Here is a 72,089-nt window from a genome sequence, read left to right on the forward strand (position 1 = left end):
AACTACCTCGACTATACTTCTCACCGTGCCCAATGAAAAAATGCTATTCCTGTTCCCAGTTCCTCTGTCTCCGCCGCGTATGCTCCAAGGATGAGGCTTACCATTCCAGGACATCTCAAATATCTTCTTTCCTAAAGGATTGTCCGTTCCCTTAAGCCGTCATCAATGATGCCCTCACCCGCATGTCCTCAATTTCTCGCACTTCGGCCCTCACCCCATCCACCCGTCACCACAAAAAGGACCAAGTTCACTTGTCCTCACCTACCACCCCACCAGCCTCCGATTCCAGCATATTATCCTCCGCAAATTCTGCCAGCTTCAACAGGACTCCACCAGTAAGCACAACTTTCCCTCTCTACCCCTTCCGCATTGCATAGTAGTCATTCCCTCGGCGACTGCTTGGTCCATACGTCCCTCCCCAAAGGTCTCCCATCTGGCACTTACTCCTGCAAGCGGCAATGCTACACCTGTCACTGCACCTCCTCTCTTTCCTCTATCCAGGGCCCAAAATAGTCCTTCCAGGTGAGGCAACACTTCACCTGTGAGTCTTCTGGGTCACCTATTGCATCAGGGGCTCCCGCACCGGCGGTCTCTACATCGGTGAGATCCGACGCAGATTAAGGGACGAACACCTCCGCTACGTCCGCCACAAAAGACAAGATCTCCCGGTTGCTACGTAAACTCTGTTTCACAGTCCCATTCAGATATGTCCATACATGGCCTCCTCTAATGCCATGATGAAGCCAAACTCAGATTTGAGGAGCAACACCTCATATACCGTCCGGGTAGACTACAGCCCCTTGGCATGAACATTGAATTCTCCCAATTCTGGTCATTCCATCACTCTGCCTTCCCCCATCCCAGTTTCTTTCTGCCTCCTTCTCCAGCTGTCTATCAACTCTCTCATGATACTGTCTTCTTCTGCTATATATAGTGCTTTCCTCTTACATTCCTTCTTCAGCTTTCCTGCCTATCACCTCCCTGCTTCCCGTCCCCCACCGCTTGATCTTTCCTCTTATTGGTTTTCACCTGGCACCTACCAGCCTTCTCCTTCCCACCCTCCCCCCACCTTCTTTATAGGGCACTTCCCCATCCCTCTTCAGGCTTGACAAAGGGCCTCAACCCTAAATGTTAACTGCTCGTTTCCACGGATGCTGCCCGACCAGCTCAGTTCCTCCAGCTTGTCTTACGTGTTGCTTTGACCACAGCATTTGCAGTGTACTTTGAGTTGGGGATTGTTACTACTGAGGCCAGCAGGGACATTTCCGGGAAACCTCTCCTCTGCGGCCAAAAGGGAGAACGCACCTGTAGAAAGGGGGATCCTACTGAGCCGGACGACACTCTCTTCAGTCCTCCAGACCCGGCTGCAGATCCCGGCTACCGTGAACTATCAACAAAAGTCCCTGTCCCTATCCGCCTTGGAGGATTACGATGCCGCGGGAAATCTGTTGGAAGACGACATAGCCTCCTGAGCTGTAATACCTCAGGACCCATTAAGTACCCTTCTGGAGGTCCGGAAAACTGCTGGCTCCGGTTACCCACTGTACACCACCCTTGACCTTCGTTCGGTCCGGAAACCATCGAGAAGAGATTCGCTTTCATCTCCTCCATTTCCCTCTAAGCCCCTGTAGTTCTAGGATGACTCTGGCTGAACCACCACAACTTTTCCATTGATTGATCTACCTCTCTGCGGTCACCTCTCGTCTCTGTATTGATTGCCGTGGCCTAAATAAACAACAGTTAAAAGTAAGTATCCACTACCCCTCATTAACTTGGTATTTGAACCACTTAACGGAGCCAGTATCTTCTCGATGCTGGACCTTCTTAGCGTCTAGCATCTAGTCAGGCTGAGAGAGGGAGACGAGTGGAAGACGGCCTTTAATACACCTTTGGGCCACTTCGAATACGTGGTCATGCCTTTTGGCCTCACCAGTGCTCCCGTCTTTTTTCAAGCCGTAATCAGTGATGTGCTGAGGGACTTTATGAATCGCTTATGAAGCCCCCAGGAATACATTCACCTTGGGTGCAAACCCTTGCTGTTCTTCATTCAAGGAGAAGAGATTGCGGTGCCCTCAGTTCAGACCATAACGGTCGGTGCAGCAAGATTTGGGAGGACAGCCGCGCGAACCTGCTCGACTCAACCGATCGCATTAGGGGGATTGGCGACCAACAGGACTCCTGCACCCGAGTATCGCCCTGGGCAGATGGGGTGGCTCTCGTCCAAAAATATTTCCCTCAATCATGAGCTTAAGAAACTCGCACCTCGCTTCCTGGGACCTTTCCAGATCAAAGTATCATTAACACCACAACAATCTGCCATAAACTACCCAAGTCTATGCACAACCACCCCACATTTTGTGTCTCTCAACTACAATCAGTTTCCATCAGTTTCTTGTGTCCTCCAACAGAAACCCCTCCACCCGCCGGGATAATAGACAACCATCCGGCATACACCATCCATCATCTACTGGATGTGCGAGGTCGAGGCAGGGGCCTCTAATAAAAGTCGACTGGGAAGAATGTTCCTGGATTCTCTGCTCATTCATTCTGGACCCCTCCCTCATCCAGGACTTCCATCGGAACCAGCCAAAGAAGCCTGGAGGCTCCCTTGAGAGTGAGGGGGGCATTGTCACGGTACCGTCTGCCAATTCGCCATCTTGCTATTACCTATTTAAATGGGCCTTATTCCCGTCCCCTGATTTAAAATCGTTCCCAGTTCTGCTAATTACAGCACACCTGTTTCCCATTTGCGAATATTGTATAAAACTCGGGCGTCACAGCCCTGCTTCGTTGATCGACTCCAGTTTGAGTAAACCTTGTTGCCTGGTTCCTGAGTACTGTCAGCTCTAAACGCCACATCATTTCCTGTATATACGTAAACATTGTCTCCTTGTAGACTCTCCTGAATATAGGTTGCCCGTTCGCGATGGTGCTGACACTTCACGCCTCTGCCTCCACGCCTGTGTACTGCACTTGGTATCGTCCTCAGCCTCGTCCTTGCAACATTACCATTGGCATCATTCAGTGCACGGGAGATATGGGGTCTCAGTGCTGGTGATTATCCATATGATGGTTATTTTTCAGTGAAACTGGAGTTCTCGGAGGCCGATATGGGAGGTTCTGAGGTCCTGGATACATTCGCGCCTGTTTGTCCAGACCTCGATGAGAAGGGCGGTGTTTCAATTCTGGTGGACACCAACACAACTCTTGCGAGAAGGCTCATGTTGGCCTGCAAGGTGAAGGCTGGGGAGAGCTTTCAGGGGACATTGTCCGTGCACCCGGTGCGTCGGGCTGCTTTTGAGGAAACCCATGGCAGCATTGGGCTGGATACCGAATTTAAACGGGGGACTGGGTGATTTAGCCAATTGAGGCCAATAGTTGTACGTCCCGGGGAAGTCGCGACAGTGATGCAGACCCCCGAGTTTACCGGAGTGCCTAAGGGCGAGGCCCTCTTAATGGACGCGCCGGAAGAACACGAAGGGGAGTTGAGATATCTTGCTAGGGTGCGGGTGAGTCCCGAGCTGCAGAAGCCCTCGGTTGTCCAGGCAAACAGGATTATCAGGACAGTACGAATAGAGAGGTCTTCTTCAAGTGGCGTAGGCCCCTGGCGCACTTGTTTCCGGTGATGGTAATGTTTAGTGTCCCTGTGAGACAAGCAGGAGCGAAACCATTGGAAGAAGGTGAGAAGGAGTGGCCTGTTGAGTCACTCAACTTTGGGGACTCCACGGTGCCAACAGTTTGGAAAAGTAGGCTGGTAGAGAAGATGTTGAAGCTGGAATGTGTCTTTTCTATTGCCGATTTTGATGCGGGTTGTTCCAAGAACAGTCGTCACACTTTCCGGCTGGCCGTGGACACCTCATTTAGAGAGAGGACACCGCGACTGACCGCTGCAGTCGTGGAAGATGTGCAGCAGCGCTTGTGTAAGTTGAAGGAAGCTGGAATTATCACTGAGTCCGGAAGCCCCTATGCATCCCCGATAGTAGTGACCTGAAAGAATAACTGGAAGATACGCATGTGTGTGGACTATAGGACTCCTAACATGCTCAGTATATGGCCCCGATGGTCGAAGACCTGCTAGCCTGTCTGAGTGGTGAGTAGTAGTTCACTGTGCTGGATTTGAGCAATGGATATTACCAGCTCCTTCTGATTGAGGCCGGCAAAGAGAAGATGGACTTTCTATATCCTCTGGGACTATTTCAAATCGAAACGATACCTCACAAAATATCGGGAGCCCCTGCAAACTTCCAATGCGTCATGGAGAAGACGGTGGGGGATATAATCTGCTTGAAATGCTGGTATATTTGGATGACTTTATAGTGTTTGGATCCACCTTGGAGGAACACGAAGCGAGGCTACTGAAGGTGCTCGGCCGCCTACAAGCTGAAGGGTAAAAAACTTTCCCTGACCAAGTGCTAGTTCTGCAATCCGTCGGTTAAGTATGTGGGACACATCATCTCACGGCAAGCATTAGTTTCAGACCCGTTTAAGATTGAGGCGGTGTCCACTTGCCCAAGGCCCCAGACTGAGAGCTCTGCGCACGTTCCTCATGTTCTGTGGTTACTATCGGAGATTAGTGAAGCGCTGCCAAAGTGAGTCACCCACAGATTCAGAGTATGTGTTGTTACCAGCCCTTGAGAAAGAAAAGCAAGGGAGAAAAAGACAGGAGTGTGGGGAGTATCTTAGCCCGTCCGAGCCCTTTGGACCGATATAGGATGTAAAATATGATGAGGCATTTCAGTCACTGAATGAGCTGCTGACCCACTGACTTTTGCGCACCCCCGCTTGTCACTATGTACTGCACACAGATGCCAGTCGAAAGGTTTTAGGCGGCGTCCTGTATCAGTATCAGGGCACCGGGTAGAGTCCCTTGGCATTCATCAGCCGAAGTTTGTCGCCCTGCAACAGGAACTATCCCACGCACAAGATGGTATTCTTGGCATTGAAATGGACGGTTGCGCAAAGGCTGAGTGACTACCACTACCGGGCCAAGTTTAAGACTCTTTAAATTATATCCTGACCTCGGTGAAACTGGATGCAACTGGCCATCGGTGTTTGGCAGCATTGTCCGTCTATGATTTCAACCTGCAGTACCTGTCTGGAAGCCTGAACATTGAGGTGGATGCTTTGTCCCGATGGATGCATGAGGGTCTGGGCAGGGACGAGGAGTAGGAGAGCATTCCTGTCCCTGCTGTGAAGGCCATGTTCCAGTTTTCCATCCGCGTAAATGCAGAGGAAAAGGAGAGGCAGGATAGTGCGGTGGATCAATTGGGGATCTTCTGATGACTTCATCCCCCATGCTTACTGTAACCTGACTGCTCTGAAGACAAATCAGCTGCCGGAATTGAGTTCTGGGAAAGTGGCAGCTGTTCAGCGTGTTGATCCGGGCATTGGTACGATGTGGTCATCGGCCGAAAGGGGAGACATGGCTCAAGCGGAGAAGGCGAAACACGCTTCGATGCCTCCATGCTGAGAGACTGGCCTCGGTTCGAACTGAAGAACCGGATCCTATACATGGTCACGTTACCCTCGGACAGACTTCGGCAGTACCAGCACGCTTTATCCGAGAAGTATCGGACGATTGCGTTGATGTCAGTTCATGGTGATTCTGGACTTTTGGGGATGGGCAAGACCTATGGATTGCACAGAGACCGGTTTTACTGGCACAAATGAAATCGCATTTCGAAAAATACAGCAAGTCGTGCATTTGCTGCAGATGGCGGATGGCATTGCCTGCACAGGCAGCATCTTTGTCCCACTTGCAGAGTGCAGGGCCTCTGGAACTGGCGTGATGGATTTCCCGTCAATAGGACCCGATGCCAGTAATGACTCAAATGGCTTAGTCATCAGGGACCACTACCCTAGATATGCACAGGCTATTCCTACCAAGGACCAGACAATGTCGACGATGGCAAAAGTGTAATGGGAAAAGTATTTCGATTATTTTGGCCTTCCCAGGGGGATACATAGTCACCACGAATGGGATTTCGAGAGTAGACTAATGGATGACCCATGCTTGGAGATGAGAAATCGTGGACCACGCACTATCAGCCTGGGAGGTTTAATCGCACCTTACTAGATATGTTCGGAATCCTGGAGATCAGCAAGAAGAGAAGATGGATCAACATACTGGACATCTGTTTCAGGACTGTACACGAAATGAAGCTACAGAGTACTCGCCATATTATGTGATGTTTGGGTGAGATGCGAGGTTGCCCATTGGTCTTTGTTTTGGGATTTAGAAGGGGGACTTACCACCGAAGACCTACATGAAATATGTTTCTTAAATGAGGAAAGAACTGTAAAGGGCATTCAAAATCACTGGGATCTTTGCTACCAAGCAGAATCGAAGAAATAAGAAGTATCTTCAAAACGTTAGGTTCTTTCAACTCCTGCTAATCCCCAAACGCTAATTCGGGGCTATCTGGAAAGCACAAGTTGGCTGACCGCTAGGCAGCCACACCTTATGTAGTGGAGTGTCAGGTACCAAACCTATCAGTTTTCCTAGTGAAACCAGAGGAAAGGAATGTGTTTTTCAATATTCTACATCCGAGCAAGCCACTTACCCTGTGACAGGAGATGCAGGTAGACCCAGAGCCTGACTTGGAGCCTACACCTAGTAAGAGCTCTTTGTGAAAACGCGGGGTGCCTATAAAGCCCACACCAGGAAACGATGAGCTGGCCCCTGCCCATGGGAGGATAATGATTCAGAGGATGAGGAACTGAGTGTGTGGCATATGCTGCCATCGCTAACTCCCCATTGATTAAGGGAGAGACTCGGCTGAGCCAGGTGAAGTAAGGGGGGGGGGGGAATGTTGCCAGAGGACCATAGAACCATACAACCAGAGAACACTAAGGCACAGTACAGGCCCTTCAACCCTCCATGTTATGCCGACCCATATAATCCTTAAAAATGTACTAAACCGCATAAGCCATTTTTCTTTCATCCATGTGATGCCCAAGAGGCTCCTAAATACCCCTAATGTTTTAGTCTCCACCACCATTCCTGGCAAGTCATTCCAGGCACTCACAACCCTCTGTCTATAAAATTTAACCCTTATGTATTCCCTAAACTTCCCTCCCTTAATTTTGTACCTATGCCCTCTGGTGTTTGCTATTAGTGCCCTGGGAAACAGATACTGACTATCCACCCTATCTATGCCTCTCATAATCTTGTAGACCTCTATCAAGTCCCTTCTCATTCTTCTACGCTCCAAAGAGAAAAGTCCAAGCTCTGTTAAACTTGTTTCTTAGGACTTGTTGTCCAATCCAGGCAACATCCTGGTAAATCTCCTCTGCACCCTCCCCATAGCTTCCACATCCTTCCTATAATGTGGTTTCCAGAATTGAACACATTACTCTAAGTGTGGTCTCACCAGAGATTTGTAGAGTTGTAACATGACCTCTAATCTTGACTCAATCCTTCTGTTAATGAAGCCCAGCAACCCATATGTCTTCTTAACTGATCTATCAACCTCTGCAGCGACCTTCAGGGACGTATGGATTTGAAACCCAAGGTCCCTTTGTTCATCCACACTCTTAAGTAACTGACCATTAATCCTGTACTCAGTCTTCTGGATTGTCCTTCCAAAATGCATAAACTCACACTTGTCCGGATTGACCATCTGCCATTTTTCTGCACAGCTCTGCAGCCTGTCTATATCCTCCTGTAACCTTCGACCACCTACAGCTCCATCCACAACTCCTCCAATCTTCATGTCATCCGCAAATGTACTCACCCATCCTTCCGCCTCTACCTGCAGGTCATGTATAAAAATCACAGATAGCATGGGTCCCAGACAGATCACTGCGGTACTCCACTAGTCACCAACCTCCAGGCCAAATACTTCCCTTCCACAACTACCCTCTGCTTTCTTCTTTTAAGCCAGTTGTTTTTTTTTATCCAAACAGCCAAGATTCCACTTATCCCATGCCACATGACTTTCTGGATGCGTCTTTCATGAGGGTCTTTGTCAAATGCTTTGCTAAAGTCCATGTAGACCACATCCACTGCCCTACATTCATCAATTCCTTCTGTTACCTCTTCAAGAAATTCTATCAGGCTCGTGAGGTACCATCTTCCCTTTGCAAAGCCATGTTAACTTTTCATGAGCAGACTGTACTTCTCCAAATGCACGTAGATCCTATCCTTAAAAATCCTTTCCAGTAGTTTGCAAACCACCAACGTAAGACTCACTGGTCTGGAGTTCCAAAGTTCCTCCCTATTAACTTTTTTAAACAAGGGAACTACATTTGTCATTCTCCAGTCCTCCGGCAATTGCACTGCAACCAAGGAGGTTTCATAGATCATGGCTAATGCTCCTGCGATCTCTTCTCTCAATTCTCACAACAACGTGAGGTGTATCATATCCAACCCTGGAGATTTATCAATCTTAATGTTTTTAAGTAGTTCCAGCACTTCTTCTTCCTTTATGTCCACATTGTCCAGCACACAGGCCCGCTCTACTTCGACCTCATCCTGATGATGATCTGTTGACAGTCTGTGTTACGGCAGGACCCTGAAGCAGAGGGATCGGGGCTGGACGCGGGACAGAGTGTTCCGAGTTGCTGGAGGGCACGAGTGGAATTTCGGAGGAGTAATCGCAAGGTAGACCAGGAGTATCCCCAGTAGCGTCTGAGCCTGAAGAGTTAGTTGAGGAGGTATGGAGGTCTCAGAGTATTAGACGACCACTCGATAGGTTGGTCTATGTAGCGGCAAGAGAACAGGACGTGTTCCTCACTGTTTTGGGGTGCTATGTCACTGCTTTTTGCACCTGGATTGGGTTTTGTGTTTTGCAGGAAAGGTTGGCGAATTCTCTCAAGTTCATGACGACATGACCAAATTTGGTGGAGGGGTGGGTGTAACGTGCTGTAAGGATTCACTGCTGGTGTAATGGCTTTTCTGTAATGTTCACTGTTGTGGCAACGATTTCTCTGTAGCAGCAACATTTGTGTTATGGCTGGAGATAACAGGACTGTGGTTTGCATGTTAGCCAATCAGGGGATTGTTGCTCTGTCTTGTGGATCTTTGGTCGACGAGAGATGAAGAGAGAAGACACGGGTGGAGAGAGCTGGTATCCACCGGCCGGAGTGGACTGAATCTGAAGGACTGAAGGTCGGCAACGCTCGAAGGAGATCGATGGTGGAAGGATGGTGAGTTAGTGAGGTTAAACGAGCACTTTAGACTCTTCCTTGAAATAGTCCCTTTTTTAAAAAAATCATAGCTAACTCTATATTCAGGTAAAGATTAATTAATTTTGATGATTTAATTGCATATGGTGTACTCTGTTATTCTGCATTGTGGGTTTGTAAATGGGCAGCACATTACACGGCATTCAAACAACGTGATTTCTTAGTTTGGCGAAGCCAGAGGCTGATGTCCCCTAAACGAAATCAAACTGGCCAAGCCTGAGGGTCACAGTGCATTGAATTTAATTCATTGGAACCACTGATTTTGTCAGTCAAATCAAATATACAACCAACGATCACCTTTATGGACCACGCCATGATCCAGAAGCAACTGAAGGAATCTGTTCTAATTGTCGCAATCTGATTTGTATTTTTTTCACATTTTTATTTAGTCCAAAGTCTTTCAAATTTCAAATGTTTCTTCTAAATCGAAGTAAATATATGCCACAATTTAATACACAGTCATTTGCCATATATGCTGGTGAGTTACGAACTCATGACATGATTTTGTGAGGGATTTGTGTTACAAATAGCGTGTGGTCAAAAGTAATAAAAAAAAATCTCTGCCCTCTGAAATCTACTTTTCAATTGAATTTCAGCATTAATTCCCACTTTAGATCACTTTGAATTTTGCGCCATTAAATATATCATGAAATCGCAGGATCATATGTGGGTAGGTAATTATAGTGCCATTGCTGTCAAGAATATCGTTTTGATTCATACTTGTTCATAGATCTGTTTGCGCGTCAACTTCATTGTGCCAGAAAATAGCAGTTCCTTCGAGTCAGCAAACCTGACAGGCGGATGGGCTGGTTCGGTTCAGATAACCAGTGTTGCGGACAACACGCTAAATATTCAGGGTGATTCAGTCTCTTTAATACCAGCAGCAATCAGAAATCTATGCAAGCGATAACTGTGTTGTGTTTTATTGCGTTTTTTCTTGTATGTTTAGAGTGCAATTACCATTAAAAAAACACTTGGATAAGTGCCCCAGGACAGTTACGTTCTGGAAATGTTTGGCTTCATTTACATGTGCAATGCAAACCAAGCGAGTATCTGATACTGCATGTTGCAAGTCATGCCCTACGACATTATTTTTAGAATCTGTAACATCGTAGCTGTCGAAACGAGAAAGCACCTTAGATCACATGCCATGCAAAATATAGTCTTTCACCGAAAAAGGAATGCCCTTAATCCGTACTAATTATTGTTCGGAAGTGTTTGTACATTAGTTATTACTTACTTTTGGCTGCGTGACGTTGTCACTTTTGCTCTCAAGATGATGCCGTTCGGTTTCAATTGCACAAGGCATAGGTTGCAGATTCGCTAGTATCATATTTTGCAGCTCTCTGTTCAACTGAAACTATAATAAACTGAGTACAGCATATTCAGAGTTCCATTTATTTTTGCACTTGAACACGTCTGTGGTACATTCCCATAATTTCTGCCATCAGCATGAAGAAGTTAGAATGCTGTTCTTTAATTTTATTTCACAGATGGCGTCCCACCATCGGTTTTGTGACTTTTGCATAATTACCAATATGCAGAACAAGAGACTATGTTCAAATACCAGCGGCAATAAATCGGATTAAAATTAGTCTGCGTATGAGGGTAGGGGGCAAGATATTACATATAACCCTTTTCAGTATAATTTCCTTTGTTATGACTTGCCATTTGTTCGCATTGTCTGTAATCTACTTTCAAAAGACCAAGACAGTACAAGCTATAATATGTTGTAATAAATTTTAAGTGTTTAGTGACGTGTTATAATGCAAACATAAACTGTTAACATAATCATTTATGATCAAACTAATATTCTCAGTGAAATTGATATAAATTCCAGTCTTTATTATATAGCAAAAATATTTTTAACCTCCCGAGTAAAATTAACAAGATCGCACTACCCCTTCATTCACTGATTGATATATTGAAATATATTGTGCATCCTATGGTGTCTGTGTGTGTGTGTGTGTGTGTGTGTGTGTGTGTGTATACTGTATTTAGCTTTCGGGTATCAGCCCTGAACAACACGGTTATTATTTTTGCTGTACACTAGGCCACGATTTTCGAAGCATATGCAGCGATATCTGAACAGTGAATTTTGCTTACGAAAGTAACATGTCAAAGTTGTCTTTCACCAACATATAATTGGTACATCTTAATCACTTTATAGACTGAAATAGCCATTAGATCGCAACTGTTGGTTCTTCACCGAAGAACATTTCACAGAATTCATACTCTGTGCAAAGTACAATGATCAATTTGTGTGTATATATATATACACAAAGTTTGGTTTGGAGTTGCCCATAGCCCTCTTTTTCTAAGATCCATGTACCTATCGAGGAGTCTTTTTAGAGAACCTATCTGATCCACCTCCACTGCCGTCACCAGCAGCCCATTCCACGGACTCACTCTCTGCGGAAAAAGGAAACTTACCCCTGACATCTTATCTCTTCCTACTTCCAAGCACCTTGAAAATGCGCATTCTCCTGTTAGCCATTTCAGTCCTATATAAATGCCTCTGAGTATGCACACAATCAATGCCTCTATCATTTTATAGATCACCTCTCATCGTCTGTCGCTACAAGGAGAAATACTGAGTTCCCTCAATCTATTCTCATAAGTCATGCTCCCCAATTCAGGCAACATCCTTGCAAATCTCCTCTGCACCCTTTCTATGGCTTTCACATCCTTCCTGTAGTGAGACTAGCAGAACTGAGCTTAGTACTCCAAGTGGGGTCTGACTTGTGTCCAAGCTAGCTATAACATTACCTCAGTCCAACGGTTGATGAAGGTCAATGCACTGTAGTCCATTTTGACCACAGAGACAACCTCTGCAGCAACTTTAAGTGTCCTATGTACTAGGACCCCAAAATCGCTCTGATCATCCACACTGGCAAGACTCTTAGCATTAATGCTATATTCTGCCATTATACTTGACCTACCAAAATGAACCAACTCATAATTATGTGGTTTGAACTCTATCTGCCACTTCTCAGCCCAGTTTAGCATCCTATTGATGTTCGTCTGACAGCCTTCCACATTATCCACAACACCCCCAAACTTCGTTTAGTCAGAAAATTTACTAACCCATTCCTCCACATCCTCATCATGGTCATTAATAAAATTCACAAAGAGAAGAGGGTCCCAAAACAGATCCCTAAATTTCAGAACTTGTCTCCGATCTCCCTGCAAACTGTCTGACTACAATCTTTCTGTGTCTTGTGTGGTCAAGACAATTCTGGGTCCTCAAAACAACTTCCCTGGATTCCTTGCGTTCCTACTTTCTCAATAAGCCTTGCATAGGGCTCCTTGTGAAATGAGTTGCTAAAAATCCATAAACACTACATCTACTGATTGACCTTCATCAACGTGTTTAGACACATCCTTCAAAAACTCAATCAGGCTCATGAGGCACAAACTGCCTTTGGGAATGTTATGTTTACTGCCTCCCCAAATGTTCATAAAATTTGCCTCTCAAGAAGTAAGACTCACCGGTCTATAAATTCCAGGGCTATCTGTACTCCCTTTCTTCAATATGAGAACAACATCTGCTACTTTCCAATCCTCCGGGCCCTCTCCATTCTCCACTGATTATGCAAAGATCATTGCCAGATGCTTAGCAATCTCTTCCCTCGCCTTCTACAGTAGCTTGGGATACATCTCTTCCTGAGTACATGTCACACTATGCAATCCCAATTTCTTCCTTTTTCATCTTTTATTTTTCTTGTGAGCATCCAAAACTCGTCTATAGAATAGCGGCTGTTACAGAATCCATGAATCAGCACTCAACTGTGGCGCTCTACCAGTGTGCAGAATAAAACAAATTGTATAACTGATAAACAGAGATAGAAATGTATAAACAATTAAGTAATAAATATATAGAACATGAGATGATAAGTTATTGACCATCGGTTTGCTGTTTTAGGGAATATTTAATATTTGGGGCATGTGAAGTTGCGTGAACTGATCTCCTTTCCTTTCAAAGCCCGATGGTGTTGGGGTAGTAATTCTTCTTGAGCCTGATGGTGCGAGTCCTGACACTCTTGTACCTTCTTGCTATTGTTGCAGATGCTGTTTTTCTGCGCTGGCGCTCCATGTAGCTGCACTCACATTTTGACGGGTTGAGAGGATTGAAACATGAGATGTATGCGGTCGTTTCCATTGCATTTTGCGTTTTGTTCCGTTCAATGGCTTTGCTGTTTTCCAAACCAGCCAGGCAGTCAACATACCTTCCACTACACATCTATATGCAGGTTTCTCAGTACAGTAGAATTTAATTTTAATATCGTCCAGTTGTAGACCACACCATATACCATGTGGTGATCTTCCTCCACTTAACTTTGATCTTCCCTCTCACTCTTTTCTTCTTCCTTCATCCTTTTATTTCTGTAGCATCCATTACTTTAACAACAATCTATGTTATAAGAAAAGGAATGTACTTCATATCACTGACCAGTGGACAAGATATCCTCAGCAGAATTAACTCTACATTCACTACAGTCCGCCACTTATGGCCAGACCAATTCTAAAACCCAATCTTTCAAGTATATTAGCAACCCATGTATCTAAATCTTCTGATCAACTCACATTCAAGATCTCTGTCAGATATAATACCAAACTCCATGTAGACACCATCCAAGCCCAACCCGTTTAAACTACGTTTCACAAATTCCTGCAAAACTAAATTCAGCTTGTAAGTAATGACTGCCCACAGTAAGGCATACTGTTTGTCAAAACTATCCAAACCATTGATATTTTTTGAGGGTGTAACAAGGATGTTAGACGAGGGTAAGCCAGTAGATGTTGTGTACCTAGATTTTCAGAAGGCATTCGATAAGGTGCCACATAGGAGATTGGTGAGTAAAATCAGAGCTCATGGCATTGGGGGCAGGGTTTCAACATGGATAGAAAACTGGTTGGCAGATAGAAAGCAAAGGGTAGCAGTGAATGGGTGTTTCTTAGACTGGCTGGAGGTGACTAGTGGGGTACCACAGGGCTCTGTATTGGGACCATAGCTCTTTATGATTTATGTCAATGATTTAGATGAGGGCATTGAAAACTATATCAGCAAGTTTGCTGACGATACTAAACTGGGTGGCAGTGTGACATGCGAAGAGGACGTTAGGAGAATACAGGGAGACTTGGATAGGCTGGGTGAGTGGGCAGATACTTGGCAGATGTCATTCAATGTGAATAAATGTGAAGTTATCCACTTTGGAAGCAGGAACAAGAGGGCAGAGTATTGTCTGAACGGTGTAGAGTTAGGTAAGGGAGAAATGCAAAGAGACCTAGGAGTCCTAGTTCACCAGTCAATGAAGGTGAATGAGCAAGTGCAACAGGCAGTGAAGAGAGCAAATGGAATGTTGGCCTTTGTTACAAGGGGAATTGAATACAAGAGCAAGGATGTCCTTTTGCATTTGTACAGGGCCCTGGTGAGACCACACCTGGAATATTGTGTACAGTTTTGGTCTCCAGGTTTAAGGAAGGACATTCTGGCAATTGAGAAAGTGCAGCGTAGATTCACTAGGTTGATTCCTGGGATGGCAGGGCTGTCTTACGCAGAGAGATTGGAGAGATTGGGCTTGTACACACTGGAATTGAGGAGATTGAGAGGGGATCTGATTGAAACGTTTAAGATAATTAAAGGATTTGACAGGATTGAGGCAGGAAATATGTTCCAGATGTTGGGAGTGTCCAGTACCAGAGGGCATGGATTGAGAATAAGCGGTCAATTATTTAAAACAGAGTTGAGGAAGAGCTTCTTCTCCCAGAGAGTTGTGGAGGTGTGGAATGCACTGCCTCGGAAGACGGTGGAGGCCAATTCTCTGGATGCTTTCAAGAAGGAGCTGGATAGATATCTGATGGATAGGGGAATCGAGGGATATGGGGACAAGGCAGGGACTGGGTATTGATAGTGAATGATCAGCCATGATCTCAGAATGGCGGTGCAGACTGGAGGGGCCGAATGGTCTACTTCTTCTGCACCTATTGTCTATTGTCTATTGTCTATACCTTTCATAGCATGCCAATAGTTTCAAATAACTGATTTCAAATCACCCGCCTCTTTGCAGTCTTAGTCAAGGCACCAACATTAACAGGCAGACACTCTGTGGAGAGAGAAACCAATCTTTGTCAATGCCCCAACAGATTACCCACCTGCACCCATCAAATTAGGATTTGTCATCCTGATATTCTGCTGCACATTCTACACCATCTACTTCTTCACCTTACGATTCATTAGCTTAATAACATAGCACAAACTGATGCCAATTTCGCTTATATCCTCTTATAATTGGCAAGAACAACAAGATTGCAGAATGTAGCACTAATGCAGTCACTTTAGTAGTGCAGGAGCAATTGGGGAGCAGTACCTAAGGGCAGAGTCTCAGAAAAGAGGGCTGTCCACATGGAACAGTGATGAGGAGGAACCTCTTTAAAAGAAGAATGGTGAGCCTGTGGAATTTGGTGCAACGGCCAGCTGTCATGTATTTATGGCAGATGTTTGATATACTGTTACTTAGTCAGGATATTATTGGATATGGGGAGAAGGACGAAGATTGAGGTTGAGAGGAAAAATACATCAGTCATGATGAAATAGGGGAGCAGATACAATGCCCTAAATGTGTTGCGTTGTCAGATTCTCTTCCTATATCTTTGCATGTGAGGTATATCTATTTGAGCATTTCATGAGTCTATGATGCATGGGGAAGTTTAACTGAGCTCAATAAAATATGCTATCAGACGTACCTTGAGTTATATTGACACAAACAACGAAGTATTGCACAAACGGGATAAAAGTAAAAAAGCACAAGCCAGGTTAGGCTGTATGTGTAGAACAGAGTAACTTCTATTAAAGATATTTTTCCTGAACATTCTGCAAGAATGTTAACGATATTTCCGCTCTCTCTCTCTGTCTCTGCACTGTAGGAAATATTTGTAAACAATCCCATATGCATCAGATTGTTGCCTAATTCTGCTGCCCACACAAAATCAGGGAGGAGGATGAAGTGAGTGAACTGTTACATGTGAGAAACTTTATCTAGCGTTAAAAAGTTTGATTTTTTTTTACGCAAGGAGTGGTGAGTGCTTGGAATGGGTTGCCGACAACGGTGCTGGGGGTCGTTTAAGAGACATTTGGATAGGTACATGGAGCTTAGAAATATAGAGTACAATGTGTGTGCTGAGTCATTTCTGAGGCAGTGACATGATCGACACAACGTTGTGGGCCGAAGTGCCTCTATTATGCTGTACGTTTTCTATGTTTCTATGTTTCATTCACTGTCTTCTATTTATCAATGTCCCTGGTAACCTTGTAGAGAAAGAAAAACATTCTGTAAGTTTGGTTACAGAAACCAAACAGACCCGATCTATTCAATTATTTATCTATCTGTACCCGGAACACCTTACAATAACGTACACACTAAATACATCAGGCTCAATGATTTACAACTTGCCAGCTTATTTTCATAGCTTACCTCAAACAACGCAACAAAATTAGCTATTAATAGTTCAACATATCTTGACTCCGGGTGAGAATAATGCTGTTTTGAATTTCATTGTTGAATCGGCTGTTTTCATTTCATATCCTCACTGGGTAATGCGGAAGAATTTAAGACTCCTTGGATATGTAGCGGTTAACCTAACCGCTTGTTAATGTTAATGAGATTTAGATAAAATCAGCAACAGACGAGGCTGCGGCGCCGGCTGGAATGTGACCAAAATATCGTGATGTATTTCTGAGTTTAAAGTCACGTACTATTCTTGTTTGTTGCAATCTCGTTCTAAGTTCAATGTCAAGCAATGTTCTTGTTCCGTGCTTTTAGTCACGTACGCTATGTCTATAATGAAGCATCTCTGCAAACTAAGCAGAGCCCCTACACAGCGCTCTTAGGTGCGGAGGCTGTCCATCATATCATGTATAATAACGTCTGAAGCAATTATATGAGTCGACCTAATTTGTTCTGTCTGCTGCTCCTGAAGTTTATCCACAACTGGTAACATACTATATCTCAAGTCAATTGCATTCAATAAGAAGTATGGACTGACTGAACAAGCCAAAGAGGCATCCGCTGCTGATTTAAAATGAAGTTGTTTTCAAAAAAAAAATATTTTGGCTCATACCTCCGCACTTCCCAGTCCCTGCGTTCTGCGTTCTGCAATAAAACTGCTGCTGCGAGGATATACTCGTGTAACTTACGTAGTCGTGAGAGAAAAAAAACAACGTTGAACTTGGCAAAACAATTGCAGCTGATTATTCCTGTGAATTTGACTTTCTTTGACAGTGCATTCTCTTAAAATACACTGTTATATTCAACATAATATGCAACCAACGATACTTATTGTTTATTAATTAACAGCAATGCTTTTACCTACATGCCAGTCCTCAATGACCTCTTCTGCACTACAAGACTGTATGCCCAGACAGACCTTTAGAATTTATCAAACAACTCATGTTGGTTCAGGATTGATACGACAATACGGATACGTTCCGACACTGCTTCTAATACACACTGACACAAGCAGACAAAAGTTCATTTCAAAACATTAGTGCACACGGACACAGATAACTTAAACTCACTAAGGTACTTAGCCGGCAGATCCATTAACAATTATTGGATAAACTGTGATATGCTTAACAACGCATTTGCCCCTTTGATTATCTAATCCATAATACATCAGGTCACAAATGATCCTGTCCCTTAGTACCTTCGGATTCTGTTGCTCCTTACTCGGATCATTTGGGTTTGCATAGCATTTCTTTTATTTACTTGTCTGACTCCAATATTTGAGTTTACTTTCCCTTTCCTTCCAGTTCTGCAACTTTTCCATTCAACATTCCCACTGATTCAATTTGAAATATGTCCGACCCCCCAGATCAGCAAATCATCAGGGATTTACTGTGCTTCAGTATTGTTTTAAAAAATGTGACATTTTCCCATGTTGCAGTGAACTCCAACATGCATTCGCCTGGATAAGGCGTCAGTCTAGTCTGTGATTTGAAGGTCGCTTGTACGAGCCTTAGCTGAGGCAATGTGTAGTTTTCTTGAGCAAGGAACTTAATGACTCATTGCTCTGCGAGGACAGCAGTGCCGTTGTATGTCTCCTAATGCCCTTCCCTTGGAAAGCATCGATTGCATGGAGAGGGGAGACTTGCAGCGTGGGCAACTGCAGTTCCATACAATCTTCACTAGGCCTCAGTCATCATCGAAAATCGATGGAGAGCCGAAGAAGAAGTGAATAATCAACAGTTCTCTAATGTTCACAGTATTTTTCTCTTCTACCTCTGCTTTTCGAACTCACACATCTGAATTCCTTCCGTGCAGACTTACATGCTTGATTTCCATTTTCAATTTCAAGGTTTATGTCCTACAATTTCAAAAGACTATAAAACCATAAGATCTGGTAACAGAAGTAAGCCATTCGGCCCATCTAATCTGCTCTGCCATTCCAACATGGACTGATCCAATTCTTCCATTCATCCCCATTCCACTGCTTTCACGCCATACCCTTTGATTTCCTGGCTAATCAAGAAGCGACCTATCTCTGCCATAAATACAGTCGATGACTTGAACTCCACAGGCGACGTGGCAATGAATTCCACAGGTTTACCCCCCTCGGACTAAAGTAATTTCTTCACATCTCAGTTTTAGAAGGACATCCTTCATTTCCTCTTATCCTAGTCATGCCCTCTTATCCTAGAATCCCCTGCCACGGGAAATAACTTTGCCATATCTAATCTGTTCAAGCTTTCTGACATTCGGAATGTTTCTATGACAGTCCCTTCCCCCACCCATACTCTTGAACTCCGAGGAATACAGCCCAGGACCTCCCAGACTTTCCACATACGGTAACCCATTCATTTCTGGAATCAGTCTTGTGAATCTTCACTGAAACCTCTCCAATATCAGTATATCTTTTCTAAAATGAGGAGCCCGAAACTGCACACAATACTCCAAGTGTGTTCTCACAAGTGCCTCATGTGCAGCAGCTTGTCAAAGACCTTCTGAATATCCAAGTAAACCATGTCTACTATATCTCCTTTATCTATCCTGCTTGTAATTTCCACAAAGAATTGCAGTAGGTTTGTCAGGCAGGATTTTCCTTTCTGGAAACCATGCTGGCTTCGGCCTGTCTTTTCATGTGCCTCCAGGTACTCCGTAATGTCATCCCTAACAATTGATCCCAACAACCTCTCAGCACCAATGTCAGTCTAACAGGTCTGTAGTTTACTTTCTGCTGTCTCCCAGCCTTCTTAAACAACGGAGCAACATTTGCAATTTTCCAGTCATTCAGTACAATAACTAAATCTATCGATTCTTGAAAGATCATCTTTAGTACTTCTGCAATTTCTCCAGTTACTTTCTTTAGGAGCATTCCATCAGGTTCTGGTGATTTATCCACTCTTAGACGATGAATCTTCCTGAACAACGTAATTTTCACTGCACAAACTTCACTTCTCTGATCATCTTGACTGTCTGGTATACTGCAGACAATGTCCACGGTGAAAATTGATGCAAAATATGCATTCCGTTTGTCTGTCATCTCTACATCTGTCATTACAATATATCCAGCAACATACTGTATTTGCTCCAGATCTACCCTTGGCTCTTTTTTACCCTTTATATACTTAAAAAAAAACTCTTAGTATCTTCTTTGGTATTATTCACCAGCTTCCTCTCATAATTCACCTTCTCATTCCGATTGACCGTCTTGGTATTTTTCTGCAAATTTTTTTAAATATCAGCAATCCACGATCTTTCCACTAGTCCTGGCTCCTTGTATTCCCCGATCTTTTGTTTTTCCTTCGCGTCCAACTTCACTTGTCAGCCACAGTAGTATCGTTCTTCCCTTTGACATTATCTGCTTATTTGGAACATATCTGTCTTCACTTGCCCCATTTTTTGCAAAAACTCCAGTCATTGCTGCTCTGTCGCCCTTCTTGCAAATGTCCCGTTCCAGTCAACTTCGGGCAGTTCCCTTCTCACGCCATTGCAATGTCCTTTATTCCACTGAAATACTGACATATTGGGTTTTATTTCTTCCCTTTGAAACTTCAATGTAAACTTGATCATATTGTGATCAGTGTTCCCTAGGGATTCCTTAACAGCAGGAGATAGGCTGTGACAGGGCTACTTCCTTTGGATCATTGCACAACACACAATTCAGCACACCGATCCCCTAGTGGGCTCAACAACAAGCTGTTCTAAAAAGCCATTCCATAAAACCATAAGACAAAGGTGTAGAAGTCAGCCATTCGGCCCATCGAGTCTGCTCCACCATTTCATCATGAGCTGATCCATTCTGCCCTTTAGTCCCATTCCCCCGCCTTCTCACCATAACCTTTGATGCCCTGACTACACAGATACCTATCAATGTCTGCCTTAAGTACACCCAACGACTTGGCCTCCACTGCCGCCCATGGCAACTAATCCCATTGATTCATCACCCTCTGGCTAAAAAAAAAATCATCTTTGTTCTGAATGGACGCCCTGCAATCCTCAAGTCATGTCCTCTCGTACTAGACTCCCCCACCATGGGAATCATCTTTGCCACATCCACTCTGTCTGTGCCTTTCAACGTTCGAAATGTTTCTATGAGCCCCCCCCCCCCTTCTTCTAAACTCCAAGGAGTACAGTCCAGGAGCGGTCAAACGTTCCTCATATGGTAACCCTCTCATTCCCAAAAACATTCTAGTGAATCTTCTCTGAATGTCCTTAGACATTCTCCTAATTCTCTCTCTATAGCACCACCCTGACCTGGTTTTCTCAGTCCACTATCATGTTAGAATCACCAACAAATTATCATGATGTTGACGAATTTATAACACGTCTTTCCTATCTCCTGCTGTAATTTGCAATCCACATCCCCGCTGCAGTTTGTAGGCATGTATACAACTGGCCATGGTCGTTTGATCCAGAGAGACTCTACGCCTCCCAATACTCTGTTATCTCTTTCCAATGATTTAATATTGTTTTCTTATAAACAGAGCCACACCACCCCATGTCCTATTCCATCCATTGATTCCTCATTTTTGTTAATTTCCTTTTCCCCGTGTTTTACAGGCGCTTTGATTAGGGCACGTGATTTTCATCTGACCCGGCAGCATTAGAACCCCGGCTTATATTTGCTCGGCGCTGGACCATCACCAGAGCCTTTGCAGCAATGCAGGTTTGGGCAGGCAAGGAAGATCTAAGTTGCTTCGGTGCCTGGGGCTGCTTCGGGATTTCTGTCTCTTCGTGTTCAGCTTCATGTGCTACCTCGAGACAAAATGAGTCTAAGATGAGTGGGAATACAGATGATTGCGAAAGTTTTAAGGAACAGCAGATCTTAACTAAAAAAGCAATACGGAGAGAAAACATCAGGTATGAGCTCAGTCTAGCCAGGAATATAAAAGGGGATAGCAAAAGCTTTTTTAGCTATGTGAAGAGAAAGAAGATAGTTAAGAACAATGTTGGCCCCTTGAAGAATGAATTGGGAGAAATTGTTATGGGAAACAGGGAAATGGCAACAGAATTTAATGCATACTTTAGATCTGTCTTCACCAGGGAGGACACAAGCAATCTCCCAGAAGTATGGATGGGCCAGGGTCATAAGATATCAGAGGAATTGAGACAGATTGACATTAGGAAAGAAACTGATGAGTAGACTGGTAGGACTGAAGGCTAATAAATCCCCGGGTCCAGATGGTCTGCATCCGAGGGTTCTAAAAGAGGTGGCTCAGGAAATTGCGGATGCATTGGTAATCATTTTCCAATGTTCCTTAGATTCAGGATCAGTTCCTGAAGATTGGAGAGTGGCTAACGTTATCCCACTTTTCAAGAAGGGAGGGAAGGAGAAAACAGAGAACTATCGCCCTGTTAGCCTAACGTCAGTCGTGGGGAAGATGCTTGAGTCCATTATTAAGGACGAAATAGTGGCACATCTTGATGGCAGAAATAGGATTAGGCCGAGCCAGCATGGATTTACCAAGGGCAAATCATGCTTGACTAATCTGTTGGAGTTTTTTGAATGTGTAACAAGTGTACCTAGATTTTCAGAAGGCATTCGATAAGGTGCCACATAGGAGATTGGTGAGTAAAATCAGAGCTCATGGCATTGGGGGCAGGGTTTCAACATGGATAGAAAACTGGTTGGCAGATAGAAAGCAAAGGGTAGCAGTGAATGGGTGTTTCTCGGACTATTGGAGGTGACTAGTGGGGTACCACAAGGCTCTGTATTGGGACCACAGCTCTTTAAGATTTATGTCAATGATTTAGATGAGGGCATTGAAAACTATATCAGCAAGTTTGCTGACGATACTAAACTGGGTGGCAGTGTGACATGCGAAGAGGACGTTAGGAGAATACAAGGAGACTTGGATAGGCTGGGTGAGTGGGCAGATACTTGGCAGATGTCATTCAATGTGAATAAATGTGAAGTTATCCACTTTGGAAGCAGGAACAAGAGGGCAGAGTATTGTCTGAATGGTGTAGAATTAGGTAAGGGAGAAATGCAAAGAGACCTAGGAGTCCTAGTTCACCAGTCAATGAAGGTGAATGAGCAAGTGCAACAGGCAGTGAAGAGAGCAAATGGAATGTTGGCCTTTGTACAAGGGGAATTGAATACAAGAGCAAGGATGTCCTTTTGCATTTGTACAGGGCCCTGGTGAGACCACACCTGGAATATTGTGTACAGTTTTGGTCTCCAGGTTTAAGGAAGGACATTCTGGCAATTGAGAAAGTGCAGCGTAGATTCACTAGGTTGATTCCTGGGATGGCAGGGCTGTCTTACGCAGAGAGATTGGAGAGATTGGGCTTGTACACACTGGAATTGAGGAGATTGAGAGGGGATCTGATTTAAACGTTTAAGATAATTAAAGGATTTGATAGGATTGAGGCAGGAAATGTGTTCCAGATGTTGGGAGAGTCCAGTACCAGAGGGCATGGATTGAGAATAAGAGGACAGTTATTTAAAACAAAGTTGAGGAAGAGCTTCTTCTCCCAGAGAGTTGTGGAGGTGTGGAATGCACTGCCTCGGAAGACGGTGGAGGCCAATTCTCTGGATGCTTTCAAGAAGGAGCTAGATAGATATCTGATGGATAGGGGAATCAAGGGATATGGGGACAAGGCAGGGACTGGTTATTGACAGTGAATGATCAGCCATGATCTCAGAATGGTGGTGCAGACTCGAGGGGCCTACTTCTGGTCTACTTCTGCACCTATTGTCTATTGTCTAAAATATGATGGACCGTCATTGTTTGGTTTTGCCATCTCATGTCCAGCTGTGTATTGCCGGCCCTTGGGTTCAGGAGTAACCCGTCCTATTTGTACAGGTCGTACTTCCCTCAGACGAGACCCTAATGATACTGGAATCTGAATCCCTGTCATTTACACCAACGCCTCCGCCACACATCAATACATCTGAACAGCCATTCTAGCACTCGGTGGAACATGGCAGAGGCAGAATGATCCTGAGATTTCTACCCTCGAGGTCCTGCTTTTCAGTTTCCTAGCTAACTCCTTGAATTCTGTCTTCAGGACGTCCTCTATTTTTCGACTTATATCATTGGTATCCCATACACTGGCACCTAGGTGGCAACACAACTTGCATGTATCTCTCTCAAGCTGGCAGAACGCCCTGTCTGTTACCCTCACTATGGAATCTCTTAAGACTACTGCATTCCTTATCTTCCTCTTTCCCTCCTGCAACACAGAACCAGGCTCAGTGACAGAAACCCGATCGCCGTGGTCGTCCTCTGTCAGGTCATCCTCTTCAATGACATTCAAAACAACATAATGAAGAAGATGCCCAAAAGGGATGTTCTCTACTATCTGAGCTGTTTCCCTCATTTCCTGATATCACATAACTAAACCTTGTTTGAAAGCTCTGCAATAGATAACATAAATCTTGTAGTAATTTCTGATTATAACTAATGTAACAGATAAATCAAATTTCCGTCAATATGTCTGACTGCAGAGTACACACATTCGACAAACAACCCAGTGGTGAATGAATCTGCAAAATGTAGTATGCAACATCTGAAGTTGAAACATTATGTATCCGGTGAAGCATATTCAATGCTAAATCTGGATGAATTTTGCATGGTCTGCCCCAAACAGATGTGTCTTCCATCAGTATCTACGTTTTTATTCATCTTCCAATGTTTTCCACTGCAAATTCCCTCTGATATCCAAATAAACTGCAAATTCTGTGGGGCTGTCTTTGTATCTGTGTAGTAGGGTGAAGGTATAGTATAAGATCTTTCACAAGGGTTGTTGATTTTCACTGCTCGCACAACCAGTTAGTCAAATACATATTTGGATAACTCAACGATCTGCATTTCTCGATTTATTATTAATGGCGACATCAGTTTAGAAACTTCCCTTGCCTCCTTTTAACAATATTCACCTGAACACAGGACACCAATGCCCGTGATGTCAGAGGAAGACCGTTTCGACATGGAGCTCTTGCAGTTTTGGAGGTGTGACTCTTTTCCTTCACATTGGACTTCAGTCACCAGCACGAGCCATTAATTCTCTCTGTACCTGAGCAGTTGTAAGTGGATAACGCGGAGTCGAAACGTCGCTGTCTGCAGACAACTTTTGCTTCATTGAAGGTCCAGAATTTAACATGCAGTCTGAGCCTGGTACCTTTATCATTCACTTCCACACGGCCATCGTAGCGTCTTCCCCATCATTCAGTCTCAAGGACCAAATTTCATCTACAATATCAAACGTATTATGTACACCAAATATTATATCAAGCAGAAGCATTCTACACATTTTCAGCCATTACCTGCAAAGTTTGATTTATACATGGATTTCCCGATTTTACTAAGAATGCGAGCAGCATCAGTAAACTTCATCGGTCAATATTAGAGCTTTAAGACCAATTTCTGTAGTTTATCGCAGGAAACTAGACTGTAGCCCTGTGGTAGACTGGTTAAACTTTGAATGTACTGATAAATGCGGAATGTATTACGTATTCTGATACCTGACCAGCACTTCTCGGTTGATGTAGGCGGTGTCTTTCGGAAGTGTCATTACTATGTTACCTAATAACAATCCAAGCATCCCAGAAGCGGTTTGCTACTTCTCTCTCCGTTGTGTTTAGGTGATGGGGATGGTCGATGGGAGGGGTAAGGAAAAAATCACAGAGAAATCACACATGCTGCGGAGTTGTTCGTTGAACCGAAATAGAATAAGATTGATAGCGGGTACAGGATTACACCAATATTTTATAGAGTCGATAGAGACTTTTTTCCAAGGGACAACACGGCTAATACAAGCAGGCCCAATTTCATTGTTGGATGAATGTACAGCGGTGATGTCAGATGTTAATTTCTCCACGCAGAGGGTGGCTCTTGCATGGAACTGGAGTTGATAGAGGCCGATACGTTAGCGACATTTAAGAAACCCTTAAATAGGCACATGGATGATAGAAACAAAATGGAAGTTTGTGCAGCAAGGAAAAATTAGACTAAAGTGAGAGTAGGTTAAAAATGTCAGGAACATATTGTGAGCTGATGTCACAAGGGGACTTGGGTACTGGACTCAAATGCAGGACGCAGGCACTGAAGTACTCGAAGTAGGACAGGAACAACTAAAGGATCGAAAAAGATGGGGAGATCGTGGCATGCAAATGTGATCTTGGGGTTCAGAGATTTCATGGCGAAGGCAGGACACTGGAGTTCATGGCGAAGGCGGGACCTTGGCTAGGCTAAAGGATGGGTCTAGGGCACAGGAATGCTGGCAGGATAGCCCCCTAATCGGGCACATTACTTCTGGGCAGGGCCGGCCTCTCAGGCAGGAACACAGGAGCCTGGGCAGGTCGCGGGGCACCTGGGAAGGATGCGGTGCACAACCCGTTGGAAGCGAAGAGTAGGAAAGTGACGGAGTCCTCTGGGAGGGCCGCATAATTCCTGGGCAAGCCCGCCCTCCCAGGCAGCAACACAGGAGCCTGGGCAGGATGCGGGGCACAAACTGTCGGAAGAGAGGTGTCAGAAAGTGTCAGAGTCCCCCGCCAGGCAACGGCATTCCGGCCTGCTTACCCGACGGAGGCAAGGGTTCGGAAGGGAGCTCAGTCCAGTGTGAGTATGAAAATGGACTTACAGAATTAGATGATTAACGGTGGGTACTCCACGCCGGGGTCCAGATGGGATAGACAGGCGAACAAGTCGAACCGGATGGAACAGTGGGTGCAAGAGGAATAGGACAAAACAAAACAACCCCCCAAGTAGACTCAGTCCCAGAGCCCCGTATATACACCTGGCAGCCTATAGGCATCAGGTGCGCCTCCTTAAGCCAAGCTGACCCTATTTGGGCTTCAAGGTGAAAGCTGGGATGGCTACAAGACCCTGAGTCCGGAGAAGGCGGACCGGATCAAGACTGCGGGCTCAGGACCGGACCATAACTGTACCCTCCCATCAAAGGGAGTCTCCTGGCGACCAAGAAGGGTCTCTAGAGGTGAAGGTATGGGTGGGTGGGCGGGGAATGGTCAGACAAGATGGGACTCCCCCGTGACGGGAATAGACTCCAGTACCTGCGTGCTGGGTCCACGTCTGGGGGGGTCGTTCTTTCACAAGGGGATGTGGAGAATGGACCCAAATGCAGGACACAGGCACTGAAGTACTAGGGGCAGGACAGGAACAACTAAGGGATAGAACAAGATGGGGAGACTGTGGCTGCAAAGGTGATCCTGAGGTTCAGAGAGTTCATGGCGAAGGCAGGACCTTGGCTAGGCTAAAGGTTGGGTCTAGCGGACAAGGATTGCTGGCATGATAGCCCCCTAGTCGGGCCACATTACTTCTGGGCTGGGCACATTACTTCGGGCCACATTACTTCCTGCCTCTCAGGCAGGAACACAGGAGCCTGGGCAGGATGCGGGGCACAACCTGTCGGAGGAGAAGGGTACGAAAGTGTCAGAGTCCCCCGCCAGGCAGCGGCAGTCCGGTCTGCTTACCTGACAGAGGTAAGGGATAGGAAGGGAGCTCGGGCCAGGGAGAGTACGAGAACGGACTTACAAAGGGTAAGGCCGGGGCTTGGCCTCTGCGCACATTACTGCTAATTGGAGCCACAGGTGAGAGCTGAGATCCAGTTGGGAACCAAAGTTGGACTAGCTATCACCCTATACACCCATGCATAAAGATATATATGTACATTGGTACTAAATTTTAATTTTATACTTTGAACCTCAATGTTCCTGTATTTCCCAAGAATCACCTCCTTTGCTTCCCTCTCGGAAGCAATAATTGTTGACAGTGTTTCTGAATTTGCTTCTCATGAGTAACTATGCCAATCTCAGAGTGAATCAGATGTTCTGCATTCTGTTTAATTGTTGGAAAGCTTCATGATCCATATTGGTGTAATATTATCTTGTGTTTCCTTCAATCTGCGATTTCAGCAATCTTTTATGTGAGCTACTACAAATAGCTTAAGAATTTTGTTCACGCTATTCTTCCCAAACCTCTTCCTCTGTGGTAAATATATGCATAAAGATCTTTAACAGTCAATTAGTAAAATTGTACCACAGAGGCAAAATTCAAAAAGGTCAAAGAATGAGGGACTGAAGGTGCTGAAGTATTCGGATAAGTTGGATGAATTTGTTGCGCAATTAGAGATTTGTTGGTATGGCGTTGTGGGCATCACTGAGCCGTAGCTGAAAAAAGGTCATAGTTAGAAGCATAATATCAAACAATATACTTTATATTGAGAAGGCATGCAGGAATTAATAAGCTGTGTTGCAAAAGATGCAGTTACAACTTCAGAAGGATGTGACATAGGGTCAAAAATGATAAATCTTATACGTGTAGTTAAGAAACTGCAAGTGAAAAAATGGGAATTATATATAGGCCTCAAAATATTAGACAAGATGTGGGATTGACATTGCAAAGGGAGTAAGAAAAGGTCCAGAATAATTGTAATGTCACAATTGTAATGGTGAATAATATGAAATGGGAATGGGACAATTAGATTGGTGACAGATCACATGAAAGGGAAAGCATTGAATGCATACGAGGTGGCTTTTTAGAGCAGATTGTGTTTGGACCTACACAGAGGAAGGCGATCTAACGTTGGGTATTGTGTAATAATCCAGATTTTATTGGGGAGTTTACAGTAAATAAACCCTTAGGACGCAGTGATCAAAATCTGCTTGAACTTATACTGCAACTTGACAGGGAGAAGCGTAACTCACATTTAGCAAAATTGTAATGTAATAAAGGGAAATACAGAAACATGACAGAAGAGCTTAACCAGATGAACTGGAGGGAGTCACTGGCGGAGATGACGGCACAGCAGAGATGGCTAACTTTCTGGGAATCACTCACATGGCAAAGGATGGATATGTCCTACAGAGGAAGAAGATCTCAGATGGCGGTTGTATGCAACCATATCTGACAAGACAAGGGAAGGACTGCATAAAAGCCAAGGGGGATTTATTGTACGAAAAGTGTGTGTGGAGTTGGATAATTGGGAGGTTTTTAAAATTAACAAAGGCAGCTAAAAAGTTATAAGTAGGAAAAATGTGAAATATGAAAGCAAACTAGCCAGTGATATAGAATAGTATTTTTTTTCCAGTTATGCACAGACTAAAGGTGAGGTGAGAGCTGATATTGGATCATTGGAAAATTTTGCTGGTCGGATAGTAATGGGGGACCGAGAAATGGCGGATGAACCTAATGATTACTTTGCATCCGTCTTCATTGTAGAAGGCACAAACAGCGTGACAGCACGTGAATGTCAGGCAGCAGGAATTGGAAGCATTGCTATTACAAAGGAAAATTTGCCAGGCAAACTGAAAGGTGTTAATGTACATAAGTCATGTGAACCAGATGGACTACATCTCAAAGTTCTGAAAGAGATTGTTCCTGCCCCACTAAAGTCATATTTGCTCAGCTTGTTCCTGTCCCTCTGAACTCATACCTCGACTCTGCTTTATACCCACAGTTCATTCCTTTCCTATCGACATCAGTGACACTTCATACATCTGGATCTTTTCAATGATTTCAAGTTCCTTGTCCGGCATCATCTTATTTTCATCAGGGATATCCAGTCACATCTATCCCCCAAAAGGGACGAATCAAGTTTCTGCATTTCGTTCTGGGCACCAAACCCAGCCAGTTCCCCTCCACTTGCACTCTCCTCTGTCTAACGGAACTTGAGCTTACTGTTAATAAGTTCCCCTTTGTCTCCTCCCACATCCTTCAAACAAAAGGGATAGCCATGGGTACTTGCATGGCTCCCAGCTATGCCTGTCTTGTCATCGGTTACGGTCTATATTTCAAGCCTACAATTTTGACCATCACCGACTTTTCCTATGGTACATCAACGACAGATTTGGTGCTGCTTCCTGCACACATGTGGAACTCGTTGATTTCTTCAAATTTGCCTCCAACTTCCACCCTGCCCTCAAAATTACCTGGTCCACTTTCAACACCTCTCTCCTCTGTCTCGATCTCATTGTATGAATCTCCGGGTCAGCGCATCTAATGATGTCTATTATAAACCCATGGAGGTTTACAGTTACATGGACTGTAGCTATTCCAACCCTATTACTTAATCAAACACCCATCCGCTTCTCTCAATTCGTCCATCTCCACCACATCTACTCACAGGATTATGCTTGTCATTCCGCAATAAATCAGATGTCCTCCTTTTTCAAGGAAACAGGGTTTCCTTCCTCCACCATCAACATTGCCGTCAACTGCATCTCTTCCCTCTGACCACCCTACCAGGAATAGGGTTCCCCATCTCCTCACCTACCACCCCACCAGCCTCCGAGTCCAGACCAAAACCTCTGGTACTTCCGCCTTTTTCAACGGGAGCCCATCTCCACATCTTTCCCTTCACACCCAACCACCTCCCCCACCCAAGAAATTTCTGCTTTCCTCAAGGGTCGCTCCCGACGCGGATACCTTTTCCAATCGACGCACACCACTCATCTCACCGCTGTCATTTTTCCTTGCAAGCGTAACAAGTACCCCTAAGCGTTCTCAATTCCTGATATTCTGGGCCACAAACATTTCTTCCAGGTGAGGCGACACTTCACTTGTGAGTCTGTTGGAATCGCACACTGTGCCTGTTGCTCCCAACGTGGCCTCTTGTTTATCGGTGTGACCCAACGTAGACCAGGAGACCACTTCGCTGAACACCTATCCTCCATCCGCCGGAACACTTATGCTCCATCATCTACTGTCGTGATACGGCCCACTCAGGTTGGAGGAATAACTCTTTATATTCCATCTGGGAAGCCTTCAACCTGATGGCATGAGCATCAATTTCTCGATTTCCCGGTAATGGTAACCACTCCTACAGTTTTCCCCATCACGTTTTCCCTTTGTCATTTTATCTCCTGCCTGTACATTGCCCCCCACTTTTCTTTCCTCTATAGGCATCTGTCCTCTACAATATGACTGCCCGTTCTCTAGTCCCTTTCAGTAATTACCTTTCCAATTCTTTACTTCTTCCTTGCTCCTCTGGGTTTCAATTATCACCTTGTGTTTCTCACTCTACTTACTTCCTTCCTTCTACACCGCAATAACTTCAGGCCGGTAGATTCGATTTGGTGCAATACCGATCAGATTTTATGTTACAAGCACATGGCACACTGATTTCAAAAAGATAAAGCCAATCTGATTACTCCAAATGCATATAGCTACTGTGTGAGAATACCTTCCCAATAACGCTGATATTAGGATAACCAGTCCTTAATTCCTTAGCTTGTACAAGAGTTATTTGTGTTAAGGTATATTATTGGACACAGTGCAAACTTCAGTTCCCTCAGATGAGACAAACGAAGGTACCCATACATTTCCAGGGTATTTGCAATTTCCTCATGTCACTTACGATGGGCAGGGTAGCATTCAAAAACTTACAAAACACATTTAAAGATCAACACACATAAAATGCTGGTGGGACATAGCAGGCCGGACAGCATCTATAAGAATAAGTATAGTCGATGTTTCGGACCGAGATCCTTCGTCATGACTAACTGAAAGAAGAGATAGTAAGAGATTTGAAACTCGGGGGTGGGGGGGGGGAGATCCGAAATGATAGAAGACAGGGCAGGGAGCGATGAATCTAAGGGCTAGAAATTTGATTGGCAAAAGGGATGCAAAGCTGGAGAAGGGAGAGGATCATGGGACGAGAGGCCTAGAGAGAAAGAAAGGGGGAGTGTGCAACTAGAGGAAGATGGAGAGCAGGCAAGGAGTGATTGTGAGAGGGACATAGAAAGAAAAAAAAGAGAGAGTGAGAAAAAGGGGGGGAAATAAATAAATAAATCTATAAATATGGGATGGCCAAAGAAGGTGGGGTGGAGAAGGGTTCGGCGTGATAATTCCTCTACATTAGAGTGGAGAGATTTTTGATTTTTTTTTCCCCCCAAACCAAGGCTTTTTACTTCTCTACTGAATATAGTATGAATTCTCTTGTGTGTTTCCTTTCCCAAGTAAGTCTAAATTTATACAACTATATTCAAGCATCAATGCGTTCATTAGCATATGAAATGAATGTAATTGTATTATTAAATTTAATTCAAACATTGAAATCTGTCCTGTGATTTACAAGTGCATCGTGTCTAATATTGATTTGTTCTGAAACCTGGTAATCAACAGAACTGATAAGACTGACATCATCTGTGTGGCTGCAAACATGATTCCTTGAAGAAAATGGACAGTCCAGAACGCTTGACTTATTACCCTGACAGTTAAACACGCCGTTCTTTATAGTTCCACTTTCCGCTCCAAAATGGGCTCCACCAAGCGCAGAGACACCGACTCCTTATTGAAGCTGATGGTACACCCCACTGCCATCTTCCCTGTCCCAGTGCAGGCCACACACCATTCCCCAGGTTTCGCCAAACTGCATCTCCAGTCTTCCCGAGCATTTGTCATACCCGAACACAAATCCTAGAAATTTGTGATCTGAAAAAAAGACAGAATGGTCAGTCAAAATAATGACAATTACAGAAATGTCCAGTTAAATCTAATTGAGTTCAGATTATTTCCGATTCCTAATACATTGGAATTCAAATTTGATCTCACACAGATGACATTTGTTCCTTCCTCCCGTCTGCACTGGTATCATTTAGTGTTGTTAGATTCATGTTTGCACCATACCGAACAGATTTTACTCCTATGTAACTAGTTGATGCTGTGGCTGAGCAAAGCAATCACTACAGTGATTATCAGAATGATTCTACAATCCAAGCTGAAGAACATAAGTGCATTCAGTCGCTTTGCCCACCTGTCGAATTTAAAGACTTTCATAGCATGAGATCAGTACCCCTGTCTGTAGTAATATAAGAAATATAAGCCCTGCCCTAACTCTGCATCTAATTATTCCAGAAGCCACGGCATGCCAAGCTGATTGCTCAGACCCTCTGTGCGGCAAGTGTATAAATTTCATGGTCCTAGCATAGACTTTTAAATTATCCTTAGCCGTAAATGATGTACCAGAAGATTGGAGGACAACTGATGTTGTTCCGGCATTTATAATAGACATAAAATAATGCTGGAATTTATAGGACAATGAGCCAGATATCAGTAGTGGGAAAGTTATTGGAACATATTTGAGACCGGTTATAAAAGTATTTCAATCGACTTGGACTGATTTGTGATAGCCAACAAGTCTTCTTACGTGATAAATCATGTCTAATCAAACTTATGGAGCGTTTTTTTACCCCCGATGTAATCAGCAGAAAACTTCATGAAGTCAAGGCCATGGGAGTTGTCTGCATGGCCTTGAGCAAGCTATATGTCAAGGTCACGCATGGGAAGTTTGTCATAGAGTTTCATTTGCTTACCATTCAAGATAAGATCGTAAATTTGATTACACATTAGCTATGTCGGTGACGCCAGAGAACAGTTGTGGATGCTTTTTTCTCTGCTTGGAGGCCTGTGACTAGTAGATTGCGTCAGGGATCAGTGTTGGGTCTGTTGTTTGTCACTTCAGTCATCTGGATGATACTGTGGTTAACTTGATCAGCAGATTATCAGATAATGCCAAGATTGAGGGTGGATAGCGATTGCAATTATCAGAGCTTACAGTGGGATCTGGACAGCTAAAAAAAGGGGCCGCAAAAGGCAGATGTAATTCAATGCAGACAAGTGCTATATGCGATCGTGTTGTTCTTACCAAGTGATCATTGGGCACTGTGGAGTTCTGCGAAACAAAAGTAATTGGAGAGTCTAAGGCCAGAGAATACAACTACAAAACAGAGGTGACGTCCTTTTGGAACAGTGATGAGGAGTAATATCTTTAGCCAGATAGTGGTGAACCTGTGGAATTCTTTGTCACAAGCCTTTGTGCAGGTAAATCTGCATGTAAATTGAAGGCAGACTTTGATGGTTTCTTGGTTGATTCGCACATTCATGGAGATGTGCAAAATGCAGGAAATCGGGGCAGGGAGGAAAATTGGAACGACCATGAAATGGCACAGCAGACTCGATGGGCCAAACGTCCTAATTTTTCTCCTATATCTTACGGCCTTACTGAATGTAGTTGATTAACTATTGCAGTATATGCATTAGATAAAAAAACAAAACTGCGATTGCAGCTCGATCTGAATAATTTCGACACAAAACGAATTTAGTTTCACATCACTGGCGGAGTACTACTACGTATTATTTTACCATCAGAACAACAGGAAGTCGTAAAACAGGCAGGATCAACGGTACGATATTCTATTCTTTACCGAGCATCAACTTCCTGGGGTAATCCCCAAAGAAAGAAAGAAAATGGTGCATTTTACATTCCGGCAGTGTGCCCTCGCTTCCGTGGCACTTAATGTCCAAGGGCAGTGTGAACTCCCTCAAACTGGCATGCAGCTTGGTATCCAGTGCGTCAGCGCACCTCAGCTCCTGGCATGTGGTGAACTATGTGCCTGTCGGGACACGCCGATGCTGACTGCACCTGTGGCTCCTCCCACAGGCCCCTGTATAAAGGAGATCTGCGGCCTGACGCTCGGCCTCAGTCTCCAAGACATTGTATGATAGACACTCACTCCTGGTTCCTTCTTCCAGTCAATAAAAGCCGATATCTCGCCTTACGTCTCAGTGTGAGTTATTGATGGTGCATCATGGCATACAGCAACCGCGTACTGCTCTTCTCAGCTAACAACTTGCACAGTGTTCCGGTATCCTTGAAAGTGAATCTCCAGTCTCCCAGCGCATTGACAGTCCCCATTCACCAGCCTCGACTTCAGACTTTCTGGAAAATATCAGGAAGTGAAAAATCAAACTTTACTGCTGGATTAAGGTGGCGGTCATCGGGTCTTCAGCTCATGAATACCACTACCCATGGATACCACTACCCATCTCGTCCAAAACATTTACACTCGGCATTTACCGCGTGATGATCAACGGAAAAAGCTGGCTGTGACACACAACGATTAAACCATTAAGTGTAACAAAAGTCAAAGCAGTTAACTGTAAGTCATCTAGTGTACCGAGAGTCACAGACAAAGGCGTTTCTGGGAACAAGGCGCCTTCCAGTTAAACCTGGTGAGCTGCTCGATGATTTTCTGTTTCATGAGAGCAGCTGGTGATCTGCTCGGGTCAATGTTCCTCTACACGTAGCCCTGATCAATTCAAAAAAATATCCCACTTTGGCTGCAGCAGAGCAGACTTCCATCAAACTGCAGGCCAAAGGAGAACTATATAACCATATAACAATCACAGCGCGGAAACAGGCCATCTCGGCCCTCCTAGTCCATGCCGAACTCTTAATCTCACCTAGTCCCACCTACCTGCACTCAGCCCATAACCCTCCACTCCTTTCCTGTCCATATACCTATCCAATTTTACCTTAAATGACACAACTGAACTGGCCTCTACTACTTCTCATTCCACACAGCTATCACTCTCTGAGTAAAGAAATACTCCCTCATGTTTCCCTTAAACTTCTGCCCCCTAACTCTCAAATCATGTCCTCTCGTTTGAATCTCCCCTACACTCAATGGAAACAGCCTATTCACGTCAACTCTATCTATCCCTCTCAAAATTTTAAATACCTCGATCATATCCCCCCTCAACCTTCTACGCTCCAATGAATAGAGACCTAACTTGTTCAACCTTTCTCTATAACTTAAGTGCTCAAACCCAGGTAACATCCTAGTAAATCGTCTCTGCACTCTCTCTAATTTATTGCTATCTTTCCTATAATTCGGTGACCAGAACCGTACACAATATTCTAAATTTAGCCTTACCAATGCCTTGTACAATTTTAATATTACATCCCAACTTCTGTACTCAATGCTTTGATTTATAAAGGCCAGCGTTCCAAAAGCCTTCTTCACCACCCTATCTACATGAGACTCCACCTTCAGGGAACTATGCACTGTTATTCCTAGATCTCTCTGTTCCTCTGCATTCCTCAATGCCCTACCATTTACCCTGTATGTTCTATTTTGAAAACGGTCTTAACGTGTTCTCAGCCTCAAAACTCAAAGATGGAATAAACATTGGGAACTACTTTAAGCTTTGGGATAATGTCAGTGGAGTCATTTCTCTGCCAAATCTCGGCAGCAAGCTTGCAAATTTTCGCTCCCTGTGAAGTCAGCAGTCAATTATCAGCTTGATCTTCAGTATCAATCACAGCCAAAACTACACTAATAAAAACTAAACAATATTGCCTGACTGGTCAGGCTGACACTCCCCGGGTCTACCTGAAATAAGAATTACACAATTAGATTTAATTGTGAGCAGTGTGTGGGGCAGGAGGGTTGGTTTAGCAGCGAAGCTATACATGGGAACTGAGGCATCAGATTTCTTAAGCCCTCGACCGGAAAGGTCCAATCAACAGAATACATACCAAATGGTTGCAGAAAAGAAATTTGAACTTACAACGAATTAACTGACTTTACCACAAAAATTCAACCACTGCAGCACAGAGAATGCCCTTCAAGCCATCTAGTCCTTATCATCTAGCTTTCTGCCTAGTGCCAGCTAGTACCCGAATCATAGCCTCCCATCCATGTACCGATGCAAACATCTCTCAAATGTTACGATTGAACACGAATTTATCACTTCATCTCACTGCTCGTTCTACACTCATACCACTTTATCTGTGCAAAAGTTTCCTCTGGTTACTCGTAAACATTTAATCCTTTACTCTAAACCTATTATATCTATTTGTAGACTCACTAACCTCAGAATAAAAGCGTCCATATATCTAGCCTACCTAAACCCTGCGCAATTTAGTACACCTCTCCAGCTCTCCCCAAACACTATGCACGATATAAAGCACTAAGCTATTCAAACATTTCCGATAGTTCAAACCCACACGTACTGGTGAATTTTCTCTGCACGCTTTTAAGCTTAATGAAATCTTCCTGCAAGAAGCTGGAAAGAAGAGCAACTGATAATCCAAAATTCGGCCTTAACTAAATCTGATACAACTTCAACATGATATCACAACTCCTCTGTCCAGTGCTCTGATACATGACAGCCAATCATATCTACCTATGATGCCACTTCCGGGCAAGTATAGATCTGTATTTCCTGATTCTTTTGTTCCTTTGTTCCTATGTATTTTTTTCACAAACACCGATTTTCCTGATTTATTTATATTCGGCCAACATTATTTCAAATGATGCCTTTGTCAGCTTTCTTTTTTAGATTATAGTACCCTACGCTTGGCACTCATTTATCAGTTATATCATGGAAATGACCAGATGATATTACCTCCGCTGTAACTGGCATAACACTTCTCTTCCCCAGTGTTTCCTATTGCTGGAAAGGCAATTGAACTGATACCAGATTACCTGCCTCAAATAAAGCCGAGAAAATCAGCAGATGCTGGCTATCCAAACAACACTCAGAAAATGCTAGAACAAATCAGCAAGCCTGGCAACATGTATAGAAAAGAACAAACAATCTACGTTTCGGCCGAGAACATTCATTAGTCCAGTTCACTCTTTTTTTTTGCATATATGCTCCCAGGTCTGCTGAGTTTTTCCAGACTTTTGTATGTGATCCATTCCACTATCGCAACTTTAGCACAGACGAGACAGGCCGAACGGTCTGTTTGTTCACTGTATTATACGACCCTGTGACGGTATTTTAGCGTTTGGATTCAAACCGCATTGCCATATACGCACTGCAGCAATGAGCCCATAATTGTCACTAGGATATTTCTGGTATGTTTTGCTCAGACGGCAGTGCATTTAGGAACTAGGGGTCTGGGTTCAATCATGCCCTCATCTCCGCTCTGTGTGGCGTATGGGCCTTATGATTGTGACATTCTAGCTTCCACATTTCACAAAGTCGAGTGGTGTGTTAAGTAAAATGATCATTACAAAAACATTGATGTGGGTGAATCCTGCAATCCAGGGGTGTAGATTCAGAAAGCAGAAAATTGTAAAGAGGATTAACTTCGAAATGTTTTGTTGCTGTTCGGCGCGGACTTCGTGATAGAACGGGGATATTTGCATGTTGCTTGATTGCATGACGATATAACTGATTTTGGTGATGGAATTAAGTAATCATTATTTGCAACGGGAAATATCACGGGACAAAATGCCGCAATTTAAAGTCTCGCTGGAAGTAGTATATTGTAATACTGTCAAATTTGAAAATCCAGTCACACTCTATTCATCAATGTATAAACTTAATAAGGAATTCTGACCAATAAGTTTCGCGTGAATTGAAGTGTCCAATTTTTTGCTAATGATTCATGCATGAAATTACCAAGTTGTTGAAAACTGAGTTGCATTAGTTATCACTTAACACATAGAATTAGAATCCATTCAGATATTAGAATCCGAAGCAGTAAGTATTAATTGTTAAAAGCTTTAGACATCGTGAATTTATCCCTATTCCTGAGAGTGAAGTACTTGTGAAACGGATTTGCGATTAAAATCTCATTTGTGTCTTTCTTCTTTTTTTAAGAATTAGCTAACTACGTAAGTATTCAACAAAGGAACCAAACGTGAAACAAATACAGCAGACCAATCAGAATGGACTTGTATCTGTGGAAAGTGAAAAAAGACAGATGTATTTAATTCCGATTACATTCCATAAATGCTGTGCAGTCAACCATAAAGTTACCTCACTCTCTCTTGTTCTTGTTCTTCTGTATTTCCCACTATACAACAATCAAGCACTCACCATTTCAAACAAAGTAGATAGAAGGAGGTAAACACTACGGTGGCATGTTTCTTTCGCTAAAATCTCCAACGTAAGTTTAATTTAGACAGACGGAAAAGAAATGCCGAGTAAAGTCCAGCTGTTCATGGAATGCGATTCCTCATATTCATCTCATGGAGCATGGGAGAGTCACTAGAAAGAGTCTGGTCAAGCAACACACACAAACTGCTGGTGGAACGCAGCAGTTCAGGCAGCATCTGTAGGAAGAAGAACAATCGACGTTGTGGGTCGAGACCTTCCCGAAACGTCCACAGTGCTTCTTCCTATAGATGCTGCCTGCCTGCTGCGTTCCACCAGAATTTTATGTGTACTGCTTCAATTTCCAGCACCTTCAGATCTCCTCGTGTTCACAAAATGGTCTGATGCTTTTTTCTCAAGACATTTAAAAGTACCAAATTTATACGTCAATATCAGATTGATACATAATGTCACATTATTGAAAATAACTGATCACCAATTAAACTCCATCAGAGCATGGAGGTTTCAGCGTTACCATGCTTCGAGTTATTTACGAATAATAACCAAATTATTAAGTTCTCTCTATATGTAAGGAAAAGCCTATCCAAAATCTGAATTATCCAAACGTATTCACATCACTGTGCCACATGACGGTAGAGAGTGCTGTAACTGAAAATTACCAGCAAAAGGAATGGGTACGGGCGTTCAGCCAGGAACAGTTCCAACGTTGGCTGCTGTTCACCCTCACTGAATTAAGGACTCTGTACTCCTTTGTGTTGTCTCCTTAACAATAATTCTCTCCAGTTCTGAAAAGCTCCGATTAATGATTTATTTGGATGATTGTTTCAGCTCACCGCTGTTTGCGGAAGAGGGTTTTATGTGACTAATACACTTCCTTGCTCAGGTGCTATTTCACGGCGAAGTGGTCAATAGAAATTTTAAGGAAAGTGCAAATCAGCAATGTCTACCTTAATATATTTCCATTGTCGTTGTTTTCTCCTAAGTGTTCCCGTTATATGATAGTAAAATACTAAAGATTTAACATTAAGGTACTGAAAGGAGATAAAGAATAAATTTCGTTTCAGAAACTTCAACATCAAAAGTTTAAGCCACCGAGGGAGTATAAATTTAGCGAAAAGTTCAACGTCATAGTATAAGTGAATTTTCACATCCATATAATGGAACTCAGGAAAGGAAATAGCGTTTTTCCTTTCTCCGGGCGCACAAAAGCGCGGAGTTAACATGTGTTATATAATAACCAATAGAATAATTACATAGAAAACCATCTGCACAGGTGCGCCTCACATCTGCAGTAGTTAAACCTTTGTGGAAGATTATCAGGATAGGATTCAATGGGTAGCATTAAAAGTATTGGATATGACTGGCAGTGTACCTGGCTTTCTGTGAGTCAGGTAAGCGAGTTACTAATTGTAGCGAGCTTTTCAAATGTGACCAAGGTTATTAACCATGACCTGGACTTTAGTAAGTTCTTTAAAAGAACACTATGTTGAGTTGATCAGGAAAATTAAGATGCATAGAACGCAGTTATTTGATGATTTGCAATTCAGAATTAGCTTGCCTATAAATTACAGTGGGCTGTGATTCAAATATAACCGTCTGTTAGGAAGGGAGTGGTGTCCCCGAGCGATTGGTGCTGGGAGCTCTGTTCTTTGTAGTATAATAAATGGGTTGATTTTCAACTTTGTCTATGATAGAGATATTGGAAAAGTGTGGAGAGAAATGACAGTTATCAAAAGATGCAACATGATGAATATGTTTACCCAATTCTCAGTGGAGAACTAGCAAATCATATTTAATCTGTGCGTGTGTAGGGTTTTAATTCTTGGAGGTTTTAATTCGCGAAGAGAAAGTTTCCGGTTGATAAAGATGGGGTTTGGTACATTCTTTTAAAGAAGGATCTTGGAGTCCTGTTCCATTGCTTCCTGAAAGTGGCAATGCAGGTTACAGACGGGAAAGAAAAACACGTGGTGTCTATGCCCTTAACGCTATAGCTTGCACTATTGGAGTCAGGAATTCAAAATGCACTTCTAGGAGAATATTGCGTGGCTGCACTTGAAGTTTGAAGTTCCATTACAGTCGCCCACGTTAGGAAGTTGCGCAGATTTTAAACAGACTGCAGAGGATTTTTTACGAGGATACTGTCCGTATTTGATTGGATTAGCAGCAAAGGGAGGTTAGACACAAGCAAATTAATTTGGCTTGTGTGTTCGAGGCTCTGGAGAGACCTGGTCGGAATACATACAATTATAAGAGGCATATGCGCCGTCGGCAGCTAGAATATGTAATCTATGGCATAAATTATCAAATTCTAGAAAGTATACAGCAGCTTGAAGGTGAACAGAGGGAAGGTTTAATGGGAACGTGTCGGGCAAGTTGTTTTCAAAGAGAGTATATACCTGGAACGCACAATCAGTGCTGCGAGTCGAAGTATATGATATCCTGTTTATTACACTTTAAGATTGGTACATCGACATGCAGAGTTTGGCAGTATTATAAAATGCATTGGTAGAATGGATTAGTTTAATTTGCTGTGGTGTTTGGAACAGACATCATGAGCACGGGCGCCTGGCACTGTACTGTTTCGTAGTCTATTTTCTCCGTCTAATGCAGTCGTTGCTTTCATTTCCTATGTCATCTGTATATAAATGTCTTCATCATTGTGTTGTTGTCATGGGGCGTTACGACAGACTAATATTCCAAGAATGATTACTTGCTCTTCAAATGTGCCTCCCGCTCCTGGTAGTTTTAAGTGTTCTGTACAGTATAATACAAGGGTGCTGAATCTCAGAATCAGAGTCAGAATCAGATTCACTATCATTGACATATGTCATGAAATTTGTGAACTTAGCAACAGCAGTGTAATGCAGTACATAATATAGAATAAGAAAATAATGATACAGTAATAAATTAGAAAATCAATTACAGTTTCCGTATTTTGAATAGATTAATACAGTGCAGAAAGCAGAAGTAATATATATTTAAATTATGAGGTAGTGCTCACAGGTTCAAGGTCCATTTAGCAATTGGATGGCAGAGGGGTAGAGTCTTTCCCTGAATTGCTGAGGGTGTGCTTCAAGTTTCCCTACCTCATATCTGATTGTAACACTGAGTGAAGGGCATCCGCTGAATGCTGAATGTCCTTAATCATGGACACTACCTTTCTGAGACACCGCTACTTGAAGATGTCCTGGGTACTTTGTAGGCTAGTACGCAAGATGGAGCCGACAGAAGTTACAACCCTCTGCAGCTTCTTTCGTCCTGTATAGTAGCCCAAACCCTCCCCCATAATAGACAGTGTTCCAGCCTGTCACAATGCTCTCCACGATATATCTACATGTAAAGGGTTTTTTTTCTTTGTTACTGTTGTAAAGGGGGGGGGGGGTTCTTCTTTTTGTTAACTAGCAGGAATGCTAATTTACTGATAACGAGAATGGTATTCCTTTGTAAACCAAATGGGGATTAATGTTCTTTCTTCTGAGTCTGTAAGCTTTTGTTGACGGGCTTTTGGGGAGATCAGCGCGAGGGGGTCGAGAGAGAGGACGCAATGCTGTAAGGGTCCGAGGCCGGGAGGTTCTCCAGGGAGGGGGGATGAAGCTAGATGTGCTTGGTCGACCAATCGGAGGGTCCTGAGCTGCGAGTCGAGGAGTTTGGAGGGGATCGAATGGTGGCCAGAAGACTTCAGAAATTGAGCTCCAACGGTTGTGCACAAAGTGGTTTGGACTTTGATAAGTTTGGCGCCTTTTCTTTATTTTTTCTCTTCATATATACTGTATCGTTATTAATCACTTAGTTATAGTAACCTTTATAAATTGTACTCATTTAATCGCATATGGTGTACTGTCTGTTTTTTTTGGGCGAGGCGGGGACATCACACAGCATCCACACCAGCTGATTGCCCAGTTTGGCGGGGCCGAAGGCTGCTCCCCCTAGACGAAACGAGCTGAGCGAGCCTGAGGCGACCCAGGGGGTTACATTGTGGGGTGCTCGTCCGGGGTTGATTTCTGTGGAAGCTGTGTGATCACCCTCTTTAAATTGTGTCTGCGGCGAAGAGCTGGTGTGCCTTTGTAGGTGTGCGATTGCTGGTTATCACTGCGTGTGTGTTGGGTGGGGTGGCTGCTGTTGGTAGCCTGGAGGTCGTTGTTCGAGTTCCGACTAGTGCTGACGAAATAGTGGTGGGACCATGGGTTGTCCGTACTGTTTGGAGAGTGAGGAGTGACAGGTTGGGATGTTTCAGTAGTGGTGAGCTCCGCTCGGTTGTTGGAATGATGTCCAGCCCTAAAGGAGCGGAGGCGTGGGCGGACCCCTCAGTTGTTCGGTGAGTGGCAGTGCTTGGCTGAGGAAAAGCGACAGGGACGGGTTGAAAGTTTGAGTAGGCGGGCTGGTGACTTTGTTAGAACTGTCGGGCGCAATTACCTCGAAGTGACAGCTGCCAGTTCTGGGAAAGTGTGGGAAAATGCGTGTGGTTCGACTGGAAGTCAAATGCCGCAGCTGGGGGGGCTTATCATATCCGTGGCAGGAGGTTGGTGGAAAGTTTTTAGGGTATCCCTTTTTCCTAGGGAGGCAGATAAATTGCTTGTGGTGCCAAGGTGATCTGTCAAGGGGATCAGTTGTTCCGTTGATTCGAGAGTTGTCGGGAAACTTAGAGGAGGCCCAGTAGGGGAACGGCTTGGGGTATCTGGGAGAGCACGTTCCCAGCAATGTACCAACGAACTCCCGAAAGTAGCAGACCCTATTCCTGAAGGCTTAGAGGGACCAAGAGCACAGGTGTTGTTATGGATGGATGGAAGCCAAGTTAAAGCCATCCTCGACACCGGGGCGCCGGATAAGTTGCTGTACAGTTTGTTTCATAACCGTTATTGGAAGCATTTACCCTTGACGACATTGAGGGTCCTGGAGATTTGGGGTACCATTGCCGGTGATTATTCAGACGACGGTTTTTGGTCAGTGAAAATGGAGTTCTTAGAGGCAAATGTAAAGGAGACTGAGGTTCATGAATGGTTAATGCTGATGTGTACTGACCCTGTTGAGACGGGCAGCGTTTCTGTTCTAGAGAGAACCAATATCCTGCTGGTGCGCTTGGGGGCCTGCCCGGAGGAGGCGGGTGAGCGCTGTTTGGAGGCATTGGCGATGCACCCAGAGGTTCGAGCTGCTTGTGCGGACGTGTGTAGCAGCATTGGGCTGATACCGAATTCAAACAAGAGCCAGTGGTGGTACGGCTTGGGGGAAGTATCTGACGGTGAGACCCTCTTAGTGGATGCTGCGAAATACCGTGAGGGAGGGGAGTTGACTGCTGAAGACACCTCGGAGAGAGAGAGGTTGCGGCGACTGGCCCCTACAGCCATGGAAGACGTAGTGTGTGGATTATAGTGCGTTGAAGAGGCGCACTGTCAGTGACCAGAATATGGCCCTGAGGGCCTGAGAGGCGATGGCCTGTTTGAGTGGTGCGACGTGGTTTAAGGTGCTGGATCTGAGGAGTGGATGTTGCCAGATCCCGATGAGTGAGGCCGACAAGGAGAAGACGGCCGTTATAAATTCACTAGGAGTCTTTGGGTTCGAAAAGATGCCACAGGGCATATCTGAAGCCCTTGCAACCTTCCTGCGGGGCAGGTGGAAGACCATAGGGGATGTGGAAGCATTTGGAGTTTTGGTGTATGTGGATGATCTCTTGGTATTTGGATTTGCCTCAGGAGAATATGAAGTGAGGTCGTTGCAAGAGCAGCTGAGAACTACCTAGTTAAAGGGTTTTCTGGACACGTGCCAGGGCTGGCGAAGGTCACAGCTCGGGAGTGACTGTCTCTACGGCATCAAGTTTGAAATGAAGACGGGAGAGACTGGAGAAAGTGATCTGGAACCATTCGGAAGACATACAAGTTGGAGAGAATGAAGAAAGTTGTCTGACTGAGGGCAATAGCAAACTGAGAACCTGGAGAGGGGAGTTTGCGGAGGTGAAGAAATTACAGACAAATCTCACAAGAGAGAAGTGGAAGCTTGAAGGGAACCTGAAGATGACCATTGACAGTTCAAATGGAGTGCAAAACCTGAAAGTTGATCTGGAAGAAGTCATGAGGAAGAAAAAGCTGGAGAGAAGTGCAGTGAATACTGAACAGGAGGCTGAAGAGACTGTGGGAGCAGTGCAGGCCACGTGCTTCCGTTTGGAGAAGATCAAACAGCAGCTACTGATCAAGAAATGTGGAAGAATACAGATTCGATGGATGATGACCTGGATGTGTGGTACATGCTGCCTTTTGCTGACTTTCCCTCGATTGAGGAAGAGACCTTTGGCCCTTTCCCCACTGAGTCAGGTTTAGTGGGGAGGGTTAGCTGTGTGCAGTGTGGGGCATGAGTGAGAGGTTGAGAGAGGAGTTGGTAGCGGGCCTGAGGTATCCCCAGTTGTGTCCGAGCCTGAAGGGTTTAGGTGAGGGGGTACAGAGGTCTCAGAAGGGTTAGGGAACTCTCAGATAGTTGGCCTAAGTAGAGCCTGAGGAACAGGGCGTGAGGTTTACTGTGTGGGGAGGAGATGTCACTGGTTGTGTTTGGGTTATGGTGTGTTGGCAGGAAAGGTGGCGAGTTATTTAGTAGTCATGAGGACATGACTTTTATTTGGTTGAGGGAAAGTGTAAAGGGTTTTTTTTTCTTTTTTTTCTTTGTTACTGTTGTAGAGGGGGTTTCTTATTTTTGTTAACTAGCAGGAATACTAATTTACTGATATCAAGAATGGTATTCCTTTGTAAACCAAATGGGGATTAATGATCTTTCTTCTGAGTCTGTAAGCTTTTGTTGATGGGCTTTTGGGGAGATCGGCGCGAGGGGGTCGAGAGATAGGACGCAATGCTGTAAGCTGGGCGATGATCGGACCCCAAGCGGGGGTCCGAGGCCGGGAGGAACTCTGAGGAGGGGGGATGAAGCTAGATGTGCTTGGTCGACCACTTGGAGGGTCCTGAGCTGCGAGTCGAGGAGTTCGGAGGGGATCGAATGGTGGCCAGAAGACTTCAGAAATTGAGCTCCAACGGTTGTGCACAAAGTGGTTTGGACTTTGATAAGTTTGGCGCCTTTTCTTTATTTTTTTCTTCATATATACTGTATCGTTATTAATCACTTAGTTATAGTAACCTTTATAAATTGTACTCATTTAATCGCATATGGTGTACTGTCTTTTTTTTGGGCGAGGCGGGGACATCACACAGCATCCACACCAGCTGATTACCCAGTTTGGAGGGGCCGAAGGCTGCTCCCCCTAGACGAAACGAGCTGAGCGAGCCTGAGGAGCCAGGGGGTTACATACTGAAGTTTTTGTGTGTGTCTGTCGTCTTCAAACAAATCTCCTCAAACTCACAAGGAGGTATAGACGCTGTCCTGCCTCCTTTATAACTGCATCGGTATGTTGGAACCAGGTTGGTTCCTCAGCGATCATGATACCCAGGAACTGGAATCTGCTCACTCTCTCCACTTCTGTTCCCTATATGAGGATTGGCATGCATCCCTTCGTCTTACCCTTCCCGAAGTCCACAATCAGCTTTTCTGTCTTACGGAAGTAGAGTGCAAGACTGTTGCTGCAATGTCACTCCAGTATTTGGCATATCTCACTCCTGTGGCGTTCTCGTATCCATCTGAGTTTCTACTAACACTGGCAGTATCATCAGAAAAATCATAGATGATATCTGAAATTTGCCTAGCCACACAGTCATGGGGATAGAAAGAGTAGAACAGTAGGCTAAGGTCACACCGTTGAGGTGAACCTCGTTTACGAGGAGGAGATATTATCACTAATCCTTATGGATTGTGGTCTTCTGGTTAGAAAGTCGAGGATCCAGTTTTGCAGAGGGACGTATAGATCCCCAGGTTCTGTAACTTCTCAAACAGGATTGTGGGGATGATGAGAGAGTGTGTCCATATTTACAAGAATCTTCTAAATTTCTCCCGCTCCCCATGGTAGATTATATTAGTGATTATCATTGGTTAATGAAACAATAAAAACCAACATTATGGACGTTATGAAAAAAAGGGTAGGTCATGTTGCATATTTGATGCTTTAGTACAAACGAACGAGTAACTTACACTGATTGAAATGTTAACCATTTTAGAAAACTAGTCATAACATTTTAATATTCACCTTTTGAAAATAAATTGAAGAATAGAAGCATTTATAAATCATATTGTTATTTCAGCCGTTTTATATCAAAATAATGATGTGTAAACCATCTCTGCTAGGATTTCAAAACGTAACCTTCAACAGCAGATGTTTTCAGAAACATTTATTGATTGCCAAGGCATCGTGAGACACTTCCTGTGAAAACATCACAGTAGTCTCGGGTGAGGCATTTGCTTATTTACAGTTTTCTTGCTCATAAAGGTTAACATTATTTTTCTTTAATATAGGTAGAGTGTTTTAAAATTGAGGTACAGTACTGCATGTCGCTGACATAATTTTACATGCAATATCCTGGGCACGCAACACAGAACGTCGCCACCGCTGGTGGGAATTGCTTTTTGAGGATTCATGTCAAACATAACGAAAATGCATAATGAAAAAGGAAGAGTGACCATAAGTTCAGGAATGTGGAACATAAAGACAGAACAGAATGCATTGATTAATGTCATTAACTTTGGTCTGAAAGATTGAGCTGGATTCCCACCTGAAGCTTTTGCATATAGTGTTGATTTACATATTAAACATGCAATGCGTCCAACGAGTAAACAGCTGCTGATCCTTAAGCTTCCAGGGATCTTTTCAATGAAAGCTCATATAAGCGATAGAAAATTGTATGGAAATTCTATATGCAGATGTGCTGCATTATACGGTAGGGAATACCGAGGGTATTATGAGGGTAATTAATAAATTGAGCTGATACAGTGTTCAGAATGGAAGTTAAATTTACATCGATTTATGGCAATAGTCTCTGACTTTTCTGCATCAGGGTCACTTGATAAAGCTTCTATGAAATGTGCTTCCCGTTGTTCTACTGTCCTTCATAGAATACATTGAAATAAAGGATGCCTACTGAATAACCGATGCCCTTAATTGGACCATCTTATTAAAATCAACTGCGAATTAACACAGACAATTTTGAGAAAAGCCCTGGTAATTTCTACCCATTCCATAAATGACACTTACATTTTACACAGAAGATGTCCCCATCGTATGTGCCAAATTCTCGCATGTCTCTTATCCAAATTCTTGACAAGACCATAGTTTATAATGAAGATTGCTTCATGACTCCATTTCTGGAACAACCGGTGTAATATCACTTTAACTTTAAAAATGTCAAACATTCTCACATCAAATAAATCTCTGCATCTAACTCACACAGCAACAAATGAAACAAAATTCAAATGAAGCCAGAATGTTGTTATTGCTTTAGTAACGGTTCAACATGAAACAAGTATTTTCCGTTAATGTAATATGAGATATCATAAGAGGCAGAAGTTCTCTGAAGTGGCGAAGGCTGGAGGCAGATATGGTTCCACATGGTAGGCTTATTCAGAAAGTCAGAAGGCATGGGATCCAGGGAAGTTTGGCCAGGTGGATTCAGAATTGGCTTGCCTGCAGAAGGCAGAGGGTTGTGGTGGAGGGAGTACATTCAGATTGAAGGGTTGTGACTAGTGGTGTCCCACAAGGATCTGTGTTGGGATCTCTACTTTTTGTGATTTTTATTAATGACCTGGATGTGGGGTTAGAAGGATGGGTTGGCAAGTTTTCAGACGACACAAAGCTTTGTGGTGTTGCAGATAGTGTAACGGATTGTTGAAGATTGCAGAGAGACATTGATTGGAAGCAGAAATGGCAGATGGAGTTCAACACAGAGAAGTGTGAGGTGGTACACTGTGGAAGGACAAACTCTAAGGCAGAGTACAAAGTAAATGGCAGGATACTTGGTAGTGAGGAGGAGCAGAGGGATCTGGGGGTGCATGTCCACAGAACCCTGAAAGTTGCTTCACAGATAGATAGGGGAGTTAAGAAAGCTTTTGGGGTGTTCACTTTCATAAGTCGAGGGTTAGAGTTTAAGAGTCGCAATGTAATGGTGCAGCTGTATAAAACTCTAGTTAGGCCACACTTGGAGTACTGTGTCCAGTTCTGGCTGCCTCAGTATAGGAAGGATATGGAAGCATTGGAAAGGGTACAGAGGATATTTACCAGGATGCTGCCTGGTTTAGAGAGTATGGATTATGATCAGAGATTAAGGGAGCTAGGGCTTTTCTCTTTGGAGAGAAGGAGGATGAGAGGAGACATGTTAGAGGTGTACAAGATATTAAGAGGAATAGACAGAGTAGACAGCCAGCGCCTCTTACCCAGGGCACCACTGCTCAGTACAAGAGGACATGGCTTTAAGGTAAGGGGACGGAAATTCAAGGGGAATATTAGAGGAATGTTTTTCACTGAGAGTGCGTTGGTGTGTGGACTGCACTACCTGAGTCAGTGGTGGAGGCAGATACACTAGTGAAGTTTAAGAGACTACTAGATCGGTGAATGGAGGAATTTAAGGTGGGGGGGGGTTATATGGGAGGCATGGTTTGAGGGTCGGCACAACATTGTGGGCCGAAAGGCCTGTAATGTGCTGTACTATTCTATGTTCTATGAGATCTAACAGAGGTTTATCTTTTATTAGAGGCATAGATATACAGAGGGAGTATTTGTTTCCCAGCGTGAAATATCTTATACCAGAGGAAATTCATCCAAGGTGAGACTGGGTAGTTTGAAAGGGTAAGTCAGGGTTAGGTATTTTACTCAGATATGTTAGATGCTTGGAATGCGCTGCCTGGTATGGCGGTAGAATCAACTACATTAGAAGCTTTAAAGAGACGTTTAGATAGGCACATAAATATGGGGAAGCTGGAGGCATATTGGCATTCTGTAGGTAGGGTTTTGAATTTGGGTGTTTATGATTTGCATTTTAGCTGTTCAGCTCTGTTTGTTCGTTATCATGTTTTATACTTAAAATTACCATTATCAGACTGGTAGCAGATATGGATTCTGAAATTTTCTATTGCAATTTTTTTTGGCCCGAATGTTGACTCTTGGAACACTTTCAGAACAACAAGCCAAATATGGTCTTTTTGAGGATTTACAGCAACTTGCCAGAGATTTTAGGAAATATAAACACTCACCTCATGTATTGTAGCTTTTCAACCTCAGTGCGCTGCATCTTGATTTTTAATGAACAATAAGAAAGGAAATTTTGAGACAGTGACCATTAAATGTTATTTAATATTTTATTACTTGAATATATGACATTCTTGACACATTTTGCATCGATATCAGAAGACCGCTGCAAAACTTATTTGTATGTTGAGCTGGCAGGAAACACCTGCTCTCATGGCCTACGCTCAGAAATATCTTTTTTTTCATCTGAATTATTGATATGCCAGCTCTACACTTCGCAGCTGACTATGCTCTGACTAAGAGGTTTAAGGGTAACAAATTCTATTCCAGACACTAAATCCAAAAAGCCAATGTTGGAATGTTAAGATCGGTGAGAAGAAGTTGACACAAAGTTTGGGGGTGTTGTGGATACTGTGGAGGGCTGGCAAAGCATACAGCAGGACATCGATAGGATGAAAAACTGGGCTGAGAAGTGGCAGATGGGATTCATCCCAGATAACTTTGAAGTGGTTCATTTTAGTAGGTCAAATATGATAGAATATAGTATTAATGGTTAGACTCTTGGCAATGTGGAGGATCAGAGGGATCTTGGGGTCCGACTCCAGAGGACACTCAAATCTGCTATGCAGGTTGACTCTGTGGTAAAGAAGACATACGGTGAATTGCCATTCATCAAACGTGGGACTGAGTTTAAGAGATGAGAGGTAATGTTGCCGCTATATGGAACCCTGGTCAGACCCCACTTGGAGTACTGTGCTCAGTTCTGGTTGCCTCACTACAGGAAGGATGTGAAAACCTTAAAAATGGTGCAGAGGAGATTTTTCAAGGAAGTTGCCTGGATTGGGGAGTGTTCATTGTGAGAATAGTTTGTGAACTCGGCTTCTGACTTTTTCTCCTTGGAGAGACTGAAGATGAGAGGTGACTTGATAGAGGTGTACAAGATAATGAGAGGCATTGATCGTGTGGATAGTCTGAGAATTTTACCTAGGGCTGAAATGACTAACACGAGAAGACATTGTTTTAAGGCGCTTGGAAGTAGGTACAGAGGAGATGTCAGGATAGGTTTGTGTTTTTTTTTTCGCAGAGAGTGGCGAGTGCGTGGAATGGGATGCTGGCAGAAAAAATAGGGTCCTAGAATGGCTACATGGAGCTTAGAAAAATGGAGGACTATTGGTAAAGTCTAGGTAGTTCTAAGGTAGAGACATGTTCGGAACAGCTTTGTGGGCCCAAGGGCCTTATTGTGCTGTATGTTTTCAAAATTTCTATGTTTCTATTAAAAGGATAGTGGAATGTAAATTGTGATCAAATATTGATACAGGTTGCTTTTATGAGGCAGCATCCAAGGTGCATGCAAACAATGGAGATTCGGGATGTGTCATTCCTGCGTCCAGCAGATTTGAATTGTTGTTCTAGACCATGAGGCTCAATGTTGCTAACTTTCAAAGGAATTAGATACATACAGAGAATGCTAGAAGAATGTAGGACAGGCCGCATCCTCCAGTTGAGTTACTCTCGTATTTTGTGTTTGTTGCTTGAATTTCTTGCACCTGCAGATCTTCTCTTTTTACTAAAGAATGCAGAGATGCTCCTCCTCCTTCCTTGTGATTGCATCTATGTATTGTGCCCAAACAGGTCATCACATATGTTAACACAGAGAAATATAAAGCTGCTGATCCACCAATGTAATCTTGCATATGTTGAACAATGTTCCCCTCTCCAAAGTCAATAATTAGTATTGACAGTGAGTGAATGTTGCTCTGACACCATTTAATCAGATGACATATCTCGCTTGTTTTAGAGCAATTATATTTTCATCACTACAAATAGCCGAACGTGTTTCAGAAATTCACCATAAAGAGAGCAAAACAAAAACTGCATTTGTTAACAGCTTTAGTGAGGTAAAACTTCTGTCAGTTGTTTTCCATATACATTTTGCAACAAACTAATACAAGTCTAATCGATAATACAAGATCTTGTCAAAAGGTTTAAAGGAAATGACAAAGGGGACAGAGGATGGAGAGACCATCTAATGGTTGCCAAGTTGCAAAACCATTCCCTATTGGGTTAGAATTGCAAGTTAGTTTTGCAGTAACTGAAACATTTAGCTAGGGAAACAAGACTTTAGCAAAACTGAACCATGTTTGTGGAGAATTCTACTTCGTAACATGGAAAGAATATCATTCCAGTTGTGGTTGTACAGAGAGTAACAAGCTAAAATTTTGTGGTGGCTAAAGGTTAATAAGGGAAATGACATGCCAGATGTCTGGTGTATTGTACGCGCAAAGTGAAGTAATTTAATTCAGCATTTCTCTCAATTATCCTTTTACACAGAGATTGACTCATTAAAGTAGTTTGTTGAATTGTTAAAAGTATGATTTGCTCCAGTACATTAAGTTGCTGTGTAGCTTGGCTCCAATTTTCACTTACTTCACAAATATTGTCATGTTCTGATCTGGAAGTTAGCATTACAGGAAATTTAACAAAAGTGCACAATACCCTATTCAAAACTCAAAGTACGATCTCATAGTAGTTCTTGCAATTTCTTTACAAGGCCTCAGATTACTAATTGAGGATTGATTTACATCGCTGTCTGTGAGGAGCTTGCACAATCTCCAAGGGTCCAAGTGGATGTATTTTAGGTGCTCTAGTTTCCTCCCACATTCCAAACATGTACTGTACAGCTGGGGGAAATGTGTGTCAGGAAATGTGTGTCAGCGTGTGATAATAGCACCAGAGAGTTGTGATATTTGCAGACTGCACCCAGTGCAATCTTTGAACAGGGTGCAGTCTTATGCAATTAGCATAAAACAATGCATTTCACTCTATGTTTCAATGTATACGTGACAAAAGTGCTAATCCATAAATACTTACATGCACTGCACACCGTAGAATGTGAGGCAAGTGCTCAACCAAAGTTTAGAGGGAGAATAAGTGAATGTAACAGAAATAAATACAGCGCATATGTTGAAGATCAATATATATCAGAAATACAGGATGTGAAAATCAATGAAGGTTCAATGACCTCAAATCCATGATGAGGTACAGAGACCACCTTGGGAAATAGAGATGCCGCTTTGAACGGAGCATCCTGTGCAACTTTGGAAATAGACATTATGTTCATAATGCAGCAACAAACTCTTCCAGGACGTAAGGCTATGTGCTTAGAACTTTGCTTTCTTCATTTTACAACTATGCACTGGAAACTGTATGGATAAGCAGAACACCAATACCAAATTTAAGTCTGCTGATGACACTGCTATAGTTGTTGCAATCAAAAGTAACAAATTCACATCTAGCAGGGTTATTGAAAATCTAGCAGAGTAGTACCACAAACAAAACCTCTCACTCAATGTCAACTAGACGAAGGAGCTGATGATTGACTACAGGAGGAGAAAACCATAGGTCCATGCGCCAATCCTTAACAGAATGTCAGAGGTAGAGAGGAACAGGAAATATAAATTCCTCAGTTTTTTTTCATTTCAGAGGATCTGTCCCGTGTCCATCACAAAGAAAACATGGCAGCATCTTTACATTCCTGGAGGTCTGCATGGAATCTGCATATCACCTAAAACATTGACAAACTTCTATAGATGTGCAGTGTATACTAATAGGTTGCATTACAGAATGGTATGGAAACAATCTTTCCCTTGAACAGAAAAGCCAAAAACAGAAAAATAAATGGATGCTGTTCAGTGCGTCACAGGTAAACCCTCCCCACCATTGACCACATCTACATGAAGCGCTGTCACACGAAAGCAGCATCCATCAATCATATTCAGCATCCATACCTTGCTATTTCCTCACTGCTAAAATTCTACAGTATTTAGAAATGTCCTTTGATGAGCATCATCTGCTCTGGAACTGAAATTATTTCACGGGCGCTCAGTAGTAACAGAGAACTGGAAAGTTTGCTTGTAAGTGTTGAAATGCATTTTTGGACACAATGGAAAGAAATTATTCCGACCAATATTTTAATTAGGTGAAAAAAAATATGTGTATTAATTAAAGCTTGAGAGATAATAAGTTCGAAAATCGATGAATCTCCAAGCCTAATGATCTAAATTCCATCTTTGAAAGAGATGAGTGAAACTGTGCTGATTGACTTGGTTGCCAGTTTTTTTTTAAATTTTCCTTGGAGTTTAAAGTAGTTCATCTTGTCACCTAGCATTAAAACGCTTGTGCGAATGTTGAAAGTGTGCTTACGACCGCATTGTGGTCTGACAAAGCGTATCAAATATGCATGAATATGTAAGAAACTGCACAGAGTAGTGAACTCTGCCCAGTACATCGCAAGCATATCCCCCTCCACGTTAATAATATCTGCTGCCTTTGCTGTGTCAATAACGCAAAATCTATTATCAATAATCTTCACAATCCAGTGCATGCCATCTGTTCACAGCCACCACTGCGCGGTGGGTCAGGTATCCTAATGTTCAAAACCATTAGATTCAAAAACAGACACTTCATTTCATCCATTCGGTTTTTGAAACGATGGATACATCAGAGTTTGATAACATTATGACTATTTTTGTATTAACATGGATTGCTTCATTTTGTTTTGATTTTTTGTTCTTTCTTACAAAAAATGTGTTTTTTTTTCTTCTGAATGCTGGCTATATGATACGACACGCAGTGACTACTTTATTATGCTTATGATATAACTTCAGATGTAACTGAAGGTTGTCGTCTTCTGCTGTGGTTGCCCATCCACTTCAAGGTCATTGTGTTGTGCCATCCAAAATCCTTCCCTCCTCACCAGTGTTAAGACGCCTTGTTTCTTTGAATATTTGAGTTACCTCATCTTCCTGTCTGCTTCACCAGTCAGAACATTGTCCTCTGATCTCCTTCATATAGAAAGACATACTCACCCACAGAACTGTCACTCATTGGCAAAATCATTTATTCGTTCCTATATTTTCTGCATCATTTTCTGTAATGATCCACAAGATCAGGAGTTTTGGAGATACTCAAACCACCCAATATCTCACAAACAATCATTCCATGGTCAAAGTTACCTAGATCACATTTCTTCCCAATTCTAATATTTGGACCGAAAATCTGAAGACATGAACATGATTGTATGCATTTATGCTTTGCGTTTATGTCACATAAATGGCTGAATAGATATTTGGAATATTGAGGTATATAAGAGAATCAAACAAATTGGCAACTGATTAACAGTAAATTTGCTGAAAGTCAGTTTATCATGCCATATCTATAGACTTACGATCATTTGGAAAATTGGCTGGCGTACAAAGATATAGCACATTGATGAAGGAAGAGCAACAGATGTAGTGTATATAGATTTCAGCAAAGCATTTGATAAGCTACCACATTCAAGACTTACTGAGAAAGTAAGGAGACAAGGGGACGTTGCTTTGTGGATCCAGAACTGGCTTTCCCACAGAAGGCAAAGGATAGTTGTAGACTGGTCTTATTCTGGTGGAGGTCAGTAACCAGTGGTGTGCCTCAGAGATCTGTTCTGGGACCCTTCTTCTTTGTGATTTTTATAAATGACCTTGATGAGGAAGTGGAGGGATGCGTTAGTAAGTTTGCTGATGACATAAAGTTGGAGGCGTTGCGGATAGTGTGGAGTGCTGTCAGAGTTTATAGCAGATCATTGATAGGATGAAAAACTGGGCTGAGAAGTGGCAGATGGAGTTCAACCCAGATAAGTGTTAAGTGATTCATTTTGGTAGGTCAAATATGATGGCAGACTATAGTATTAACTTTAAGACTCTTGGCAGTGTGGAGGATCAGAGGGAAGTTGGGGTCCAAGTCCATCGGGCGCTGAAAGCACTCTGTGGTAAAAAAGAAAACAGTGTATTAGCCTTCATCAATCGTGGAACTGAATTTAGGAGCGGAGGAGTAATGTTGCACCTATATAGAAACCTGTTCAGACCCAACTTGGAGTATTGTGGTCAGTTCTGGACACCTCACTACAGAAAATATGTGGAAATCATAGAAAGTGTGCCGAAGAGATCTACAAGGACGTTGCGTTATGGAAACAGGTTGAGTGAGCTTGGACTTTTCTCCTTGGAACAATGGAGGATGTGAGGTTATCTGATAGAGGTGTATAAGATGATGAGAGGCATTGGTCGTGTGAATAGTCAGATACTTTTTTCCCAGGGCTGAAATGGTTGCCACAAGGGAACACAGGTTTATGGTGCTGGGGAGTAGGTAAAGAGGAGATGTCAGGGCTATGTTTTTTTTTTGTTACGCAGAGAGTGGTGAGTGCGTGGAATGGGCTGCCTGCAATGCTGGTGGAGGCAGATAAAATAGGGTCTTTTTAGAGGCGTTTGTATAGGTACATGGAGCTTAGAAAAATAGAGGTCTATGGGTAAGCATGGTAATTTCTACGGCAGGAACATGTTCGGCAAAAAATGTGGTGTGCCCAAGTGCCTGTATTATGCTGTAGATTTTCTATGTTCTATGTTCCAATAGACAAAGTTCATAGTCAACTTGATATCATAACTGGAAACAGGTCACAGTAATTTCCTCAGCCCTATTAAAGCAAATATTTTGAAGAATGATACACTGGCAAGAGAATCAGAATCAGAATCAGGTTGGCCATCACCGGAATTTGTCGTGAAATTTGTTAACTTAACAGTAGCCATTCAATGCAATACATAATATGGAAGAAGAAAAATTAGTAACAACAAAAACAAATAATAAATTAATAAATTAATTGCAGTATACTTACAGTGAGTAGATTGAAATCGCGCTAAAACAGAAATAATATATGTTAAAGCAAAACTGCGTTAGTGTTCATGGGTTCAAAGTCCATTTAAGAATCCAATGGCAGAGGGGATGAAGCTGTTCCTGTGTCACTGAGTGTGTGTCTTCAGGATTCTGTACCTCCTATCTGATGGTCACAGAGAGAAAAGGACATGCCCGGGGAGCTGGAGGTCCTTAACAACCAACGCTGTCTTTCGGAGACAACACTCCTTGAGGGTATCATAGGTATTTTGTCGGCTTCTACCCAAGATGGAGCTGACTAAATTAACAATGCTCTGCAGCTACATTCGGTCCTGTGCAGTAGCTCCCCCATATGGCCACAGTGCTATAACCTGTTATAATGCTCTCCACGGTACATCAGTCGAAGCTCTTGAGTGTTTTTTGTTGACAAACCAAATCTCTTCAATCTCGTAATGAAGTATAGTCGCTCTCATGCTTTCCTTATAGCTACGTTGCTAAGTTATGATCATTCAAGTTATACTCACTGGTCAATTCGAAAAAGTAGTTTGGCAGCCAGCATTGTCTTGGTCCCAATATTCTCTGCAACTGCAAACTAATCAGATGGAATTGAACTACTTCCCAAACGTGATAACACAACATTCTGCATTGTTTCCACCTGAATTTAATACTGACTGAATTGTAAATCTGGAGATTCGAATTTCCTATCTATGTTATCCATTGATAAGCTTTGATCCTTGGGTAACTCCACCAGAAAAGTTGGTATCATTTATTTTGTGATTTCTGTCTCATTCAAGTTCATCACAGGCATCACTGTACGTTTAGCACATTATTATGCCTTGTACATCATCCCATCTATATCCCTGCATTTATACTTCCACGAAATTTAGCTATAACCTATACGTGTATAGGTTCCTTCTGGCAACATAACAGATTTCTAGAAAATCCAAGTGAGGGGTGAAAGTACAACAATCTGGTACACTGCATCCCACTGAATCTCCAGAATGGACACTGTCCAATGCCCCCTCCATTCAGAGTCAGCTGCAAGACAAATCAACATCTCACTCCCAAAAAATCCCTCCCAACACTGCAGAAGGCACAACAAATAAATTTAAATTGCTTAACGACAACATAATTACTGCTCTTTCTGATTAATACTAATTTCAGATTGCTGCCAACATCAGTGACACAATATATCAATGTCAAGGAAGGGGTCAGTTCAGCTTGCTTTTCTGCATCATTAATTTAGCTTGGTGCTGAACTAAGTATGTCAAACTCTCTTTGCGAACTTAAATCGTAGAGATTTCAACTTCCACAACATTGAACAAATTCAACAAATACCGCCATCTCATAGTTTCATGTTGGAATTAAATCCATTGCTCTCTTGTTCATCTATTTATCCCAATAGGATAGCTCCTTCGTTGATTTATATTAATTTCCGTTAATTAGTTAGAGTTGGGTTTCTAAAGTTTTTCTGGCATTGTAGTTCATGGATGGCTACAAAGTGTAAGGATTTCAAGTTGCATGCACTCTCTGATCTTAACTGGAACCATTGAACATTGAACATTGAACCATTGTCTTGCCTAGACATAAATATCCAGGGAAAATCTCTGTCGTTCGGTAGGAATGCATTTCAACATGCGTAGGAATGAAAAACCTTTTAACACAGAATATAGACATTTTCAGCACATTACAGACCCTGTAGCCCACAACATTTTGCCGACCATATAACCTGTTCTGGAGACTGCTGAACATTTCCCTTGCATCTAGCCCTTCATTTTTCTAAGTTCCATGTATCTATCTAAGAGGCTATTAAAATACCCTTTTGTATCTGCTTCCACCACTGCCACCGGCAGTGCATTCCATGCAGCCATCATTCTCTGCATGAAAAACTGACCCCCGACATTCTCTCGGTACCTATTTCCAAGCAGCTTGAAGCTCTGCCCCCAGCTGTTAGCCATTTCAGCTCCTAGGAAACAAGCCTCTGACTATCCACTCGATGACTGCCCCTCGTCATCTTATGTACCTCTACCCAGTCACCTCATCTTCCATCTCTTCGTTGTTTTCTTTAAGGTGATTCTGATCATCGCGAAACAATTTGAATTAAGTATGTAAGAATTCCTGCAGAGAAATGCCAAGGGTAATTGTTGACACTATCAATTGATGGGATACATTGCCTACCGTTAAGCGCATCACCTGACATGTTTTTGTTTAATCTTTCTACCAGACTAACAAATGAGGAAAGCTGCTGCTATGATCGAGTGGAAGTTTACTACAGTGACAACTGGGCGACAGTGCAGTGGAACATCTGGAATATCAATGATTCCATCGAGGCATAGAGAGCTGCGTTGTCAATCTGCCATATCGGGCTACACATCCACAAGATACAGAGAAAGTAAAATTTCTGTTTGTGTGAATGACGTCCAATGTGAAGGAAATGAGATGCAGCTCCGAAGCTGCAGGGGATTCAAGATATATCTGTTTTTCCAAAGAGAGCACTAGTGTTAGAGGTCTGTGTTCAGGTGATAAAATATTTTCAATATTCACCAAATTAATTTTGAATTTGCAAGGTTCTGGTTAGAATAATTCATCCTTTTTAAGCCCATCACCACCATTGAGCAGAGACCACCAAAAGTAACTTGCAAGATTCCTCTATCCTCGGCCAATCTTTCCAGTTGTCCCCAGGTGTAATCAACCTTCAAAGATCCTTCCTCTCCCAGGGATGAAGTCTTTGAATCTTCTTTTGACGTTTCTGCAGTTCTGTGTTTCAGACAGCATGGGGTTTCTTGCATCCTCCATTCGCAGCCGGGCTTGGGACAGTCCAAAACGGAGTTAGACAGACTAATGGACAGTCAAAGAAAATAGAGTCATGGTGACAAATAATTCAAAACCCAGTTCTATCAGCAACAGGTTCCATGCAGAATATAGGTACTTATGCGTGCACTACTTTGTTTTGCCCACAACTTTCCCAGACTCTCCCACTCACTGGCGGTCTAACCGTATAACATACAACCACATAACAATTACAGCACAGAAACAGGCCATCTCGGCCCTTCTAGTCCGGGCCGAACGCTTACTCTCACCTAGTCTCACCTACCTGCACTCAGCCTATAACCCTCCATTCCTTTCCCATACATATAACTATCCATTTTTTTTAAATGACAAAATCAAACCTGCCTCTACCACTTCTACTGGAAGCTCGTTCCACATAGCTACCACTCTCTGAGTAAAGAAGATCCCCCTCGTGGTACCACTAAACTTTTGCCCCTTAACTTTCAACTCATGTCCTCTTGATTGAATCTCCCCTACTCTCAACGGGAAAAGCCTATCCACGTCAACTCTATCTATCACCCTCATTAACTTTAAATACATCTGTCAATTCCCCCCTCAACCTTCTACACTCCAAAGAATAAAGACATAACTTCTTCAACCTTTCTCTCTGAATTAGGTGCTGAAACCAAGGTAACATTCTATTAAATATCCTCGGTACTCTCTCTATTTTGTTGACATCTTTCCTATAATTTGGTGACCAGAACTGCGCACAATACTCCAAATTTGGCCTCACCAATATCTTGTACAATTTTAACTTTATATCCCAAATCTTACACGCAATGCTCTGATTTATAAAGGCCATCATACCAAAAGTTACCTTCACCACTCTATCCACATGAGATTCCACCTTCAGGGAACTATGCACCATTATTGCTGGATCACTCCATTCTACTGTATTCCTTAATGCCCTACCATTGAACATGTATGTCCTATTTTGATTAGTCCTACCAAAATGTAGCACCTCACACTTAACAACATTAAACTCCATCTGCCATCTTTCAGCCCACTCTTCTAACTGGCCTAAATCTCTCTGCAAGCTTTGAAGACCTACTTCATTATCCACAAAGCTATATATCTTCTTATCATCTGCAAACTTACTAATCCAATTTACCAACCCATCATCCAAATTGTTAATGTATATGAGAAACACACTGGACCCAGTACAGATCCCTGAAGCACACCACTAGTCACAGGCCTCCATCCTGTCAAACACTTATCCACCACCACTCTCTGGCATCTCCCATCCAGCCTCTGTTCAATCCATTTTAGTACTTCAATATTAATACCGAACGATTGAACCTTCCTAACTAACCTTGCATGTGGAACCTTGTCAAAGGGCTTACTGAAGACCATAGAGACAACATCCACTGCTTTCCCCTTGTCAACGTTCCTAGTAATCTGTTCCAAAAATTCAATAAGATTTGTCAAATATGACCTTTCACGCACAAATCCATATTGACTGCACCTGATCAGACCAGATAATTATATATACCATCTCTAAGAATACTTCCCATTAATTTACCCACTACTGACGACAAACATACAGGCCGATAATTACTAGGTTAACTCTTAGAACCCTTTTTAAACAATGGATCCACATGAGCAATATGCCAATCCTCTGGCACCATCCCCGTTTCTAATTACATTTGAAATATTTCTGTCAGAGTCCCTGCTATTTCTACACTAAGATCCTTCAATGTCCTAGGGGATATCCTGTCAGGACCCGGAGACTTATCCACTTTTAGATTCTTTAAAAGTTCCAGTACTTCCTCTTCATTAATCATCATAGTTTCCATAACTACCTTACTTGTTTCCCTTACCTTACACAATTCAATATCCTTCTCCTTAGTGAATACCGATGAAAAGAAATTGTTCAAAATCTCCCCCCTCTCTTTTGGCTCCAGACATAGCTGTCCACTCTAATTCTCTAAGGGCCCAATTTTATCCCTCACTATACTTTAGCTATTAATATAACTGTAGAAACCCTATGTGTTTATTTTCACCTCACTTGCCAAAGCAACCTCATATCTTCTTTTAGCTTTTCTAATTTATTTCTTAAGATTCTTTTTACATTCTTTATATTCCTCAAGCACCTCACTTACTCTATGCTTTCTACATGCTGTCTAAAGGGTATCATTTTCTTTTATCACATTCCCTTCAATCGACAAAGCTATCACAAATAAGAAATGGTTTAAATAATTATATATAACAACACACTCAAAATGCTGGTGGAACACAGAAGGCCAGGCAGCATCATTAACCTAACGAAGGGTTAATCCTGACGAAGAGTCTTGGCCCGGAACATCGACAGCACTTCTCCCTACAGATGCTGCCTGGCCTGCTGTGTTCCACCAGCATTTGGTGTGTGTTGTTGTTTGAATTTCCAGCATCTGCAGATTTCCTCGTGTTTGCTAATTATATTTAAAGTAGCTTTATTGTAAACAATGATTCCTAGTAGGTTCTCCCATGCGTGATGCGGCAAATTTTCAAACAAGCCTGAATATAAACATGGAAGAATAGAGAAATTAGAGGCGGATTGAGGGATGCAGCGCAGATGGCTCGGAGAGGAAGGAAGAATTGTAGGAAAAAATCTACTTGCGCAAGCTCCAGATTATGCCAAATAATCAAAGACTTGCAGCTCTTCAGATAGACAGTTGTGAATTATCTTTGACAGAATATTTGTTGTTCAAAAGGTATATGGTGTCATGACCTTCATCAACCATGGGTTTAAGTTCGAGAGCCATAAGGTAATGACAAAGCTCTGTAAGACCTTAGATAGACGATGTTTAGAGTGCTGTTGTTAGTTCTGGTCACCTCACTACGGGAAGGATGTCAATACTATAGAGGGAGTGCAGGTGAGATTTACAAGGATGTTGCCTGGGTTGAGAGCATGCATTATGAGAATAAGTCGAGTGAACCTGGAATTTTCTCCCTCGAGCGACTGAGGTTGAGAGGTGGCCTGACAGCGGTGCATAACATGGTGAGAAGTATTGATTGAGTGGATAGCCTGAGTCTGTTTTTTTCAACAAAGCTGAAATGGCTAACAAGAGGGGGCATCATTTTAAGGTGTTTGTAAGTAGGTACAAGGGGATATCAGAGGTAAGTTTTTCACACAGAGACTGATGGGTGCATGGAGTGCACCCCAGTGGCAATAGAAATGTGGATACCATTGGATTTTTTTACATTCTGTTAGATAGGAATATAAAGCTTAGAAAAATAGAGGGCTATGCAGTAGCAAATTTCTATGGAGCTTCTAGAGTAGGTTATATGGTCGGCAAAACCTTGTAGGCCAAATGGACTATAATGTGCTGTAGATTTCCATGTTCTATATTCTAGCATCCCAACCATACAAATGTGCTTGCGGTTGATGAGAGGTTCTCAGAAAGCACTGGACAAGTGCTCAGTCAGGAAATCAATCTTATGTTTAAATCTGATCTGATAAGTGCATGGGTTTTCATTTCAACTCAGATAAAACAGGTTTCGAGCCTCAGTTGATGGTGATGATACTCAGTTGAGGCATTATGAGCGAGCTGAAACTTATGATCTAGAATCTCTAACCAAGGAGACTCGTCGCCAGAGGCGGCAGTAATTTCAGTGTTTACCACACAAGTTGCCTTCATCAACACGTTTACTATGGTACAATGGAACAAAGTTCTTTTTGCAGTGCATTTGCTGCGCCAATATAAATGTACAGACAGTTACCAAATCATTCAGCTACCAGGGAAGAATTTGACGAAAAATGCGTTCATGAATAAACATTGCTTGATGTATATCATGAAAGTAACATGGTACTGAATTTCGAGCTGATATGTTTTTAAGATATTAAACAGAAGAGATTCAGCTTGTGCAGAAGCATTTAATCACGACGTTGAGTAAGATAATGATATGAATCCCAGGGTGGTTCATCTAAAGTCAGTGATCAACGATCAATATTACAAAAAGCCTGCAATAAGATTAGCCTGTTTTCAGATAGAACCATAGAACATTATAGCACAGAAACAGGCCTTTTGGCCTTTCTTGGCTGCGCCAAACCATTTGTTTGCCTAGTACCACTGACCTGCACCCGGCCCATATCCCTCCATACACCTCTCATCCATGTACCTGTCCAAGTTTTCTTAACTGTTAAAAGTTAGCCTGCATTTACCACTTCATCTGGCAGCTCATTCCACACTCACACTACTATTTGTGTGAAGAAGCCCCTCCCGATGTTCACTTTAAACTTTCCCCCCTTCACCATTAACCCATGTCCTCTGTTTTATTTTCTCCTCTATCCTCAGTGGAAAAAGCCTGTTTGCATTCACTATCTATACCCATCATCATTTTATATACTTCCATCAAGTCCCCCCTCATTCTTCTACACTCCAGGGAATAAAGTTCTAACCTATTCAACCTTTTTCGGTAGCTCAGTTTCTCAAGTCCCGGCAACATCCTTGCAAAACTTCTCTGCACTCTTTAAACCTTGTTAATATCCTTCCTGTAATCTGGTGACCAAAACTGCACACAATACTCCAAATTCGGCCTCACCAATGCCTTATACAAACTCACCATAACATTCCAACTCTTATACTCCATATTTTGATATATAAAGGCCAATGTACCAAAAGCTCTCTTTACTATCCTATCTACCTGTGATGCCACTTTTAGGGAATTTTGTTTCTGTATTCCTAGATCCCTCTGTTCTACTGCACTCCTCGGTGCCCTACAATTTACCTTGTATGTTCTACCTTGGTTTTTCCTTCCAAATTGCAAGACCTCACACTTGTCTGTATTAAACTGCAATTGCCATTTTTCAACACATTTTCCAGCTGGTCCAGACCCCTCTGCAAGCTCTGAAAACCTTCCTCACTGTCCATCACACCTCCAATCTTTGTATCAAATTTACAGATCCAATATATCAGATTATCATCCAGATCATTGATGTAGATGACAAATAACAATGGACCCAGCACTGACACCTGTGACACACCTCTAGTCACAGGCCTCCACTCAGAGAAGCAATCCTCTACTACCACTCCCTGATTTCTCCCTTTGAGCAACTGTTCAATCAAATTTACCACCTCACCATGTGTACCTTGTGACTGAATCTTCCTAAATAACCTCCCATGCGGGACCTTATCAAACGCCTTACTAAAGTCCAAATAGACAACATCCATTGCATTTTCTTCACCCACTTTCCTTGTATCCTCTTCGAAAAACTATCATAGATTTGTTAAGCACGACCTACCACACGCAAGACCATGTAGACTCTCCCTCAGAAGTCCCTGTCTATCCAAATACTTGAAGGTCCTATCTCTTAGTACTCCTTCCAAAAATTTACCTACTACGACGTCAAACATACCTGCCTATAATTTCCCAGATTATTTTTAGAGCCTTTTTAAACAACAGAGAAACATGAGCTATCCGCCAATCCACCGGCTCCTCACCCGTAGATACCGGCAATTCACTATCTATACCCATCATAATTTTATATACTTCTATCATGTCCACCCTCATTCTTCTGCGCTCCAGGGAATAACTGCCACAGCCCCTGCAGTTTCAAAACAGACTCCTTCAAGGTCCGAGGGAAGACCCTGTCAGGTCCTGGGGAATTTATCTACTCTGATTTTCCTCAAGATGGCAAGCACCTCCTCCTTTCCGATCTGTATAGGTTCCATTACCTCACTACTTGTTTGCCTTATTTCCATTGACTCAATGCCAGTTTCCTTAGTAATTAGAGACAAAAAAAAACCCATTTAAAATACCTCCCATTTCTTTTGGTTCCATACATAGTCGACTACTCTGATCTTCAAGAGGACCAACTGTATCCCTTACTATCCTTTTGCTCTTATATACCTGTATAAACGCTTTGGTTTATCATTTAGCTTGACTGCCAAAGCTACCTCATGTCTTCCTGCAGGAAGATGAATCTCTGATTTGTTTTCCCTATACACGCTTTGACAATAAATTCACTTTCAATCTTCCAAAAAGTTTACCCAACTTCAAAATTACATCACAACTCCTGTATTCACAACTTCGATTCAGGAAAACCGATGTATCCAAATCTCTCTTTAAGACCCTATTTACCTCCAACTCCACGTTCAAGAAATTATGGAACGGTGTTCCCAAATCATTCTGTTTTACCGCTCACTTCTTGCTCTGCCTTTCACTATGTAAGTCCTGTCACGGTTTGTCCTCCAAAATTGTAACACCTCAGACTGGACTGCAATAATTTCCAACTGCCATTTCAGCCCTTTTTGTTTTCTAGTTTCTCAAGATTCCACATTAAATTTGCACAATGAGCTGCTATCAATCATCTAGATGTCAAACAACATCAGATCCAGCACTGATCCCTGCAGCACTGCACTAATCCCAGGACTTCGGACGGAGAAGCAATGGCCTACTGACACACACCAGCTTCTGTCGCGAGACCAATGTCAAATCTAATCGACCATCTTGACGAACTCTAACGAGGACTTTGTCAAAAGTCTTGCTAAAGTCCACGTGGACAAGATTCACTGACTTTCCTTCAACAACTTTCCTGCTAACCTCCTAGATAAACTGTAAGCTACTGCACACAACAAAACTCTGTTGTTTAATATCTTAACTACTGTTGCTTCAAAGTCCGACTCGGTCCCAGTTTCGGTAATGTCGTTATTGCTGTTAGGCTTGTTCTGCATGGAATTGCATCAGCAACGCTGGTCACAGATTCTGGGCCTGCTTCTCCTTTTCCATCAGGTGGATGAAGGACAGAATGGCGAACTGAATTTGGATGGCGGGCCGGTGCCCCGGCATTCACAAGCGGTAAATCAAAAACAGGTCAATGAGTTCAGTCGCGATCTCTATATCCATCCTGTCTCAAGGGCAGAGACGGGTCCTGTCAGACAGGAGATGAGATGAGGCATTGATAAGATGTGATTTGCATGAAGTGATGTTGTCTCTCTCATCCGCCCCTGCTTATTCAAATATTTATCTATCTAGTCCCTTGCAAAGTGTTCTAGTAGTGTACAGACAACTTGTATCAGGCTCACTAGCGTATAATTTGCCGATTTATTCTCATAGGCCCCCTTAATCAACGGATCAACAATGGATATTATTGACTAACGTCATGTCTTCACTCCAGTTGCATATAATTAGCGTTTTCAATGCCATTGTTCAATTGGCAGTTTCCTTACCACGTCATTAATTGGTAAAATAAGTAAGACGAATTTCAGTAACAAAGTTGCATTTGGCAATAAGTCTGCACTAATATATATAAAAAAATTAACCACCAACTGATGAATTACAATGATATTGATGTTTTATTTATATTTCAGGTTGTTCTTTCATCACTCCCACACTCAGTCTACTGCACTGAAATAAAACTGCTCTTCCGTGGATGCGCTGTACTACTTTTGGTAGTTGTACAAGAAAAAGGTCTGCATTTGGCAGCTGATTGTTCCTGCCAATTTAACATTTCTGAAAATGGATTTTTAGATTGTTACGGATTCAGCAACAATAAATATATGAGTGAGGCAGGGTTTTTTTTACAACAAATAACATATTTATTAAACACTGAAAAACAAACCCCCAAAAGTAAACAATCCACTCACATAACCAGAAATCAGCTGCTGTGCGGCAGCTTAAACAGTTCTGAAAGCAATTAAGCCTAAACAGTTCTGAAAGCGATGTTGCAAAAACAGTTCTTCAAAGTAGTATTGCAAAAGTTCAAAATGCTTACAGTCCATTTAAGGGAGAGACTTTTTAAGACGATTTAAATTCTCTTTCACGTTGTCTTGCCATGATTCCCAGTCAAGCTACTTTTCCGACGAAGAATTTAGGAAGATGAAGAATGAAAAGTCTTAAAGGCACTGACCTTTCCTTTACAAAACTGTACTCAATCCTTTCTGCTAATCACAGGAATTAACACGAGCACAGTCAACGAATTCCTTCCGAATGAGGATCAAACAAGGTCAAACCTGTTTCACCGTCAAAATCGACTTTCCTCAATCTTTTAACTCCCAAACTCTGATCTTCACTCTCCACTGATTCTCAACTAGCAGTATTATAAAGAAACTGCTGGCAATGACCTTTTAAACTTTAGGCATTAAATAAAACTCCATGTTTCAACCACACTGCATCATAACATTAAATCACACAGTGGCATGAAATCAACATGGCAAATCCAGCCACGAACTGCCCCTCCTCACAGGGAGGGGTCCTCCTTTTATACCCTGTAAAAAAAACTGTCACATGACCTCTACTGGTGGGAAAATGACATCACTCCACCATCACAAGACTATTACCTCAAGTCCAGTATAGCTTCAACACCATTCACGTGACAAGGGTACCACTTTCACGTGTCACGGTTACGTACACAATTATGTCAGGAAGCGTATGGTTATGCCTTTTGGTAGAAGAAATGATAAAATTGACTATTTTCTAAGTGGATACAATCTACAAAGAGCTGAGCTGAAAAGGGATTTGAGAGTGTATGGAGGATTCTCGGAAACTTAATCTACAGGTTAAGCTTGCGATGAGGAAGCTAAATGCACTATTAGCACTCATTTGAAGAGAACAATAATATCAAAGCAAGCATGTAATTTAGACTGTTTATAAAGCACTGGTATGGACGCACTTGTTGTAATTGGAGAAGTTTTGGGCACTTATCTTAGAAAGGATGTGAGGAAACAGGAGAGGGATCAATGACTTTTTTTTAAATTATTCCAGGATCGAATGGCTTGTCATAAGAAGCAAGTCTGATAGCTTGAGCCCTGTATTCACCAGAATTCAGAATGAGGGGTGACCTTATTGAAACATTGAATGGTAAAAGGCCTTAACTGTAAACATCTATTTTCCTAAGTTTGTCTTCAAAGGCAGAAACAATGTTCAATGATCCGTTTGCGATATTTGCGTATCTGAATACCCTGAATTGCGCTTGCTTTATCAGCATAACACATTTTTTCCCCAGCATTAGCTACTGCATAAAAGCCAATTGATCTGTTCCAAGACCCTGCTTCAAAATAATATGCTTTCCATTATCTCCACTCAGGCACTGCAAAGACAACTTACATATTCAGATTTTATTTATATACTGTGAGATGATATTGCAATGGTTACAGGTTCCTTCATCCATACTTTGAGTTATTTGGCAACTATAGATTATGACATCCCCACATCTGAGTGCTCGGAACAACTTGCTACCGTGACAGGAATAATCGGTAAGTTTAGCATACTGTGGGGAAGGATGACTTAACAGAAGAAAGCCAGAACGGATAGGCCTGTGGCACTGAGTTTGTCTCTGTGGCTCAAAAACGAAGGCAGAGAAGAGGCAAGCTGTGGTGATAGGTGATTGAATGGTTAGGGGAACAGAAATGAGTTTCTATGCTCAGAAACGAGGTTCCAGGCGCCAGGGTCAGAGATATCTCTTGTCGATTTCACAACATTCTCAATTGGCAGAATGAGCAGACAGAGTTATTGGTCCACATCGGTAATAATGACATGAGTGGGATGGATAACTAGGTCCTGCAAAGTGAGTTCAGGGAGTTAAGTGCTTAATAAATGACAGAGACATGCGGGTTTTGATCTCAGGATTGCTTCACATGCCATGGTCTAGTGAGGCCAGAAACCGGAAGATCATAAAACATAACACGTGATTAAGGAGTCGGTGCTGAAGGGAGATCTTAAGCACTTTTGGATAATTGGGCTGTCTTCCAGGGAAATTGGGATCTGTACAGGAGGGATGGGTTCCACTTGAAATGTAGGGGGATTAATAACCTCATGCTAAGATTGGCTTGTTGTGCATCGGGTAGATGGAATAGTGGTTGATGGAATTTAAAGTAGATTTGCAATAAGGTGACAATCCTGGAGCCAGAAGAGATAGGAGTGGTTCTGGAGAATGACTGTTGCCTGCACAAAAGGTCAAGCAGTTAAGAAGGTTGAGAAGGATGGGACTAATGTTCTGAGCTGTGTACAGTATATTTCAATCAAGGAGTATTGTAAGAAATGCTGAGGAGTTTCAGGCATGGGCAAGCACGCAGAATTATGACATTATAACCAGTAGTGAGACTTGGTTGCAGGATGACTGGCAACTCATAATTCCATTGTTTTAGACATCATTGGGCAGGAGGAATTAAAGGGGGAGTGATGGCATCACTGGTCAGGAAATTGACATGGGAGTGATTAGTTAGAAGAGTTTGGGCATCTGGTCTAGTGAGGTTTGATGGGTAGAACTAAGGAATATGAAAGTAATACCATCTTAATGGGAATATATTATAGATCACCCAACGGTCCATGTTATTTAGAGGAGTGAATATAAAAGGAGATCATAGAGGAAACATAAGTTTCCGATCGAAGATGATTGTAACTTGTCTCATATTGATTTATCCTCCCATATTGTCACTGGGCTGGAATTTAATGAGGTTGCCTAATGGTTTCAGAGAAGTTTCATAAATCAGTACATAGAAGTCCCTATTAGAGAAACTGCAACACTAGATGCCCATGATAGGAAAGGAGACAGGAGAAGTGACAGCCGTTAATGTAGGGCAACACTTTGCATGCAATTAACAAAACGCAAACAAATACAAGATCCTACTGGAGTCTGGTGCTGTTCCTCTAAAGACAGATTCTGTGCAAACCCCTTTTTTTCAGCAATTGCCATATACATTTGCAGGAATTCCACTGTGTGATCCGTTTAACAGTCTGTTCCATCCTTGGACTAACTTTACAACGCACACTGTCAGAGCAGTGCTGCAAGGATAATCAAGGACACAACCCATCTAGCCAACACATTTTTTGACCCTCTTCCCTCCAGGAGAATGTTCAGGAGCATGAAGATTCGTAAGGCCAGATTTGGAAGCAGCTTCTTTCCAACTGAGATAACGGATCCTGACCCGGATCTGGGCCATACCTTCCAAATTTTTCTGGACCTGACTTGCACTTCCTTACTTTTCCATTTTCTAATTATGATTTATAATTTAAATTTTTATTATATTTACTTTGATTTGTACATCAGGGAGCATGAAGCACAGAATCAATTTTAGGATCTTTTTATTGCTACATAATCTTCTACAGCTGTAAAATGATATAAAACTTCAACAGATTAATATGTATACAATTAATAAAGCTGAAGAAAAAAAAGCTTATAAAATATAAAAACAGAAGGAAAAATTATATATATAGGAAGAAGAATGAAAAAAAAGAACCCCAACTAACTAGGAAAAAAAAACAATAACTACAAAAAAAAAGGGGAATAAAAACCATTAGGAATCAACCCCCTGGAGCAATATGTTTGACCATCATCTAAATATTTTAAAAAGTCATTAGCTGCCATTTCATATTTATATAAAACAATTAAATTAGAAGGAAACCACATAGCTTATTTCAAATTAAGTGATAATATTTGGCAAAAGAACCCCATCTTCTCTCAAAATCGAATCGAGGATCAAAAGTTCTACTTCTAATTTTTTTCTAAACTAAGATATAACCTTACTTGAGAAAACCATTCAATTAATGTAGGGGAAGAAATATCTTTCCATTTTAATAAAATAGCCCTTGTATCCAGAGATACCAGCCACGTGACAGACGCACTGCCACCTGGCTTGTCGGAAGACACACGACATGCCAATCAACATTTGGTCCCTCCCAACTAATCAATGCACACCTAAATTATTGCTCACCTTAATTGGATTATCTCGCCCAGCCCCATGCTATGAAAGGTGAGACTTGTGCCTGGCTTGATCTCTCTTCCAGACCACCTCATTGAAGGTAAGTGCATTGATTTATGTTTGGGAATGTCTACCGTTTGTCCTGGTAAGGGAGCCACAGCGATCCAAGGACAAGGTGATAGCTGTCATAGTGTTTTTCCCTTGTTCTTTGTATGTGTAACTGTACCCTGTCCCCGCACCGCTTTCTGTGTATTGTACAGCCGACCCAACCTTCCCCACACATGTTAACGCTAAGCATTTTTAGTTAGAAAATTGTAGTTGGTTGTGTTGACCCAACTTCCCCTTGTAAATAAATTCCTTATTATTAAAACTGTGTGTGTTCAGGCCTCTACTGTTGAGACTCAAAGAACCAGTTATTTTCCATCACAACAGCCCTTCTTGCCAGTAGTGTAACAAGTGCAATTACATGTTGATCTGAAATTGAGATACCCTGAATATGATGCGGAACTATTCCAAATGGAACAGTCAATCTATTAGGTTGTAAATTAATTTTCAGAGCTTTAGAAATTGTAGAAAAAAGAATTTCCAAAACGATTTTAATGAAGAACATGACCAGAACATAGGTCCAAAGTAGCTACTTCAGTTTTACATCTATCGCAGCAGTTGTCTATACTAGGAAATGTTTTAGATAATCTCTTTGTTAAATAATAATGGTGAACAATTTTAAATTGAATTGAACAATGGTTGGCACATACAGAAGAAGAACTTACATTTTTCAAAAATTGAAGCCAGTCTTCATTAACAAAGATCATGTTAAGTTCTCTCTCTCAATCTTGTTTAACCTTTAGTGATAGGTTCATTTCTTGTAAAAAAATAATAAATTATAAATTCTGCTAATGGAACCTTTCACTAAGGGATTCAATTTCAAAATGGTATCCAACAAATCAGATACTTGTAAATATGGAACCTTAAGTAAATATTGTTGTAAAAAATGTGTATCAGCGAGAGAAAATTTATTAATTTACTCTTCAAAAGTCATCAATCAACCATCACAAAATAAACCTGTTAAAGGATGGATTCTTTTATTTTTCCATAGAAGAAAAATGGGGTCAGTTGTTGATGGTTAACAACTGGATAGAGATTTAAATTTGGAATTTTAGAGAGCAGTAAAGGTAATGGAGTTTCTAAAATTGAAGTTAAATGAAATTATTTAACAGTTTTTAATTCCAAATCAACCCCTAATAGTTTTTGGTGGTTATCAAGCCAATATAACCAAAGACATAATTGTCTAATATTCACAGCCCAATAACACAGTCTTAAATGAGGAAGTGCAAGTCCACCATCTTTTTCAGATTTTAGTAAATGATACTTATTAATTCGTGATCTCTTATTGATCCAAATAAAGGAAGAACTAAGAGAGTCAATTTGCGGTCATTGTCTCTGAAACGGAGAAAACGCTCTACAATATGTCTGTTTTTACCTTGATCCAAAAATGTTAAAGTGCCAATTCTGCAAGCCATTTCGATATCTGAAGGCTGTAAACAAACCT

The sequence above is a fragment of the Hypanus sabinus genome, chromosome 1 (genome assembly GCF_030144855.1).
Source record: "Hypanus sabinus isolate sHypSab1 chromosome 1, sHypSab1.hap1, whole genome shotgun sequence".
NCBI classification, from domain to species: domain Eukaryota; kingdom Metazoa; phylum Chordata; class Chondrichthyes; order Myliobatiformes; family Dasyatidae; genus Hypanus; species Hypanus sabinus.